This window comes from Micropterus salmoides, unplaced genomic scaffold, assembly GCF_014851395.1.
Source record: "Micropterus salmoides isolate LMB-PRFRI ecotype aquatic unplaced genomic scaffold, ASM1485139v1 Ms_hic_scaffold_10, whole genome shotgun sequence".
Taxonomy (NCBI): Eukaryota; Metazoa; Chordata; class Actinopteri; order Centrarchiformes; family Centrarchidae; genus Micropterus; species Micropterus salmoides.
Genome location: NW_024040041.1, coordinates 36,952,697 through 37,015,593, shown reverse-complemented (window position 1 = coordinate 37,015,593; position 62,897 = coordinate 36,952,697). Strand labels below are relative to the sequence as shown.

The 62,897-nt window shown below is 42.9% G+C and overlaps 2 protein-coding genes across 3 annotated transcripts; one reads left to right on the top strand and one right to left on the bottom strand.

Annotated features, from left to right (window-relative positions):
- Positions 1 to 2,161: 2,161 nt before the first annotated feature.
- Positions 2,162 to 7,916, top strand: LOC119896187 (mast cell tryptase-like). Its single transcript, XM_038709692.1, has 6 exons — positions 2,162 to 2,303; positions 2,385 to 2,637; positions 3,155 to 3,317; positions 4,796 to 5,070; positions 7,461 to 7,600; positions 7,682 to 7,916. Exons 1-6 carry the CDS (start codon positions 2,184 to 2,186, stop codon positions 7,775 to 7,777), a joined length of 1,047 nt encoding a protein of 348 aa, XP_038565620.1. The 5' UTR covers positions 2,162 to 2,183; the 3' UTR covers positions 7,778 to 7,916.
- Positions 7,917 to 14,686: 6,770 nt separating this feature from the next.
- On the bottom strand, positions 14,687 to 42,202 carry LOC119896197. Of its 2 annotated transcripts, none has more exons than XM_038709705.1 (6): positions 41,966 to 42,202; positions 41,685 to 41,858; positions 21,925 to 21,960; positions 21,328 to 21,351; positions 21,200 to 21,238; positions 14,687 to 15,315 (listed from the first exon to the last, which is right to left on the bottom strand). In XM_038709705.1, the coding sequence occupies exons 1-6, from the start codon at positions 42,168 to 42,170 to the stop codon at positions 15,098 to 15,100; spliced, it is 696 nt and encodes a 231-aa protein (XP_038565633.1). In that variant the 5' UTR covers positions 42,171 to 42,202; the 3' UTR covers positions 14,687 to 15,097. The 2 variants fall into 2 exon arrangements, with proteins under 2 accessions (XP_038565633.1, XP_038565640.1); XM_038709712.1 differs by lacking the exons at positions 14,687 to 15,315; positions 21,200 to 21,238; positions 21,328 to 21,351; positions 21,925 to 21,960 and adding exons at positions 38,319 to 39,705; positions 40,341 to 40,379; positions 41,131 to 41,154; positions 41,236 to 41,259.
- Between the last annotated feature and the right edge of the window lie 20,695 nt (positions 42,203 to 62,897).

The following is a 62,897-nucleotide window of genomic DNA, read 5'->3' as shown; positions in this document are numbered from 1 at the left end:
CCTCCAAAATGTAACTACACATCATGTTGACGAGGACCGTAAGCTCTGTGATTGGTTGGCTGGTAGCCTCGCAATGCCTCCGAGCCGGACGGAAGTACCCACGCTTTGAAGTAACATTTACTGCCGGCCAAAACGGCAGCTGTAACACAGTGAATCAATATATTTGACCGTCGCAATCCGAGCGAAATGACTCGTTTCGCTATCAGAATGTGATCCTTTCAGTCAGTAACATTTGAAAATGCTACCCGGCCATACGTATACAATTTTACCCCATTTACGTTAGCGGAGTGCTAAAATTAAGTTAACCTACTGGCCGGCAAGAGTCAAAGCAGTGGACGCTGTAGTGCTCCTGCTGACTAGCGTTTGGGGGCGGAATTGCAGAATGACGGACACACCTATGCACAAGTATAAATGCATGGCTACGTGCATAGCCTACGGCATAGGTACGCACATAGACCCTACGCAGGAGTATAAATGGGCCTTTAGTCATGGAGCTCCACAAGGATCTGTGCTTGGTCCAATCCTGTTCACTTTACATATGCTTCCTTTAGGCAATATTATCAGGAAACGTAAACTTTCACTTTTATGCAGATGATACTCAATTATATCTATTGATCAGGCCAGATGAAACCAATCAGTTTGCTAAACTTCAAGCACGCCCTAAGGATGTTAAAACCTGGATGACCTGTAATTTTCGATTGTTAAACTCAGATAAAACTGAAGTTATTTTCTGGGGCCCAAGTAAAGTTGTTGTTCTGGATGGCATCGCCCTGGCCTCCAGCACAACTCTGAGAAATCTTGGAGTTATCTTTGATCAGGACATGTCGTTTAACTCTCAAATTAAGCAAATTTCAAGGACCGCCTTTTTTCACCTACATAATATTGCAAAAATCAGGAACATCCTGTCTAAAAATGATGCAGAAAAAATAGTCCATGCATTTGTTACTTCTAGGCTGGATTGCTGCAATTCCCTATTATCAGGCTGCTTGAAAAAGTCCATTAATTTAAAATCCTTCCTCTTACCTACAGAGCCCCTAATTTTCAGGCACAATCATATCTTAAAGAGCTCATCGTACCTTACTACCCCACCAGAGCACTGCGCTCCCAGAATGCAGGGTTACTTGTGGTTCCTAGAGTCTCCAAAAGTCGACTAGGAGCCAGAGCGTTCAGCTATCAAGCTCCTCTCCTGTGGAACCAGGTTCCAGTTTGGGTTCAGGAGGCAGACACCATCTCCACATTTAAGAGTAGGCTTAAGACTTTCCTCTTTGATAAAGCTTATAGTTAGGGCTGGCTCAGGTGAGTCCTGAACCATCCCTTAGTTATGCTGCTATAGGCCTAGACTGCCGGGGGATTTCCCATGATGCACTGAGCTCCTCTCTCCTCTTCATCTCTTTCTTACATGTTTCTAACTCTACTACTTCCCTCTCCTGTAGTTTGCTGCTCTCTCGTCCCTCTCCTCTTTCCGTCTGTTGCTCTCTGCAGGTGTTTCTGGCTCTGGAGCTGTGGGGTCTAGATCTGTGGTTGCGAGCTTCCTGCTGCCGCCACTGCTACAATTATTATTAATCCTACTATTATTATTAATTTTACTAGAATTATCAATAACATTGTTTATTTTCTGTCTGCACCACAACCACTTTTACCTTTTATGCAGTTCTATGTGGATATTGTGTTGCATCACCCCCTCGTCCTCTTTCGCTATCCAACGCCGGCCACCAAACCTGAGTCACAGTTCCGGCCGAGGTCTTTCTACCTCCTAAATGGGAGTCTTTCCTTGCCTCTGTCACCAAGTGTTCATAATAATAGATGGTACAATCTAGACCTGCTATATATAAAAAGTGAATGAGGTAACTTTTGTAATGAATTGGCGCTATATAAATTTAATTTGAAGTACTGCAAGTGTTTTGAAGTTTGGTGGCGGACCTCCCCTTTGGTTTAACGCTACTCATTGTACCTTTAATGGGCTAAGACATAGAAAACAGCTGGCATGGTCCTTTGGGTTCAAGTAGGGACAATGTTTGCTTGATCCATAGAGGAACATCTGGCAATACTTGAGGTGTGCCACAGATCACTGATGTATTTATTGAACTCCCATTTTGTTTGAAACCATTTCAAAACATGTGAACACTTGTTTATTAAACTAAATTTGTGTCTCTTTAGTGTCCCTGCCTTTCCCACAAAACCTAATGGAGGTGCAGCTGCCGATTGTTGGGAACAGAGAGTGTACCTGTACCTACGGATTGAGTTTGATCACAAACAACAAGATGTGCGCCGAGTTAAATGTTGGAGGGAAGGGCATCTGTCAGGTGATCAGTTTTACTCCTGTGTTCGAGTCTGATTTTGCCTTCCGCAAAGATTCCTTCTCCTAAATGTTTCTTTCCGTAAAGGGGGATGGAGGAGGTCCGCTGGTGAGCAAGCAGGGCGGTCGCTGGATCCAGGGGGGAATCACGAGTTTCCTCAGTAATAAGGGCTGCGCAGTGCCTAATATCCCATCAGGCTACACCCGAGTGTCCCAGTATCAGTCCTGGATCAACAGCCAGATCACCATCAACCAGCCGGGCTTCATCACCTTCACCTCCACAGGGACCGACGGTGACCTCAGCGTCACCTGTCCTGCCCTGCCACCACCCATAGCCCAAGGTAAGTTTTGCCCCAGAAAGCTTATATTAGATACTTTTCTTCTTCTTCTAACAAACAGTTTCATGTTTCGTTTCAGAATCTGTTTGAATGTAGATGTGTTCATTTACTGTTTTGCCCAATGAAGTTCATTTAATGGTGATGCGTTCACAAATTGTTGTACAGAATGAAGTTCATGGCAACACCATGGTTGTTAAAATAATAATGTTATACCATTGAGATCACAGGAGTGAGTCTCGCTCACAACTAGATGCTGAGTCACAGTTTTACTGCTAACTTTTTAACTTGTTCTCCATCTACCATTTGGACGTTTCAAACATTTTGTTAGACATAAACTTTGTAAACCCTGAGCAAGACACTTAACCCCTCGTTGCTCCAGAGGCGTGCAACCTCAGACATATATAGCTTTTTAAGTCGCTTTGGATAAAAGCATCAGCTAAATGTAACATAATCATTATTGTTTGTATTTGCTGTCAACCCTGGATTGTTCATCCTGTGTCTTTATTGTCCCCCTCCTCAGTGTGCGGTCAGCCTACGCTCAACACTAAGATTGTTGGAGGACTGGTGGGCTCTGCAGGCAGCTGGCCCTGGCAGGCCAGTCTGCAAAGCTCTGGAACCCACTTCTGTGGAGGAACCCTCATTAACAATGACTGGGTGCTGACAGCTGCTAACTGCATCACAAGGTAACTAGTGAGGATAGGGTCGAGATAAAAACTACTTGCCACGCAGTCCTGTAAACAGCCTGCCTAAGGCAGTGTTTCCCAACCTTCCCCACCTAGACCTACTCGAATCTGAATGATTTTATCATTCATTACCATTCAAGGATAAAATCTGGATTGTTTCAAGCTGTGGTGATTGGAATCAAGCAGACAATGCCTCCTTTTTGAGGGGTCACCAGCCAACAAGGTTTGGAATAACTGCTCTAAGAGGCAGAGATGAAAATGAATAAGAGGCAACCTAAGCCTAAATCACACGACACGTTTTAAGCCCACTTTCCCAGTCGGTAAGCTTGGCAACCGTCAGGCTGTCATCAGGGGTAAATCAGCCACTCATTACGTGTGAACTACTCGAAGACCCATCTGAACAGCTCCTGACCCGATGTGTCAGCGATGCGTCACGGAAGCATCACTGACACATCGGTGGAGGAGTATCTGGAGGAGTTCAGCCGACATCCACATCCAGCCAATGAGAGCAGGCAGTTACTTTTTCATTTCAAAACACTTTCATCTCCATCTCTCGCTGTAGCTCAGACATCCCTACCTGTTTGTGCTAATCCATTCTTTCACCCAGATTCTTTGTCTTTGTAATTACCATCTTAATAATAACAGCTGTTTTGTCTGTAGGTTTGCGTCATTTCCCATTTCCCGTTTGTTTTCTTGACAAATCGTGGTTTGGAGACCAGCGTCGGGTGACACAGCCGCAGTCCACTCGTGTAATGTGTGACCCCCTCTCACCGATCAGTCACGTAGTGTGAACGTCACAACGACTTCAAGACTCCCATCACAAGACAGCCGACGCTGAAAGTCATGTAGTCTGCATGAGTTTAGTCTGCATTTTAGAGTTAATTTCTGCCCTATGCAGCTCTAGAGCTAACCAGAAGAGAGAATACCAATGTCCCCTAAACTTTTTGAAAGCATGTGTAAACAAGTGTTCTTTTTACGTGGCAAAAACCCCTTGGTGTCAGTTTGTAACGCACTGGGGGAAGCCCTGTAGCTTCATTTATGAAAGCTAAAAACAGGTGACTGGAGACTATTGAACATAAGTGAAGTCATGAAAGTAACGTCGTTATTTCAACCCAAGCAATGACGTTTTCCTAAACCTAACCAAATTGTGATCTTTAACAAACTGAAACACAAGTTCCATTTTGAACTTCATTTGATTTGTATACTTGGAGATTGCTTTGTTGTAAAAAAAAATTTGATAAGGCAGAATGAGGTAGAAATGAATCCTTAGTTTTCTGGAATTCTCGACTGCAACAAATGCAAAGAACATGGACTGTATGTGCAGACTGAATGGAAAATTATTAATTTTAGAAACAATTTCCATAATTAGGTCTTGAGGTCATGAAAAAGTTAATTGAGCACATGAATGACTAAGGATGATGGGAATGATATCTCCCTGTTGCCACATCTATCTTTTGTTTCTCTTCTCATAACCTCAGCACAGGCGTAGGCACGAGAACTCTGACTGTGGTTCTGGGTCTCCAGAGTCTACAGGGAACAAACCCCAATCAAGTGTCTCGGGCAGTATCACAGATCATCATTCATCCCAACTTTAACCCTGGAACTTTTGAAAACGACATCTGCCTCCTGAAGCTCTCCTCACCGGTGACATTCAACGCCTACGTCCAGCCCGTCTGTCTGGCAGCCACAGGCAGCACCTTCTACAAGGGCACTGTCTCCTGGGCCACCGGCTGGGGCAATGTTGGAACTGGAGGTGGGTCAGAAAACCTGGATTATATTTATTTTCAGAGATAGTGTAACTACAGTGGTGTCAACAACTGTGTTTTTCAGTGCAAAAATGCAGCTCCTCTTTTACCAGGGGAGAAACAAATCATTCCTGTTACTGTGTGCAGGGATCCTTATATCATGATTTGTCTTGACATTAACACATAGTTTTGTGAAGAAGTTTGAATATTTTCTAAGTGCGAAGTGGAGTAGGGCCAACATGGAGGACAGCTCTCTACGTGTCAACAGGCAGGGAGGAGGGAGTACAACCACATTAAGTGACAGCAATCACTCCGACTAAACACTCAGCACAGAGTGAAACATAGAGAAGTGGAAAAAAGGGGAAAACCAAGAATCACAATTGTAGACTTTGAGATTCCTCTGGTGGAGTGCGCTCTGATGCCCTCTGGAGCATCCATGAATCCCCTCGTCCCAGTCGTATTAATACTCACATTCCTCGAGGCACGGGCCGAGGAGGTGGAGTTGCAGCTAGCTTGAACTCAAGCCTACTAATCAGCTCTAAACCTAAACTAAATTATAGCTCATTTGAAAGCCTTGTTCTTGGTCTTTCATATCCAAGTTGTAAATCACTGCAACCAATTTTATTTGTTATAGTGTACCGAGCACCTGATCTGTACAGAATTATTTTCTCAAACGGAGTGTTTTGTCCAAATAGACGACAGACAAATGTGATAAACAAGTAAGGATTCAGACAAATCAAGTCACTACACTGCACTAAACAAAGGATGGAAAGGAAAAGAAAGCCTGCACAACCAACTACATTCAATGAAAGCAGCCGGTGTTCTGATGATGTCTGCTTCCTTGTCGAAAAATGCTACCGTAGCGCCAATCAATAGCAGATGCTTCTACTACAGAATCATTTTATATTGCACCACTACTCACTCCATGTGTAGACTACTGTAAGTATACGGGAGCATATTTTGATACTGTATTAAAACATATGATTATCCCAAAGACAGTAAATTGTGTTAATTCTATCAATTTAAACAGTTTGAATAAAGTAAGAAAGTAAATAAAAGAGGAACAGTTTAAGTTATTTGTGCTTTAAAGAGGTCATATTCTGCTCATTGTCAGGTTCAAAATCTTATTTAGGGCTTGTACCAGAACAGGTTTCCATGGTTTAATTTTCAAAAAACACCATTTTTTTTATCATACTGCGCATTGCTGCAGCTCTTCTTCTCACCCTGTGTTGAAGGCTTCGTTTTACTTATGGATTCAATTTACAGTATATAGCACCAAATCAAACAACAGTTACAGACAGACAACAGAGCGCTTTTCATAAAAGAGCAGGTCTAGACCGTACTCTATGATGATGTTTACAGAAGCCCCACAGTTCCCACCAAGAGCAGCACTAGGCGACAGAGGCAAGGAAAAACTTCCTTTAAGAGGCAGAAACCTCGAGCAGAACCATGGCTCAATATCAGCGGCCATCTGCCTCGACTGAGAGATGGACTGATACATCTCACAACCACAAGATGTTTGTTGGGAGTTGCACATGCACAGTTAACTTAAGGACTTATGGATTAATAGCCAATCAGAAGCAGAGTAGGGCGGGTCGTGAGAAGCCAGTAAACAGCTTTGGTTCAGCTGTACATGTTGCCGACCAGCTTAGCAACATGGACTGGAGCGAGAGTTCTCGAGTGGTGAGTTATTAATCTGTAACAAAAGAATCTTTCATCCATGAAGTTTTAACTGAGCTCTGTCTCTACATTACAGTAAACAAAACGAGCTGTTTTCAGGCAGTTTTCCGTGGGAGATGGGAACTCCCTTTGGGCTGGACTTTGGGCTTTTACACTTTGCAAACCTGTTACATGCACAAAAAACATATATAACTCAATAATGGGGGAGGGGAAAAGCCAAAAAGTAGAATATGACCTCTTTAATATTACATTGAATTAGTCTACACTAGTAAATTTAGCCTATTTGCTGTCTTGTTCTAACCACAACATCCAGTACAACGAGCTAGCTAATTTATGTTTGTTTAAAGATAACTCATGCTACTCGCTAGAACTGCTAAGTAGCGCATCGCAATAGGTAGCATAAATCAACAGAACACCAAGAGTGTTGAGGCCGTGCATAGCCGACATGACGCCGGATGCTTTCCGCTCTGAGCCGATTGTCCGATCTCACCCCAATTTATAGACAGGGTGAGACCATGGTGGCGGCCAATCACGCGGGTGGGTATGGGAAACTATTTTTCAGTACTGCGTGTGTGTGTGCGCGAGGGATAAACCCAGTAGCGATAGCCTTAGACGGCAAAGCCTGTACGATTATGTAGAACTGGCCGTTCTGGGTGAAACCATATGAAACCACATTTCACCACTTGTGCTGTTTACTAAACTGTATTTGTCTCTTTAGTGTCCCTTCCTTACCCACAAAAGCTAATGGAGGTGCAGCTGCCGATTGTGGGGAACAGACAGTGTAGCTGTACCTACGGATTGAGCCTGATCACAAACAACAAGATGTGTGCCGGTGCTGGAGGGAAGGACATCTGTCAGGTGATCAGTTTTACTCCTGTGTTCGAGTCTGATTTTGCCTTCTGCAAAGATTCTTTCTCTTAAATGTTTCTTTCCGTAAAGGGGGATGGAGGAGGTCCGCTGGTGAGCAAGCAGGGCGGTCGCTGGATCCAGGGGGAATCACGAGTTTCCTCAGTAATAGGGCTGCGCAGTGCCTAATATCCCATCAGGCTACACCCGAGTGTCCCAGTATCAGTCCTGGATCAACAGCCAGATCACCATCAACCAGCCGGGCTATTACACCTTCATGTCCGCTGGGACTGACGGTGACCTCAGCGTCACCTGTTCTCCACCAAGAACTGCCGCTAACGTAAGTGCCGGCCATGTCTAGAGTTTGATGTTAACCATTTGGAAACCCTTGGAAAGCTTTAAAATGATGTCATTTTTTTCTTGTTCAAAACACAGTTCGGGATCTGGATAGTAATGAAACACAGCATTAGTTCAGGCAGGCAACGAAGTTAAGCTCAGCTCACAGTACCAGCAGCTGATAGCAGCCATCTTAAGCCAGCCACATCAGCAGCTCAGCTGGTTAATCTCCTAGCATTCATTGGCAAATTCCATAGAAGGTGCCTTATTTAAGCTGCTGCAGCCTGCTTGCCTGCCCTCGCTGCTTTCTCTGCTACAGCTCATAACCCACCACCAACCAAGCTTTATTATGGATCCCATTGGGCATAGAATCAGAATCATTGCGGGAAATGGATTTTGGCAGAGAATTTAGCCGATAAGAATAAACAATGCTAGCAATTCAATTCAGTTATATTTAAATAGCCCCAAATCACAACACAGTTATCTCATAGCAGGTCTAGATGATACTCTGTGATATTATTATACCCCAAAATTCCCACACCGCTGCTGGTGTCACACTCTGGCGTCATATTGCTACTCATGGATAGAGCCAAACAGAAGCAGTGCAGGCAGCTAGACCCAAAGTTAGGATGTTTTTCACTGTTTCAGAAGTGGCATCAGACCTCCCTCCTGTCCTCCTTCCCTCTGTCTCTGCTGTGATCCCTGCACTGAGGCTACCTGGCAATCTAAGCTAAACAGTTAAACTACAGACTGCTTTCATTTAGCTAATTGCCAAGCTAGAGTTAGTGCGGTGTGCTTTTATAACAGAGGATGTGAGACGTAGACAGAGCAGAACAATAACACCTTCTACAAGTTGTGCTTGTTAAACAGATGTTTCTAGAAAGCATTGTCTTTTACCCGGGAGGTTCTGTTACGCGTACTACAGTAACGAGTAACAGTAACGGGTAACTGTCGCCAACTCGAGTAGTTCAGAGTTCAGAGTCTCCACCGCAGCCTCTCTCTGCGCTGGGTGGGGGTGCATGCCCACATGTGTGTTCATGTGCAGAGGCGACACAGGCCACAGCCTGATAATAAACGTACCGACTTCAGCCCATTTAACACAGTATTTCAGGACCACCTTCTACCTGATTATTACATAATTCAGCATATGCCTGCTCTGTTCTGTACAGGGCTTCTTTATTGCTGCTCTCAGCCTCAGGCTTTCCATGTATGCACATGATGGGCAGGGAGGTGTTCCCCACATAGGTAGATCCCAGAACAGAGCCATACCGCCAAACATAACTACAATGGAAATTTGGCACTTTGGTTGTTGATCACAGAAGTCTCTCCATTATCACCCTGAAATGTAGGTTGAGGTACAGAAGTTGGCACACTAACTCCCTAACTAGGTGAAAGTCCACCACACCGACTGAGAGCAGAGTGTTTCTTCTGTTTCTGTTGTTTCTCTTTTGTGTTTACGCACACATTTTTTTTAACACAATTTTGGAGCCCAAAGTTGTACGCAACATAAAGGTCTAAGACCTGCAGAAAAAGTTCTTCCACGGTTCTTTTACTGAGAGAAGGAACTCCTGGCGTTCATTAACAACTGTTGTTTGCTGTGTATAATATAATGAATTCTCATTAAATGATGAATTATTTTCGTAATATGACATGTCAGAGAACACATATGTGGAATAGGTTTTGAATGTGCAGAAAGTTTTGACAATAGCAGAAAACAGGAGCTATCAAAGTCCAGGGGTCTCATTTATTAAACTGTACATAGAAAAGACTCCAGGTTGCATACGTACAAAGCACAGGAAGTGCATAGACACAAAAATATTCTGATTTATAAAACAGTGCGCACATGTCCTACGCCGATTTCCCTTTATAAATCACAATCAACTTGTGGCGCATGTGAGCGAGATCCATGTTCGACCCTTTAAACGTCCACAGTTGCCTATAAATGGTCAGTGAGACGCCCCTCATTAATATTAATGTGTACTGACTGCAGGGAGAAAAGGAGGCAAAATCTGACAGTAAAGCTACAAAAAGAAATTTAACTTGTGTGACAATGACGTTCCTTTTGGTGAAGCTGAAGTTATTTGGTGGGTAATAAGCGCACTTTCATGAAACAATTGTGCACCGGAGGAAAACCCCTTCTATATATCTATAGTTCTCCTGAGTAGTGACGGAGGTGGAGGGGCACACACATGCAAGACGGGATGACCCAGGTAGATGATTTGGATTCCCACATTGAAAAGAACTGAAAGATTTACTTAATAAAGTAATTATTATTTTAGTTATTATAATAGTTATTATTATATTTTTCTAGATCATGTTTTTTGGCTCAAATAATAAAGCAACGAACACTGATAACAATATATGTAACTATGCAATCGTATTTGCTCGACTGAAACAACAAAACGGCATCAATTTAAATGCATTTTTCCTCCTTATGAGAAAAAATTGCACTGCATTATTTTGCATGATTTATCCTAAATCGTGTTTCTTTTTGTTTGAGCTGCAAATGATCTTAAATGTTTTTTTATTGCACATCTCAGGGAAAATCGATCAAATGGGAGTTTGTTTATTCAGAAAGGCTTTCATCTGTTTGGAAAATTCTTAATATTATTACATTATATTAAGATTTATAGGCCTATAATACTCAGAGGTAATATTTACATTTATTTTCGTATCCATTTAAAACTTTCATCCTTCTGCCATGTGAGTCACCGTTTCTTTTTCTGTTTTTTTTAAAGATGACAACCTTTGCTGGGAAGTGGCTTACACACTTTTCCAGCCCTCTTTTGTACATACACACCGTTTAAAATGAGACCCCAGGAGCAACTGCGGTCGCGAATGCAGAAAATTCAGCCGCCTTGCTCCGGGAGGTTTTAATGTCATGTGACATGGTGACGTTTTACAGCACCGGCAAAAGTCGGACACAATTTCTAACCAGCATGCTTTATGTTAAGTCCAGCCTGCATCACGATAAGTCAGCGCTGTGACTCGCCTCATGAAGTCAAACGCACCTATAGTCTCACTTTAAATGATTGAGACATGTGGCTTTCTGGAAATTTGCTCGTTCAGGAGAGATTGATCATAGCACATTTAGAAACTAAGAAATATTAGAATTATTTACAGTTGAGAAAAAATTGGACATGAACTTATTTTTCCTGTTTGTTTGTTCAGAGTGATCTGGTGGTGAGCAGGGCGGCTCTCGGTTCCAGGCGGCGGGGTTAATAGGTGGAAACAACGCCTCCATGACCACCACCTTCCTGGTTAATCTCCAGCCTCCATCAGCAACACCAGCACCAACAGCACCAGCACAGCTGCCGCCAATACACCGACTACCAGCGGAGGCGCTCCTGCTCACTCCCCCTTCTTCTTCATCCATCTCCTCATCTTCTCTGTGTGAGAGATTCTGGATGGAAACTGCTTTCTCTCTAAAATAAATCTTTCTGTCTGCTTCCTTTTGCTTTGAGCGTGTGTGCTACTGCTCTCAATCTGAAGTCTAATCCAAAAGTCCTGCAGTAAATCCTCCTTCACATGGTTTTAACCTGTTTGTGTTGAAAGTGTTTTAGAGATGTGTTGATTCAACTGTCATTTTGGAGACTGCTGTTGTGTGTTTGTAGCCACACGTGTATGAAAATAAATAAATGTTGCAAATAAAAAAAAATTCTGCTGCATTTGTTGAAGTGAATTTGGTGAAAAACACATTCACACACTTGCTATAAATATTAAAATGTATAATCATAGACACAATGTGCACATCTGCAAATCAGAATGTGAATTTATGCAATATGAGTTTTACACCATTAGAATATTTTTTATATTTTCTACAATGGAGCTGAGGGGTTTTACCAAATCTACCAAAAAGCAGGGCTTCTACAACAAACAGACAGGGACAAATGAAAGGAAGAAGCTGAATCAAAGAGAGGAGGAAGATCAGATTTTTTGATCATCATCAAAAAAAGAGATGAAGCTGCTGGCTAGCAGGCCGGAATGAAGGGTTTTCAGCAACAGCACAGCAGCCTACGTTATACAGGACAAACAACATTAGGTCATCAACACTCCCTGCCATGCAGCTCCAGAAACTAAGTCAGCCTGGCTTAGCAGGGGAACCTGGCACCAGGATGCATGTGCCTCCTGCTGCCACTTCTATCAACTTCGGCAGCTCACTCTAGCTGGGGCTCCTGGCAGCAGGATGTAAGCACGCCAAACTGTCTACTCCCATAGCAGCCGACTTTAATTTGGGATTCTGCCAGCAAAACTGCCAGTGACTCCTACTGCCCGCTTCCAATAACCACAGCTGCTGGCTCCAAAAGGTACTCCTACACTGGGATGTTTGCGCCCTCTGCTGCCACTTCCAGCAACGTCAGCAGCTCGCTCTAGCCAGGGCTTGTGGCCTCGGGATGACAGTGCACCCAGCCGAACACTTCCAGCAACTGCTAACCTGATTGTGTCAGATGGTTTGTTACACAGAAAATCATTGTTGAAACCATTTGAAAAGGTCAGGAGAATGAATTTTAACCTCTTTAGTATCATTGTTTTATCAGCAAACAGTCACTTCTCACACAAGTTGTCACACACCTAATGTTAGGGCACACAGTTAGCTCATGTCATAGCTGATAGTACTTCCCCTTAGGATGCCGTTTTCTGCAAATAAAATGTGGACTGTGACTGAAGAGCATAGCTTGGGGCCCATTGGCTGGAAATGGACAATTACATGGCCATTATTATAAATTTGGTTTAAAGTTTTAGAGGCAGTGGTTCTACCAAAATCACATCCAGTTGCCTCCGAAGTCAATTCTAGACATTCTCTTCTAGACATTCACTCCGAATCAAAAAAGTTGAACCGAAACACCTTCTGACCTACAAATCACACCACCTCAACATCACCCTATGAATTACTCCCAATGGGTGAGCTGTTATCTCTCACTTACTTATCTTTGGTTCGGCCTTCTTGCCAAACAGAACAAGATCAACTTCTGAATCAATGAATGAATGAATGTCTACTTTAGTGTCTTTAACCACAAAGCGATATTTATATCATTGTGAATCACTGTGACTGCTTTTAAAATAACTAAATCCTTTAAACTTACAGTATGTATAAATTGGCCTTTTAAGTGGTCTAATGTCATTTGTTAATCTATCATAAGGGTCTTGTTAATTGTTCTTTGTTGTTGTGCGTGTGCTCGTGTTCATATTTGTAACTGTGTCTTTGTCCATATGCTGCTTTTTTGGCCAGGTCTCTCTTGGAAAAGAGGTTTTAAATCTCAATGACATCGTCTGGTTAAATAAATAAAAAAATACAAGCTCTCATGAGTCCTAAAGAATATAATTATCCGATAGAGTATCAAAAAACAGAAGAGGGCTCACCCCACGTACTAGGCTTCTCCTCTGCTTCATGCTCCTGTCCCAACACCCCAAGGATGTACTGGGACTGAAATTCAGCCCGGGACTTTGAGACGGAGAGGTCTTTTATACGAACGCTGTGTGGGGCGCAGTTATTTCAATAAATAGTGGTTTACTTGCATACAGTCACTTTCATTATGATGACCTTCAAGAAACTTTTTATTACACCTGCCTCTTAAGTTTGAATAAGAAAGGCGCCACTGCACTGAACAAGACCAGGTTAGGCAAGCCTGAGTCAGTCAGAAGGCTAAAATAGTTAAATATGATCAGAAACTACAATGCAGTCTCATAAAATAGAATCAAATCCCTCAGCTTCAGCTCCCCTGTGCCGGACCCTGACTCTGCTTGTCCTGATTGTGCAGCTACATATGGATGTTAAGGAGATCAGTAATAAATATAACTAACAATAATCCATTTTCTTATTCTATCTATGGATGATTGCCCTGCACACATCCTGTACCTGCCACTGTTTCTGTTTCCATTGTCCTCCTTCTCCTGCTTCTGTTCCTCGTGTTTCTCCTACAGTCCTCCTGTTCCTTCTTTCTTCAACTGTTGTTTATAATATATAAATATATAATATAGCCTGTACGCCTACATGAATGCATATAAATTATCTGAGGTTATAATAAATGGATTACTTATCAGTACCTGTGCTGGTTCCTGCCTCATCCGCACTGCCACAGCAGCGTTCCACTAAGGAAGAGGTCGGGTAAGTTATGCTTTTAGTTGCCTCTTGTGCCAACATTTCTGTCTTTTATGTTCTTGTTTTTTCAGCACTACACATTTCCTTTTCCTCTTTCTTTCTTTTCAACAATGTACCTCCTCTGTTGTGCTTGTCACAAAACACTGGGCTGAGTTCAGCCCCAAGATCACATAAAGAGATTAAACTTGTCCTTGCTGGAAAGTAAACTCCTTTACATCGGCGCCATTGAGCCAATCACATTTCAGAAAATAAGAGGATCTGTCCGAGTCGGGAGGGGCCGCCTGTACCCCAGTATGAAGGTATAGGTTTGGCCCAGTCTAAAAGACACAGACCGTGTACACTGCAGCTGACCGGCCAACGCGGTCGCAAATCATTTTAAAGTTGAACATAAGAAACTGAAAAATAAAAACTCTTGAAAACCGCTGGTTCGGCCTAAAATAGATCAGCTGTTCAGGATTGTTCCCACAATTCCCAATAGCCAATCCGCCCCTGCTAACACCTGCGCTGCTACTCCCTCTCTGGAGGAACAAAGATTGGCAACATTTTAGAGAATTGTTAGAAATTAAGAAGCGTTACTGAAATGTTGTTTAGGAAAAGTTGGATCAGGGGATAAAAGGATCGGGGTCAGAGAATCATCGACCTTTCAATACATTAAAATGATCTACCTGGTTTTATTTAGCAAAGCTTAAAAACATACAAAGCCTACGTCCAGAAACACTTTGAGATAGAAGAGAAGAGAATAAAGAAACCAAACAGAATTTCTGGGTCTAAAAAGCCATGAAGCTGTTCAGAAGACACTTCCTGCTGCTTCCTCTCGTCATTTGTCACCATCTGTAGACGGTCAGAAACTAAGCAACACACTTATTCACTGGTTATACAGAGTCTGCTAATCTACGGAAGCTAGCACTTTATGTGTTTATTTATAACTCTACACTATATTTCTGACCACTGAAAATTTAAGAAAACACATGATGATGATTATCAGTATTTTCACATATTCAAACTGATCCAGGAGCTGACTTCAGATCCATCATGTTATTGTTAAAGACAGCTGCTGTCACTCTGTTCACAGCTCAGAAGGCGTGCTCAGTGGTGACATCAGCGGTGATGTCATCATAATCGCCATCCAATTCGTCACTTCCTCCAACCCGCTGGGTCATCTCCATGGAGACGGCTGGTTTGTTTCCTGTCTTCCTGCTGCAGCAGATGGACAGCATCAGACCAGTAGAGACGCAGTATGGACAGAAGACCACTAGATGGCAGCAGAGTCTGAGCACAGACAGAGAGGAGTCTGACGGAGGAGAACAAGAAGCACAGTCAGGTTTGTTGCCAAGTAGGTTTTTAAGCCCTAAGTGCCCATCAATTCAAATATTGTTTTTACTCTGTTTCCCTTTGATAACAGGATAATTATCGAGATCTTGAGATAAAAATTTTTGTTTTCCCGTGCACACAATCCTGTGCCAACTGAGCTCACCAATTTCACTGGAAACTTTTCTGAAATCATCCTAAAGAAACAAACCTACCGACCCCTGTATTCAGCTATGATTTGTTATCTCAAGATCACGAGGAAATTATCCTGTTTTCACATGAAAACGGAGTAAAATCTATGGCCGCTTAGGGCTTCCGTAGTTTTACAACACACAAGGAATTTGTCTTTTTGTGAGTAACAATAAAGAAAATAAAAAACAAGAACATTAAAAGTCAAGAATCATAAACGTAAAATAGAAAGTTGAAGAATTAAATAGTTGTGTTTACAATGATTCAATGGGAGGGACAACTTATAACAGGAAGGAGGGGTCTGGACAGTTTGGTGGAATCACCTCATCAACACTGATTTATACCTTCATTTTATGTTCATTTCACACAGAAGGATCAACAAACAAATGTAGAACCAAATGTCATTCATTGTGGTTTCATGTTCCTAATATTACTTTCAATAAAATATTCAGTGTGAGAATCTAAGCTTTAAGAACTTTTGACCTTTTGACTTTATTATTAGTTTGAGAGCTGCAAGTTCAGCTTTAAAATTTAATTACTTGGATTGCTGATAGCTGTAATGGTTGATTTTATGATTTTTATGAATTTTAAAATGAATCAGTTTCTATGGGATCACAGACTCAACAAGCTTATTGCTACAGCATATGTGCAGCGACAGACTCCATTCACGTTTTCAACTACTGAAAAAGTGTTGATTGTTCCAATTTGTACCTGGCATTTGCAAAAGATGTTTAGTTTTGGAAATATTTATTTTCAAAGCGAAGGGATTTACAGTTTTTGGAGATTTCATCAGTGTCACATGGAGCAGAGCTTTTGGCAGACAGATGTTTATCTAAACTGCTCCTGGTCACGCATATTCATCTCCATAAGCACATAGTAGGCATCAAAATGCAGCCATAAGCCTTTTCTTTGTCAAAATGCAACATCTTCCTTAATGGAGGTATAGTATTTTAGATTTACAACTTAATTAATAGATAACCCACAGTCAAGGTCTCATTCACTCTAATACAGCAAAAAATTAAACTACAGACTGACTTCTCCTCACCTTCCTAATTCTTAAACGTGCAAAATCTTCCTTCATGTTTAGAAACATGCCATATTAGCTCGTACTCAAAATACTAAAATACAAAAATCACAGCTGAAAAGCTTCATTTTTAAGGTAAATGCTCTATTTCATCAACAACAAGCGGTTATCAGACCTGGTCTGATCCGGAGAGACGGCATCCATCCCACTTGGGAAGGAGCAGCTCTCATTTCTAGAAATCTGGCCAAGTTTGAGACCAGGAGGCAGAGTCGCAGTCTAACACACTTCTCTGCTCCTCCATTTCAGGAGTTACTTAGTGAAAATCCTATAGTGACGGTGTCTGCCCCCCCACCATCGAAATTATTTAAATCAAAGGTAAACAGAAGAGGAGCTGTGCATAAAAACCTCATAAAAATTAAAACCACAAGAGCAATAGTGCAAACGAATAGGAGAGTTAAATGTGGACTCTTAAACATCAGATCTCTCTCTTCTAAAGGTGTACTAGTAAATGAACTAATATCAGATTATGATATTGATTTATTTGGTCTTACTGAAACCTGGCTGGGTGATGCCTAAATGAATCCACCCCTCCCAGTCATATTAATACTCACATTCCTCGAGGCACAGGCCGAGGAGGTGGAGTTGCAGCTATCTTCGACTCTAGCCTACTAATCAGCTCTAAACCAAAACTAAACTATAACTCATTTGAAAGCCTTGTTCTTAGTCTTTCGCACCCAAGTTGTAAATCACTGCAACCAATTCTCTTCGTTATAGTGTACCGAGCACCTGGCCCGTATTCTGAATTCTTATCTGAATTTGCAGAGTTTTTGTCAACTTTAGTCCTTAAAACGGACAAAGTTATTATTGTAGGAGATTTTAATATTCATGTGGACGTTGAGAATGACAGCTTTAGTACTGCTTTTATCTCTCTGTTAGATTCCATCGGCTTCTCTCAGAGTGTTCATGAACCGACTCACTGTTTTAACCACACCCTCGACCTTGTTTTGGTGTACGGTATTGAAATTGAACATTTAGTGGTGTTCCCACAGAATCCCTCTTTATCCGACCACTGTTTGATAACTTTTGAGTTTGTATTGCTGAACTACTCGCCATTGGGTAAAAATTTCTATACAAGATGTCTGTCTGATAGTGCTGTAGCTAAATTTAAGGATGCGATTCCATCAGCTCTAAATTCATTATCTAGTCACAAAGTAACGGAGGACTCCTATGCTAATTTTGGTTCCTCCCAAATCGATCATCTTGTTGATAGTGCTGCAGGCTCGCTGCGAATGACACTCGACTCTGTAGCCCCTCTAAAAAAGAAAATACTAAAACAAAGACGGTTAGCTCCATGGTATAATACTGAAACTCGCAAATTAAAGCAAATATCGCGGAAACTTGAGAGGAATTGGCGTTCCACCAAAGTGGAAAATTCTCGTTTAATTTGGCAAGATAGTCTTAAAACTTATAGGAAGGTCCTCCGTAATGCTAGAGCAGCGTACTACTCATCATTAATAGAGGAAAATAGGAACAACCCCAGGTTTCTTTTCAGCACTGTAGCCAGGCTGACAGAGAGTCACAGCTCTATTGAGCCAAGTATTCCCATAGCTCTCAGTAGTTACGACTTCATGAGCTTCTTTAATGATAAAATTCTAGCTATTAGAGACAAAATTCACCAAGACCTGCCCTCAACTGGCACCAACTTATCTCTTAACTCAGGAACCTTAGAAACAGCTGTAGAACCAGATATATGTTTAGACTGTTTTGCTTCCCTCAATCTTTACCAACTAACTTCAATAATTTCTTCATCTAAACCATCAACCTGCCTCTTAGACCCCATCCCGACTAGGCTGCTTAAAGATGTTTTACCCTTAGTCAGCACTTCTATACTAGATATGATCAATCTATCTTTATCAACAGGCTATGTACCACAGTACTTTAAAGTAGCTGTAATTAAACCTCTTCTGAAAAAGCCCAAACTTGATCCGGATGTTTTAGCCAACTATAGACCTATATCTAACCTTCCATTTCTCTCTAAGGTTCTGGAGAAAGCAGTTGCTAAACAGCTGTGTGACTTTCTACAGAGCAATAGTTTATTTGAGGATTTTCAGTCAGGATTTAGAGCTCATTATAGCACAGAGACAGCACTGGTGAAAATTACTAACAACCTCCTTATTGCATCAGACAACGGACTTGTCTCTGTACTGGTTTTATTAGATCTTAGTGCTGCATTTGATACCATTGACCATCAGATCCTATTGCAGAGACTGGAATATTTCATTGGCATTAAAGGAACCGCACTAAGCTGGTTTAAGTCCTATTTATCAGATCGATTTCAGTTTGTACATGTTAACGATGAGTCCTCCATGCATGCCAAAGTTAGTCATGGAGTTCCTCAAGGATCTGTCCTCGGACCAATCCTCTTCACTTTATATATGCTTCCTTTAGGCAATATTATCAGGAAATATTCCATAAGCTTTCATTGTTATGCAGATGATACTCAGCTATATCTATCGATCAAGCCAGATGAAACTCATCAGTTAGCTAAACTTCAAATGTGCCTTCAGGATGTTAAAACCTGGATGACCTGTAATTTTCTAATGTTAAACTCAGATAAAACTGAAGTTATTGCTCTGGGGCCTAAGCACCTCCGTGACGCATTATCTAAAGATATAGTTTCCCTGGATGGCATCGCCCTGGCCTCCAGCACCACTGTGAGGAATCTTGGAGTTATCTTTGATCAGGACATGTCGTTTAAGTCTCACATTAAGCAAATTTCAAGGACCGCCTGTGGAACCAGGTTCCAGTTTGGGTTCAGGAGGCAGACACCATCTCCACATTTAAGAGTAGGCTTAAGACTTTCCTCTTTGATAAAGCTTATAGTTAGGGCTGGCTCAGGTGAGTCCTGAACCATCCCTTAGTTATGCTGCTATAGGCCTAGACTGCCGGGGGGATTTCCCATGATGCACTGAGCTCCTCTCTCCTCTACTTTCTCTCCCTCTGTATGCAATCTCATCCCATTATTGCATGTTACTAACACAACTTCTCCCCTTTCTGGTAGTCTTGTGCTTTCTCGTGTCTCTCCTCTCTCCTCCTCTCATTTCCTGCAGGTGTTTCTGGCTCTGGAGCTGTGGAGTCTGGATCTGTGGTTGCGGGTCACCTGCTGCCCCCGTGTTCCTGCTCGACACCCTCTGCTGCAACGACTATTGTTGCTAGTCTTATTGTTATTATTGTTATTATAATCATTAGCATTACGATGGTTACCATTAACACTATTATAAATATCTGTACCATTTTTCATTTAGTCTATAGCAACATCACCTTTACTGTCTGTACCTCTGTGTGGATATTGTGTAGGCTGCCTCCCTCCTCTCTCTCTCTCTCTCTCTCTCTCCTTACATCCCTCTCTTTTTCTCTCTGTTCCTCTCCTGCTCTCTCTCGCTCTCTCCCTCTCTCTCCCTCTCTCTTTCCCTCTCTCTCTCTCTCTCTCCTTCACCCCAACCGGTGGAGGCAGATGGCCGCCCACCCTGAGCCATGGTTCTGCTCGATGGTTTCTGCCTCTTAAAAGGTCTAGACCTGCTCTTTTATGAAAAGCGCTGTGAGATAACTGTTGTTGTGATTTGGCGCTATATAAATAAAATTGAATTGAATTGAATTAGTTTGATCCCCAGCTTGGGCGAGAGTGTTAATTAGTCACAGCTTCAATCTTTCACAGTGGTGAGTGGTGTTTGACCATAATGACTACCAACACAATGTTCAGTTTGTTCAAGGGGGTAAGCCAGAGATCAAACAGTGAAGCCGACCAAAGACGGTTCCATGTAGGCCCAAAAATGGCGTCTAAACCCTGTGACATCCTGTCGCACATGAGATATGTAACCGTATTGCTTGGATTATAAACTCTGTGTGAATCTAGCCAGAAGACTTTTGAATTACGGTGTTTCTGCTTTTGCTCTACGTCATCAAACCACGGTTTTGCTGCGCGATCATGCGTAGTAGACACTGATGCCAAAAGGAAGTAGCCCTGTAGTAGTATTTTATTGGTCCAAAACTGGCTTCACTGCTTTCCATTCAAATCAGCGGGGTGGCTTCGTCCAGTAATATACTGTCTATGGCTTGTACTATGGAAGAGGATTAGGGCCACATGTGAAAAATGGGAATTCTAACATTAAACTCGGACGTCAAATAAATATTTAACATGTGGCCCTAATCATCTTCCTTATCCTACTAATTGTAGTGATTTGTGTTAAATTTGTATATTTACAAGCACAACACTGCTGTTGAAGCTGTTTGTGGTCATCGAGTGCATTCTATTGGTGCATTGGAGGCATTTCATCTCACTAACCCAAATCAGATTAAGCAAGTAAAAACCTTCTTCTAATGGTGTATCTTAATAGTCCAGTGGTTCAAATCCTACTCAGGGCATGTTAACCACATGCAGTAAACTGGAACTTTATTTGCTGACCAAGGCTGTGGATTTAGGTGTCACAGGATTGAACAGCACTAACGGCTACAAGCTCTCACATGCATTTTCTTTAGGAAATGTCCATTCTAGTTAATGTTTTGTCCCAGTTGATCTTATTCTGATATCATTATTAGGGTTAAACCTCTGTTGCTGTTCGACTCTTTCTGTATCTTTCACTTTTCACAACCTCACCTGCAGAAACAAGCAGTCCACTCAGCAACACAGCCGCACCTGCAACAGGTAGACAGAGGTCACTAAAGGTCAGAGGTCACTAAAGGTCAGAGGTCAACAGACAGACCGACAGACTTCCATCAGCTCACCTGCAGCAGTCAGCACAGCCAGACCTACAACAGGAGAACAAGGTTTACTAAAGGTCAGAGGTCAGCAGGTTAACTTTGTATTCAAATATATAAACAGTTAGTGGAAAATATCTAACTGAGCTTTCAGCAGCATCTCATGGTGTTCATCAGTAAATGGAGTTGGCTCAGGTGTCATCATGTGACCTACAGGTACATCACATCTCCCCCCATATACAAGCAGCTGTTACCATGGGACTGAGGGTCTGTACCTCACATGACCACACCTGAAGCATCTCCAGAACTACCAAGCAAACGCCATGAGCTGATGAAGACCATGAGATGTGGCTGAAAGCTCTGGAAAAGCTCTAAGTGGACACTGAGTTAAGGTTATATTGTCCGCCTCTAAATCAACAAACTCTCTGTAGAGAAAAGAAACTTGTGAGAGAATCAAAGTCAGGAAGGTTTAAAGTAAGGAGAACATTTCCATCCTGAAACTGAACACCAGTGGAAATTAAAAGTCCAGTTGATGAAGCAGAGTTTCAGTTCAGACATCAAGCAGCAGCTGCTTCACTCATGCTTCACCATCACTGCTCAGGTGTAGAACAGGTGTGTGTGTACCTGCAGTGTGTTTCCTTTGAGCAGATCTGACAGCATCTGGATCAGCAGGAAACAAACACAGATCAGTCAGGTTATTGGAAATGGAGATCAGAGAGCATTTCTCACGGAGCTGTGTGACAGACGGGTCCCAGGTGTCCTGAGGACGTCACTGATTGGACAGGAGTCCAACCAGTCCCAGGTTGTAGTTCAGTACAGACCTGCTGACTGGATCAGACACAGTCTGGTTCCAGTCTGTTCACATCAGGTGAGTCTGACAGCTTTCATACCTGTTTGATTCCTGCGGAGCAACAGAACTCCGACCAGGACCAGAACCAGAAGAACCAGAAGAACCAGAAGAACCAGAGAACCCACAGCTGCACCAAGTGGAGGAGAAAGAGGGGGGGAAGCTGGGGGAGGAGAAAGGAGAGGAGGAGGAGGAGGAGGAGGAGGAAGAAGAAGAAGAAGAAGAAGGAAAAGGAGGAGCGGATGTACAAGTAGAAGTTGAAGGGGCAGTAGGACCTGGAGGAGAAATCAATAGAACGTGTATCAATACTGTGATCATTTTTATTATCAGGTCAGCAGGTTAGGATGCTTCTCAATTATCTTAATTGCACCCAAGTGTCCTTCACTTGCGTCATTTCCTTGTGTTTCAGTCCCGCCCACAGGAACGAGAAATAAGACGTTCTTTCCTCCAAAGCGTCACGTGAAGCGACGTCTGTTTCTAAAGATGGCTGAGCAGCTTTAACAGCTGGAGAGACTTCTGATGGAGCTTGTGTCTGCACACGTATGCTGATAGCAATAAAGTCTCACAGTTATCGCTGTACGTAGTGATATTCTGATTGTGATTAATCATTGACTAATTATTGAAATTTGATCATGTTGTCCTTTGATTTATTAGGCAAAATGTTTCAGGGGAAATTGAAATGATGACGCTTTCATTCATACATTACATCAGCTGATTTTACTCACGGACCCGCTGGCTGCTTTCATCAGATGTTATCTGAGATCAGCTGCATGTGCAGGTTTCTTTTCCTTTTCTTACTTCTTCAGAGACTTTGGTGCAATTTAGTGACTTGTTTAGTACGACTAGTTTACTACGTTTTACTGTCGTCTATTTGGACTAAACAGTCAGGAATGATCAGCCTCATGTGACTGAATGGAAATAACGATAAATGATGGAAACAGTGTTTCTTGCTGACTGACAGACTCTCCAAATCTCTCTGACATTTTCTCTGACTGCACATGTCTCTATAATAAAGGTTAATGGGAGAAACAACAGAGTCATCTGTTTTACTAAATGCAGAAAGTTGTTTGTGCTCCTTTAGTTGTTCAGCCCTACATTGATCACAGATTTTAACTACACAGTGAATAAAATATAAAACTTTGATACACTTTTTATCTGTTATCTGTCTTCAATTGGTATGAAACTCATTTTATGTTGTATCAGATCAGTTTGTGCTGCTGCAGCGTCCAATCAGTAACAACTAATCCAATAAGGGGGCGTGTCGGTCAGTAAAAGACTTCTGCGAAGGATGCACTTGTGTATCCTGAATCCTCGTGCCCAAATAAGAGCTTTGGGATGGTCTGCAAGGAGCGAAACTCAGGTTCAAGCGAGGAATGAGGATTTGACAAATAAGGGAATTGAGAAGCACACTTAGTTCATATGTTTTATTATTAAGTGATGTCAGTGTCCTGACCTGTGACACTCAGCCATCTCCGAGGAGATTCTTCAGTCTGATCAAAATAACACCAGTAGAGACCTTCATCAGACTGACTGATGTTCCTGATGGTAAACTGTCCTTCAAGATCAGATCCAAGTTTAGAACCATCCCTGATGAAAAAGGCTTCGAGTGCGACCTGATCTTTGCTTCTACAGCGCAGAGTGACATCACTTCCTGTCATCACAGGAAGTGCAGGAATCTCCAGAATAACCTGAGAATCTGAAGAAGAAAACAGAGTTAGTCCATCAGACCAGAACCATATTCAAAGTTAGACCTGTCAGACCAGAGTTATTTACAGACAGTTACATCCTGACCTGTGACACTCAGCCATCTCCGAGGAGATTCTTCAGTCTGATCAAAATAACACCAGTAGAGACCTTCATCAGACTGACTGATGTTCCTGATGGTAAACTGTCCTTCAGGTCCAGATCCAAGTTTAGAACCATCCCTGATGAAAAAGGCTTCGAGTGCGACCTGATCTTTGGTTCTACAGCGCAGAGTGACATCATTTCCTGCCACCACAGGAAGTGCAGGAATCTCCAGAATAACCTGAGAATCTGAAGAAGAAAACAGAGTTAGTCCATCAGACCAGAACCATATTCAAAGTTAGACCTGTCAGACCAGAGTTATTTACAGACAGTTACATCCTGACCTCTGACACTCAGCCATCTCCGAGGAGATTCTTCAGTCTGATCAAAATAACACCAGTAGAGACCTTCATCAGACTGATTGATGTTCCTGATGGTAAACTGTCCTTCAGGTCCAGATCCAAGTTTAGAACCATTCCTGATGAAAAAGGCTTCAAGTGCGACCTGATCTTTGCTTCTACAGCGCAGAGTGACATCACTTCCTGCCACCACAGGAAGTGCATAAATCTCCAGAGTAACCTGAGAATCTGAAGAAGAAGAAAACAGAGTTAGTCCATCAGACCAGAACCATCTGTCCATCTTCAACAGAGAGAGAGTCAGTGATTGTTTTCTCCTCCATCAGCTCACCTGCAGAATCAGTCAGTCCAGACAGCAGCAGCACAGACACACCTGCAACAGGAAGACAGGGGTCACTGAAGGTCAGGGGTCACTGAAGGTCAGAGGTCACTTAAGGTCAGAGGTCATTATAGTGGCCAGTGAAATGAGGTATTAAAACTTTTAATTTATTCAATGAACGGTCTGAATTCAAGAATAAAATAACAAGTGAACGGTTGATCTTTTTCATTTTAATTATTTGACTAATTGTAAATTGTTGTTTCAGTCATAGCCTGTATAAAAGAAGTGGACGTAGCCACGGTGACATCACCCGTTGGTTTGTGGACTACCATTTTGAAGCCTTGAGTTTGGCATCTTGGGATGAGAGGGTGGAGCTAGCTAGCTTGGCTAGCAAGGTGCATCCCTAGTTAACGTTAACTGTCATATTAACTGTGATTCTAATTTTGGCTAGTGAAAAACAGGCTCTAAACTAAATTTACCTACAGGAAAATCTTTTAGTACAACTGAATGCTGAACAAGACGTTTTTAGGACTAAAATGTTGCAGTTAACTTTCATGAAGTGAAACAGCACCCAAAAAACAAGTTCACAAGGTAGCCCCGCCCTAAAGCCTCCCCTGCTTCCTGGTCTCTGTTCCTCTAAACGGGACCATAATTTACTAAATGAACATCATGCTATGTTGAAGAAGACTTGAAATTAGCGACTGAGACCAGAAACTCATCAGGAAAGTGTTTACTGAGGGAAAAAATCAGCTGACAAGTAGAAACATTTTCTCATAGACTTCTATACAATCACACTTCTTTCTGCAGCTGCTGGAGTCGCCCCCTGCTGGCTGCTGGAGAGAATGAAGCTTTTATGGCTCTTCAGCACTGGCTTCACTTTTCAGACCGAGTTTCTTTAAAGAGGTAGTATTATACTTTTTAGGCTTTTCTCTCTCCTTCATTTAGTTATATCTTATCTTTTTTGTGCATGGAATAGGTTTGCCAAGTGAAAAAGCCCAAAGGGAGTTCCAATCCAAGTCTATGTTGCCAAGCTGGTCGGCAACATGTACAGCTGAAACGAAGCGGTGTTTACAGGCTTCTCATTGGCCCACCCTTCTCTGCTTCTGATTGGCTAGTAGTTCTTAACTAGGAACTGAGCATGTGCAACTCCCAACAAAGATCATTTAGAGACAAGATGTATCACTCCATAGCTAAAACGAAGCCTTCAACACAGGCTGAAAAGAGGAGCTGCACCAATGTGCAGTATGACAAAAATATAACCATGTAAACCTGCTCTGGTACAACCTCTAAATAAGATTTTGAACCTGAAAATGAGCAGAATACCTCTTTAAAGATGCACTCAGTATCTGGTCGGCGTTGTGTCTCCTGCCCGTTGACCTGGAGTGAAACGTAAACACTAACCAGAATGACAGATGTAATCTCAGGGGACTGAAGTCTGATCAGAAATAATAAAGAGAGAAGTGTGAGGGAAACCTGACTGGAATTGGTGTCTCCAGTATTCAGTGTTTCAGGAATCAGCAGTTTGATTCTCTCAGTGATGTCAATGTTTTTCTGATTCTTCATCAGGTTTGGTGAAACTCAGTGTCCACATTAATAACCATGGAAATGTCACAGTTAGAGAGGAAGTGACACATGAAAGCAAGATAAGATCAGAATGTCTCAGCTGAGCTTTCCTGTGTGAAAAGAAGAACTTCAGTGGTGCTAAAAACACCTCTGATCACAGCTACAAGCTGTCTAAGGCAGCTGTCCTCGACCACCAGAGGGTGGTGAAAACTGCTCAGCACATCCATGAACGGGACCCGTTCTTCCATGAAGGACCTCTACACCCAGCAGTGCAGGAAGAAGGCCAACGAGGGGAAAGGGGACTAATTATGCATGGCCCTCATGTGAGGAGGGCCCATAGAGATACTATGAATAGCCGTTGATGCTGGGAAAGTCCCATACAGAATGCCTATGTAAAGGTCCAGAACTTTGTGCCCACTTGATGTAATACCTACAAAATTTTTACTGAAAGTAATAGATTCTGTTGGGCCCCATTTGATCTCTGTTTTCAACAGCTCCCTATCTACTGGTTGTGTCCCTGATTATTTTAAAACGGCTTGCGTGAACCCACTTTTAAAGAAACCTGGTTTAGATCCCTCCCTCCCACAAAATTTTAGACCAATTTCAAAACTGCCTTTTATTGCAAAGATTCTAGAAAGAATTGTGTCCAAACAGCTGCTCACTGTGCTGGAAAATAACAAAATATTTGAAAAGTTTCAGTCTGGTTTTAGGAAGTACCACAGCACTGAGACTGCCCTGCTTAAAGTCACCAATGACCTTTTAATGTCTGCTGATGAAGGCATGTGCTCAGTCCTGGTACTCCTGGACCTTAGCGCTGCTTTTGACACCATTGATCACAACATCATGTTAGACAGACTGAGGCACTGGGTGGGGATCTCTGGTACTGCTCTAGAATGGTTTTCATCCTACCTGTCAAATAGGAAGTTTTGCGTGTCTGTAAACAACTATGTCTCTTCATTCTGTCCAGTTAAATATGGTGTGCCTCAGGGGTCGGTCTTAGGACCCATTTTGTTTTCCTTGTATCTGCTTCCCCTTGGACATATTATCCATAAACATGGCATTTCTTTTCATATTTATGCTGATGACACACAAATATACTTGCCCGTCAGATCCACAGACCCTGGAATGCTGAGTTCACTTAACAACTGCCTTTGTGAAGTTAAAAAATGGATGTCAAATAATTTCCTCCAGCTGAACTCAGACAAAACAGAAATCCTGGTCATCGGGTCTCAGTAGATGGCAAATCAAATACTGCCATCTGCTGGTTCCCTAGTAAATCACATTAAGCCTGTGGCAAAGAACCTTGGTGTTTGGTTTGATAGTAACTTAAATTTCAAGCAGCACACCACAAAGCTTGTTCAATCATGTTTTTATCAACTTAGAAATATAGCTAAAATTAGATCAATGTTAACTTTTAAGGACACCGAGACCATTTTACACGCCTTCATCTCATCACGCCTGGATTATTGCAACAGCCTTTTCACCTGTTTAACCCAAAAATCTATTGATCGACTCCAGACTGTCCAGAACTCAGCTGCCAGGCTTTTAACCAGAACAAAGAAATATGACCACATTACTCCTATTTTAGCTTCATTACACTGGCTCCCAGTATGTTTTAGAATTTACTTTAAAATTCTATTGATCACTTTTAAAGCTCTTCATGGCCTCTCGCCTTGTTATATTTCTGACCTTTTAGTCCCATACGCACCAGCACGTACCTTGAGATCCTCGGGCAGAGGTCTGTTGTCTGTTCCAGAGTCTCGACTGAAAACTAAAGGGGACAGAGCGTTTGCTGTCAGGGCCCCGAGGCTCTGGAACAGCCTGCCCGAGGAAATCAGGTCGGCTGAGTCAGTGAACTCTTTTAAGTCCCTTCTTAAAACATACTTTTATAGGAGAGCTTTTCCCGATCTTATTTGACTTTATTTTATCCCTTTTATTTATTGTTTTTTACTAATTTTATATTAAATTTTCATGCTCTTATCTTTTTTTGTATTATTCTTTACACTTGTTAAAGCACTTTGTAACTTGTTTTTGAAAAGTGCTCTACAAATAAGGATTATTATTATATTATTACCTGCAGCAATAGAGTCAGGGACAGCTTCATCTCACAGACCATAAGACTGCTGGTTGAGCTCTCAACAGCGCTTTCTATCAGAACCAGTTTCAGCATTCAGCAGTTTGACCTACAGTAACTCGTCTGTTGAATCGGACCACATCGGCCAGCCTTCACTCCCCACAAACATCAATAAGCCTTGGCCACCCATTACCCTGTCGCCGGTTCACCACCTTACCTTCCTTAGACCACTTTTGATAGGTAATGACCACTGCAGACCATTTTGGAGACGTTCTGATCCAGTCGTCTAGCCATCACAGTTAGGCCCTTGTCAAAGTCACTCAAATCGCTACGCTTGACCATTTGGTTTGGTGCTATGATAACGAGATAATCAGTGTTACTCTCTTCACCTGTCAGTGGTCATAATGTTATGGTTGATCTTTGCATATTATATTTAATTTCTGAAAATATTCTATTCCTATATTTTAACTTCAGCACTATTTTATGTCTCAGATTCTTTCATTTTACTTGCACTTTTCCTTCTACACTTAGTGTGAGCATTGTTTGAGGAGCCTGAATTTCATTGCAGACGACTGCTTCACCGTAATTGTTGAGCATCTGACAATAAAGGAGGTGAAGTTGAACATTAAGGCCTGATGAGACGAGGCTGTACGTACTGAATATCCTTGATTCCACCTTAACCTCATTAATTATCTGTCTTCATCCTCGGCTTTTCCTTTCTTTGCATGTTGTTTTTATTTATTTAGTTTGGATTGTAGCTAACTAGCATGTGTTGGCACATAGCATTATTTATTGCTGCACAGTAACATCATGTGCATATTTATTATGTTGTATGAATTATGAAATATCTTTTTAACAGGGAGGACAGAAATTCAGTGAAAGTCATTGGAAGTTGTTATCAGCTGCTGATCAGTGAGCCTGTTCCCTGTCAAACAAACTGATCAAAACACAGAAAGCTTCTTGATGGTGGAAGAAATGAACCATGTGACTGCAGCGTTCAGCAAAAAGCTTTTTCTATCACTTCTATTAAAGAGGAATAGTTTCGTCTTCTTTTTCCTCAGTATGAGTGCAGACACTGAAGTATGTGTTGGAGCTGTGATGGATGGATGGATGGATGGATGGATGGATGGATGGATGGATGGATGTGTTGGACTCACCGAGCAGCAGAGACACAGATGAAGCCTTCATGTTGTCTGGATGTCGACTGTCAGTCAGTCTGAACAGCAGAGTGACGCCTTCAGCTTCACTTCCCTTTTAACACAGTCAGCGCTGCATGCCACCCTGCTGCTCATGATTGGTGCTCGAAAGCGAGGGCGGGGCTACCTGTTTTAATGGGATGCAGTGTCGTGTATGAAGCTAAAAATCCTCCTCAACAGGAACTGGAGGTTCAGTTTTAGCTGCTCTCCAATGAATCAGGTACAGGAGGTTTTGGACCCGGGCAGAGCAGGTTCAGTATACTTAATTATAGTGAAAAGCAAACCAAAGGGTACAAGCTTATGGTAACTGAGGTAGGTAAGGGTTAAGAAACCAGTTAAGCACTCCAGAACTGAGGCAAACAAATCCAGTAAGGCAAATAATCCAAGTCCAAAACTCAGAAAGGAAGTCTATGAAACCAGCCATAGGGGAAATAACTCAGAGAAACACTAAAGATATCACTGGAAGGCTAGACAGACAACAAAAGATGGAGATAATGAGATACAGGTGAAAACAATACCCATGAGGACCAATTTAACACAATAAAATAGGAATTTACAAAAATCTAAATCACAACCACATACCAACCAATACCCCCGCCGACGGAAGTCAGTAAAGTCACAGAAAGTCCATGAAAAATCAGGTCGGTGGAGTAAGTTCCAAAAAATGGATTCAAGGACAAGTGTGGAGTGAGCTGAAGAAATGAGCAGGTGCTCAAAGGTGGATGGCCAGTGACCTAGACAGGGAAGGAGCTCATAGAACTCAGGCGACAGCCTGGAGGCATTAATGAAGCTGAACTGGATGTCAGAAAGGCTGAGTGAAGTGGCAGGAGGTAGAGATGTGGACCCAAAATGCAGACACCAGAACAAAGGAGGTTCAGTTGATGATATTTTAATACAGTCCAACAGAAACTCACTGGCTTACACTTGGTGTAGCAGTCCAAAGTCCAAACTAAACAGCAAAATCCAAACAGGAAGCAGGTCTACACTAACATAGAGACATAGAACTAAGGACTAAGACACAGACACAAGGAGAGAACAGACAGGGCATAGTGATCACAGGGGGAGCAGACAGAAACTAACAACAACCAAACAGAGAAACACACAGGGACTAGGATGAAACAGAACACAACGTAGACAAGACCAAAATAATAAAACCCAGAAGTACACAGACCAGGAGTAACTCTAGAACATGAACTAAGGCACATGACTAAGAACTAAGACACAGGACTAAGAACTGAGGCAAATAGCTAAAATGCAAGACTAAGAACTGAGATAAGAGACAAGACTGATACTTACTAACTTAAACATGCAAATTAACAAAATACTAAACTACGCTAATAAACATAAACCCCTAAACAAGATCACAGAGGCAATGGGTAAAACAGAAAGGACAATAAACAAAATAACAGAAAAACACTACACTGACGTACATTTACATTTACATTTACATTACTGAAACCCAAGGTCGTGACACTGGAGACAAGGCAGGCAGCCTGGAGGCAGAACAGATGGGCAACCAGGAGGCAAGACTGAAGGGCAAATCAGGTCTGGAGGACGACCGAAAGGAGATAGGTGATGAAGGCGGAAACCCTCATCTGGCCAGCTGAGTCTCTGGGGAGCTGTACAACAAAGTCTTTGGAGCGTTGATCAGCTGAATCTCAGTGGAACTGGCTAACAACATCTATGGATCACTGATCAGCCGGGTCTCTGGGGAGCAAAACAGCTGAATCTCTGAGGAACTGGCAAGTGCTGGGCTGCTCAGTTTCTGGGGAGCCAGGCAGCAGGAATTCCACAGCTCTGGGCTGCAAAGTCACTGGGACGCTAGGCAGGAGGACCCCAACAGCATTGAGCTGTGGTGAGGACGAGGGCAGCGGAGAGTCAATGATGCTAGATTGCAGGGACTCAGGAAAGCCACTTGAACAGTTCATAGGCTCATAGACTTTTGGGGTTGGGGTTGCCAAATCAGGAACAGCCAGCAGGCTTACAATCCTAAAGCATGATCAACTGGAGTGCAGGCTGATTGCTAGCTGATGGGGTGAAGGCTGGGGGCAAGCCAACCAAGATGAAGGCTTCTGGCTAGCAGGCCGGGTTTAAAGGTTTTCAGCAACAGCACTATACATCATAGAGGACACACAACATAGGGTCATCAACACCCCTGCCATGCAGCTCCAGAAACTAAGGCCTTATCCACACTACTCCGTTTTAGTTTACAAACGGAGAATTAAAACGAATACGATCTCTGTCCACACCAGTGTTTCCGCTGCGTTTTGGAGTTGATCTTCGTCTACATTAAAACAACTGAAAACACACAGCTAGGATCCGTTCAGGTTCACTGGGTATGTCCCAACTATACTGTGTTATGTTCTGGTGCACAATCAACTAGACACTGGCACGTCTTATACTGAGGTGTAAAAAATCCTGTTTTAAGTCCAAAGAGAGCAAAATTATAAAAAGTCATCTATCTTCACATTAACGTGCCTTTCACAGTCAAGTTCAGCGAAGACTGATGAGAGACCGAAAATTATGCCAATGATGAGGGCATCTGCTAACAATCAGTAGAGGATGCAATAAAACAGTCTAATACAGTAATCCCAATACCAAGAAGAGTAAACTTGGAAACACATAACCCCAGTCGTCCATCAAGCAGCCAACACAGGGGTTTAAGGGCACTCCATCTCTCATCAGACTTACATGTCATCAATCCCTGTCATCAGGTTCCAGCAATCAGCCTGCCTTACCAGGGGAACTCCAGAGTCCACCTCGCCACCTCAACTTCCCACCTTCCCTCACTTGCTATCCATCATTGGCTCAGACAGCTTGCCAACTGGAACAGGATCAACTTCTGAATGAATGAATGCCTCCGGTAGTGTCTTTAACCACAAGGCAATATTTACATCACTGTGTGTTACAAGGTCTCACAAGTCCTAGATAATTATCGGATAGAGAATCACAAGACAGAAGAGGGCTTACCCCTCACACTAGGTTTCTCTTCTGCCTCATCCTCCTTCCCTTCACACCTGTGCTGCTACTCCCTCTCTTGAGGGACAAAGATTAGTTACTAAACTAAAAGGATCTGGGTCAGAGAATCATCAACCTTTCAATAGATCAAATGATCTACCAAGTTTTATTTAGCTTAAAGCTTAAAAAACAAAACATACAAAGGCTGTGTCCCGAAACTAACACTTTGAGATAGAAGAGAAAAGAGTGAAAGAAACAGATTTTCTGAGTCTAAAAAGATCTGAAGCTGTTCTGAAAGCTCGTGGTGGCCTGACTCCATACTGAGACAATAATGCTGCTTTCTCCTGTCATTATTACCGTTTGTACATCACAGTATAAATATACATATAAATATATTTATACCCCTGTTTACAAGCTTTTCAACTATTGGAGTGTATATGTTTATCAGTGCCCTGCATATTTAAAATCCTGTTCTATCCTGTCCATTGGCGATACATTAAAGTTTATTAATAATAATGAATTGAATTTGTATAGCGCTTTTCACGAACTTATTTTTAACTTACACGTACACATGCCTACCACAGTATTTTTTTTAAATATATTTTGTCACCAATAACAATAACTGGTCATAATGTAGGTCTGCCTTTTGCCGCCTCCACTGTGTATGCTCTGTGTGTTCTGACACCTTTCAATCAGAACCAGCATCAACTTTTTTCAGTATTTTGACCTTCAGTAGCTCGTCTGTTGGACCATACGGGACAGCCTTCACTCCACACGCACATCAGTGAGCTATGGCCATACATAATCCTTTGTCCAGTTCACCGCTTTACCTTACTTGGGCCGCTTATGATGGTATTGACCATTCTGAAAATGCTCTGACCCAGTTGTCTTAGCCATCACAGTTTGGCCCTTGTCAAAGTTGCTGAAATCATTACAGCTATCCATTTTTCCTGCTTCTAACACATCAACTGTGAGGACACAGTGTTTACCTGCTGTCTAATATATCCCAACCACTGACATGGTACCATGGTAGCCAGATAATCAGTGGTATTAACTTCACCTGGTCATAAGGTTATGGCTGATTGATGTATATAATGTATCATTTTGTACTATATTTATATTCCTATATTTTTACTTCTACACTATTTTGTGTCATATATCTGAGATCCTCTTGTTTTACCTATGATTTTCCTTTTATATTTATTTTTCACGGACATCTTTAACACCTCACTGGAGACACGCCATGTGCCAGTCTGCTTTAAAGCCTCCACCATCATCCCTGTCCACTAAAAACCAAGGACCACAGGACTAAATGACAACCGATACATCCAATGAAGTCTTATGAGAGCCTTGTGTTGTCCCACCTCAAGTCCACTACAGACCCACTCCTGGACCCCTTGCAGTTCACCAACAGAGCCTACAGATCTATAGACGCTGCAGTAAACATGGCCTTTCACTTCTTCCTCCAGCACTTGGACTCACTAGGAACCTACACCAGGATCCTGTTTTTGGATTTCAGCTCTGCCTTCAACACCATCATCCTAACTCTGCTGCAGGACAAGCTCTCTCATCTGAGCATGCCTTAATCCACTCGCAGGTGGATCACAGACTTTTTGTCGGACAGGAAGCAACATGTGAAGCTGGGAAAACATCTTTCAGCACTGGTGACATTTTTAATCTGTTTACTTTTTCGATATTTATATTTATTTATATATTATATTTATATTTATGTTCATGTGTACTGTTGAGCACCAATATATACCAAGGCAAATTCCTCATATGTGAAAATGTACGTGCTGGAGGTTTAAGCTGCTCTGCGCTTAATCAGGTAGCCCCGCTCTCATCGCCGCCAACCAATTACCACAGTAGAAAGGGTCACATGTTCGGTGACTGCTGACCACTTGAGTCAACTGTCTACATCAAAAAAGGGACAGTGTTCTGATTGGTTCATTTCAAAGGTCAAAGGTCAGAGAGAATGGTGAGACTCTAACTGTGTTTGATGTTGTTGGAATCAAACTGAATTTAAACATGATGTCAACACACCAGCAGCGCCCTGACATCCATCAACAGGCAGAAAATAACACTGGTTTATTATCTCGTTTCGCCTCTCAGTACTCTACCTGGACCCAGACTAGTTCTTTCTGCATGGTTGACATAAGGTCAAAGTTCAGACTGGTTCACCTGCAGCAGCAGGTTCGCGCTGCCACCATGTTCAAAATCTTCGCTCTCTGGAGAAAAGAAATGGATCACTTCAGCACAGTTCTGCCATAGACTGTGTGGACAAACTGCCTCCATCTGCTGCAGCTGTTTGATTAAAAACATGTAGGAATTCAGAATGAGTCAGAAACAAAGAGCAAAATGATGAAAAGCTCTGACTGAAAACCTTATACATAAAATCTTTACGGTTGGAAAATGATAAAAACAGGAACAGAGTGATCAGTGAGAGCAAAGACAACATGCTGTGATCTAACTGAGCTGATATCATTGATGCCAGCAGCTCTAATATTAGTTGTATATACATATATTGTATGTACTGCAGTTATTGATATTATGATCTGAATAGATATTAAAACCATGAGAACGTGTTTGAACAGCTGAACCACAGCATGAGTGTGAAAATTTTTCTCTGACTAACTTCTGCTTTTCATGTCTTCACTTCACTCCTTCATCTGGTTTTAACCACATTCGCACCCTCGACACAACATCCGGACTCTGAGCTAGTACGATAACACTGAGCTTAACGATGCAACACTACAACAGTACTGTTATTATGTGAGACCACACAACGCTGGCTGCATGTTTTCTATCTATTATAATGTTGCAGCTCTTTCTTACAACAGCTAAAATAAATGTGAAGCTGCTCACCTATTGTGTCAAGGATGGCTGAGTGCAGTGGCAGGAAACAGAGCTGTGGACCCAAAATGCAGAAACCGGCAACGAGGATGCAGTTCTACAGGATATTTAGTAGAATTAAAACTCAAACAGGCTTACTTGGAGCACAGCAGGCAACAGTCCAAAAAAAGGTAGATCCAAACAAAGGATAATCCAAAGGGTCAGCAGAGAATCCAAAAAACAAGAGATAAGGGCGCAGGCAGAATACTCAAGACAACACAACAAAGACCAAACAGTACTGAGGGTTTAAATACTGACAGAGCACAACACATGCCAGGCAGGCAGGGTAATTAGACACAACTGAGACACATGAGGGTAATCAAGGCAGAGACAGAAAAAAGCAAGTTCAGGGGACAGAGACAGAACCTAACTGGAAAAACGACTGACACAAAACATGGAACAAATGCAAAATAACCAAAAACGAGTTACAGAAACTACAGAACCCAAACCAGAAAACAAAGAATCCCATAATAATGGGCCAAAGGAAGACTAGAACTAAACTAGACAGAACACGGAGAAGGAAACAGGCAGACTGAACAATAATAAATACAGGAGTGAAACCCAAGACAGAAACAAACAGCAGACAAGGCAAAAAATTGACAATAGACTAGACAGGAATCAAACAGACTAGACAGAGTGCAAATATGATAGGGATCATGACAAATTGGACTTTCCCAGTCTTCACTATCATGGCAGAGACCAACTAAAAATACCCCTCTCTCCTAGATGCGTTTTACCATTGGCTCTCCGACTGTATCAAAGATCAGTTGATCTTCACTCCCTGGTAGCCTTTACCATGCGCATCAACAGGTGTCTCTGGGAATGGAGGAGAGAGAGATCCTGGTCTACCATCTCCATACTCTCCGTACCACCTCTGGCAATCCTTGCCTCCGCAGGCCAGTGTGCCTTTAGTGGTTCCCCATAGCCTCTGCAGCTGGGCCAGGCTTGGCTCTCCATGGAGGAAAGACTGCGCCAACTGCAGAGCAATCCAGTGCCTGTCCTGCGGCCAAGACTGCCATTTTGTCTCGGCTGGTCCACAAAATGACAGGGATCACTAGTCAACCAGAAGGGGCTGGTGAGCTGGAGATTCTTGCTCTTGGTGGAAGGCTCTGTACAGGATTACACAGTTAGCATCCTCTAAGACTTTAATCCACACCTTCTCAGTACCAGAAATCAGGGCCATGCAACAGGAGATCTACAAGGCGCTGGTGGAAGGGATCTTTTTCTTTGTGGAGAAAACAGATAAGTCCCTGTGACCATGCGTCAATTACGATAGCTGGAATGCTTTTCCACTTATCTCCTCTGCTTGTGAAGTTTTGCAAGAAGCCACCATCTTTTCTAAGCTCAATTTCAGAAACTCGTACCACCTTATACATGTGGTAGAACTTTTATGTTTCCGGTGAGGAATCAAACAAATAAGTAAGTTACAACAAACGGTTGTCTTTTGATATTTAATAAAGTAGAAATTAGAACAAAGAAGTACTTAAAATTATTCAACTGGGGCAGAGGACATACACAATGAAGGGTGATTTGAAGTATCTGGCACAGAGCAAAGAAACGCTTAAACATTTAACACAATGGAATATTTGTGTTGTCTACAAAGGAGCTTTTCTCAGCTGGGAAACTCAGATTCATATGAGTATGAGCAGAGACAAGGCAAAACAGTTCCACAGCTATTCTGTTCCTGGTTTGATGGCTCATCAACTACACCTCGGTGGCAGTGACCACACTCACCTTCCAAGGCATCCCTTCCAATGGTCTTGTCTTCCCAGACACCACCCGTAGTTTCATTGTGGAGGTGGATACCTCACAGGCGTACTCTTGCATTGATTGGCAGAGGACCAGAAGATCAATCCATGCACTTTCTTCTATCCCCGGAAATCAGGAGTTTCTGGCAGTGAAACTAGCTGTAGACGAGTGGAAACTGTTTTTAGTCTGGACTGATCACAAGAACTAGGAGTACATCCATTCAGCCAAGCAACTAAATTCCAGGCTGGCCAGGTTGGCTCTTTTTTTAACCACTTTGAATTTTCTCATTCATACTGCACAGGCTCAAACAAAGCTAAGCCTGGCTTGTCATCCTGAGGTCTGGGGGGAAGCCCTAGCCTGCTGCATCAGCATTTTTGGTGGCCTTTTATAAGGGAGGATACCAAGGAGTTCATCACTGCCTGTACAACCTGTTCACAGCACAAGGGCTGACATCAAGCCTGGCCAGGATTTATTCAGTCTCTGCCAGCCCCACGTTGATCTGGTCTCACATGGACTTCATTACTGGATTGCCTGCATCTCATGATCACAATGTCATCCTCACTGACCAATTTTCTTAGACTGTTCACCTCATTCCAGAGAAACAACAGACCAGGAGCCACAATTTACCTGTTGTGCAGTCTCCAAGGAACCAAGGTCAGTCTGTCATGGGGATTCCACCATTTAACCAATGGCCAAGCACAACACAAACAATTTTAAAAAATAAACCTTTTCCTGGATCAAGTATGCCCTCCATACCCTCTCTCCCTTCCAGTGCTCCCAGGGGTATAAACTGCCCCTTTATCCAAAACAGGAATGCACCGGTCTAAGCTCTCTACCAGCAGGCCACCACCCAACGCTGCTCCCCGGCACCCTGTTATACCACAGGACAACTTGTCTATTTATCCACACAAGACCTTCCTCTGCATGTGGAGTCCAGGAAGCTGACACCATGTTTTATGGGTCCAGTCCCTATCTCAAGGGTAATCAGTCCTGTGGCTATCAGCTTCCACTTGCCCCAGGGAGGAAAAGAAATGCCTACTCTCAGTATAGTTCAGTATAGAAGAAGGATTATCCCTCCTCTGCCGCAGGTTCCTGCCGAAACTCCTCTAAGGCTACTCCTCTCTTGAGAGCCAAAGATTAGCATTCCTGATACTTTAGAGAATTGTTAGAAAACAAAGGGCTTGACCAAAATGTTGTAAAGGACGCCGTGGATGAGGGGATGAAAGGATCAGGTCTAGAGAATCATCAATCTTTCGAAAGATCAAAATGATCTACCTGGTTTTATTTACCAAAGCTTAAAAACATACAAAGCCTACGTCCAATAATACTTTGACATAAAAGAGAGAAAATGAGTAAAATAAAACACACAGAATTCCTGACTCTAACAAGGCTGCAAAAATGCAAAAATCGACTTAAGGCTGAAGTTGATCTAGATGCTTGCGGTGGCCTGACTCCAGACTTGGACACTTCATGGTGTTTTCTCCTGTCATTTGTCTCCATCTGTAGCTGGTCAGAAACTAAGCAACACACTTATTCAATGGTTATACAAAGTACACATGGCTAAACGTAAGCTAATACCTAATGTGTTAATTTATACATTTTTACTATACATTATGTTTCTTACCACTGAAAAACTAAGAGAATGAAGAAAAAAAGATGAAGATAATGATCAGTGATTCAGACAGTTTTCTCTTGTTCAAATTGATCCAGAAGATGACTTTAGAACCTTCTTATTATTGATCCATGTTAAAGACAGCTGCTGTTACTGTTGAAGGTGACCAATCCATACTGGCTCCCTGATCCCTTATGCCCATGGGTAAAAGTGGTTCTCTCAGTCAAAGAAGGTCAACGCAAATGTGCCTATTCAAAGTGATCAAACTAAATCTTTCAAATCACTTGAGATGAAACTGTCCACTATGATGTAATAGGAATTTATTGAAGATAATGTAAAAGACGTTGACAGCTCCCCAAAGCCCCTTACCTTATCCCTATCCATCACAGGGGTGTGTGCCCAAACCTAAGTCATTTTTTTAATGCATGTTTACCGGCTAACCGTACAGGTGTTTCGGCCATCAGCTAGGGTTTTCTACCTTTGTGTTGCTACATTGTTAGATTGTTGTCAAATTAGAAATGTTCTGTTGAATAATGTTTTTCATGACACAGCCAGCTACTAGTGCTTCCAGCCTAGACAGAGCATCTCATACAGACGCACCCGGGTGCGTCTCATAAGGACACTGAGGGGTACTTCTTGCGTCAAATACACTTTGGCAGCCCTTCTGAAAGCATCAGTATCTGACAACCTGAGATGAGAACAGGCAACAACACACAAGTCATTATGAACAGGCACGTTTGTGGTAACTTTATTTGACTGACAGGACCACTTCTGTGCATGTGCAGAAGGGATCGGGCAGCCACTATGGATTGGGCACTGACAACTGTGTTCACAGCTCAGAAGGCGTGCTCAGTGGTGACATCAGCAGTGATGTCATTATACTCTCCATCCAATTTCTCACTTCCTCCAACGGCCTGGGTCATCTCCATGGAGACGGCTGGTTTGTTTCCTGTCTTCCTGCTGCAGCAGATGGACAGCATCAGACCAGTAGAGACGCAGTATGGACAGAAGACCACTAGATGGCAGCAGAGTCTGAGCACAGACAGAGAGGAGTCTGATGGAGGAGAACAAGAATCACAGTCAGGTTTGTTACCAAGAAGGTTTTCAACATACAAGGATGCATCTGTCATTTTGGTGAGTAACAATAAACATAGTGAGAGAAAATAAAAATAAAACTGTACACGTCAAGAATCTTAATTGCCAAATATCATAACATTTTGTGTTTCAATTTTGTATTTCCTGTTTTATGTTTATGGAGTCCTTCCTTGTGTGTTTTTGTTAACTTCACTTCCTGTCTTTGTGTGGTTTCCCAGCAGTGTGATTGTCGGCCCCGTCCTGATTAGCTTCACCTTTGTCTCGTTATCCTCCCCTCACTTGTGTATTTTGTCAGTGTGATCCCCTTGTCGGTTGCCTGTTTGTCTTTGTCAAAAGACTTTGCGTTCAAGGCTTTTCCCAATGTTCTCCCTGTGCTTTTGGATTTATACTTTGCTACCTTTGATTTTGGATTTTGCTCTTCACCCGCTCCCCATCTATGACCCTTGCAAACCTCACCTTACCGTAAGCCTGTATACTCAATCAAATCAAACCTACGGTGTTATTTAAAATTATATATCTCTATCTATAATGATAAATTGAGCAGAATAAATTCTTCTGTATATTTTTATAAATGATTAACTTCCACAAGCTCACCTGCAGAAACAAGCAGTCCACTCAGCAACACAGCCGCACCTGCAACAGGTGGACAGAAATCACTAAAGGTCAGAGGTCAACAGACAGATAGACAGACTTCGACTGCATTTGAAAAGTCTTGTTTGCTTAGGAAAGTTCTGACTGAGTGAAGTGAACCGGAAGTATTTCAGTGGCAGCCATGATAAGAGCTGTTCAAATTCTCTAAAAGCTGAGGAAAGGTGCCTCAATGCTTCCTTTCACATAGGGTACACTGGACCATCCTTTATGAAGGAAAGGAGAGAATGCCGTCCCACAATTCCTTGCGGCGCCAACATTTAAAGCGACACACGTTCTCAAACTCAAACGATAAAATCCATCAACCACATTTAGCAAGATCCTGCAATACAGACGCACATTATGATACTTTAATAAGACTCACAATTACCTTTCTGTTGGCTTTTTTGTAATCTAATACTGTTTCAACACCGTTTTATGTTTCGGGTTGTTGAAATAAGTGTTTTCTACAATAAAAAATAATAAATCATCAAACCATGACGGATAAAGGAGGTTGATCACCATGTAGTTACCATTGGCTATTAAGCCTTTTCTCTCTTTTGCCATAACTTTCTAATATGCATATATCTTAAACTGTCAACAATAACTGAGACCCATTTAAAATGGGTAAAATCATATTGATGACAGTCCTTACGGATTCTCCTTCACATCTTTCCTTGACCTCATGATGTTTTCCATCGAGGTCGAGGAAAGGAGATTTTTTTTACTTTTCGACTGCAGCCCTCCATCAGCTCACCTGCAGCAGTCAGCACAGCCAGACCTACAAAAGGAGAACAAGGTTTACTAAAGGTCAGAGGTCACTAAAGGTCAGAGGTCAACAGACAGACTTCCATCAGCTCACCTGCAGCGGTCAGCACAGCCAGACCTACAACAGGAGAACAAGGTTTACTAAAGGTCAGAGGTCAGCAGGTTAACTTTGTATTCAAATATATAAACAGTTAGTGGAAAATATCTAACTGAGCTTTCAGCAGCATCTCATGGTGTTCATCAGTAAATGGAGTTGGCTCAGGTGTCATCATGTGACCTACAGGTACATCACATCTCCCCCCATATACAAGCAGCTGTTACCATGGGACTGAGGGTCTGTACCTCACATGACCACACCTGAAGCATCTCCAGAACTACCAAGCAAACGCCATGAGCTGATGAAGACCATGAGATGTGGCTGAAAGCTCTGGGAGTCAGGAGTCCAACCAGTCCCAGTTGTAGTTCAGTACAGACCTGCTGACTGGATCAGACACAGTCTGGTTCCAGTCTGTTCACATCAGGTGAGTCTGACAGCTTTCATACCTGTTTGATTCCTGCGGAGCAACAGAACTCCGACCAGGACCAGAACCAGAAGAACCAGAAGAACCAGAGAACCCACAGGTAGTCCAACTGTTAGGAGGGGAGAGGAGAGAGGGGGGGAGGCTGAAGGAGGAGAAGGAGGAGGAGAAGTACTGGAAGGAGGAGGGGCAGCAGGACCTGGAAGGAAAATCAGTAGAACCTGGATCAATGCAGTGATCAGTTTATTATCAGGTCAGCAGGTTAGTTCATATCATATAAACAGGAAGTGATGTCAGTGTCCTGACCTCTGACCCTCAGCCGTCTCCAAGGAGATTCAACAGACTGATCAAAATAACACCAGAAGAGACCTTCATCAGACTGTTGGAAGTTCCTGATGGTAAACTGTCCTTCAGGTCCAGATCCAAGTTTAGAACCATCCCTGAAGAAAAAGGCTTCGAGTGCGACCTGATCTTTGTTTCTACAGCGCAGAGTGACATCACTTCCTGCCATCACAGGAAGTGCAGGAATCTCCAGAGTAACTAGATCATCTGAGGAAGAAAGAAAACAGAGTTAGTCCATCAGACCAGGACCTGGAAGGAAAATCAGTAGAACCTGGATCAATGCAGTGATCAGTTTATTATCAGGTCAGCAGGTTAGTTCATATCATATAAACAGGAAGTGATGTCAGTGTCCTGACCTCTGACGCTCAGCCGTCTCCGAGGAGATTCTTCAGTCTGATCAAAATAACACCAGTAGAGACCTTCATCAGACTGACTGATGTTCCTGATGGTAAACTGTCCTTCAGGTCCAGATCCAAGTTTAGAACCATCCCTGAAGAAAAAGGCTTCGAGTGCGACCTGATCTTTGGTTCTACAGCGCAGAGTGACATCACTTCCTGCCACCACAGGAAGAGCATAAATCTCCAGAGTAACCTGAGCATCATCACCTGAAGAAAGAAAACAGAGTTAGTCCATCAGACCAGAACCATATTCAGAGTTAGACCTGTCAGACCAGGGCCTCATTTCTAAACGTAGCGTGCAGATAAAAGACGGCGTTCTCCACTTTCTAAGCAAACTTTGGGATTTCTAAAAAACGTGCAGTAACTCTGAGCCATGTGTATGCACATTAACTGGAGAAATGAGAAACAGTGACTCAGATGGCAGAAGGATGAAACAGTTTGAACCTTAGATGAAACTTAACACTAGTTCATGCAAAAACAGATAAATTCTTAAACTAATAGAAAACATTTGAGTGACAGAGTCCAGCTTCTGTCACACAAGACAAACTTATTTCTTTAACTCCTCGGCAGCCTCGTTAATTCAGTCAATGAAGTCTCTTTGCGTTAATAGGACTGCATCTACACGGGCCCTTGAGGGTTGACAGCAAGAGGTGCAGGAGGTGACGCCGGGGCTGGGCGCACTCAGCTGCAGGTCCATCGACCCCGCTGAAACAGCAGAAAACGTCTTTTTATTTGTGTAAATAAATGTTTAAACAAAACCTGAATGCATTTGGTTTAACCTCTTTTCTAACAAGTGAATACAAAGTATGCACCTGGTTTACATATCTGTGTCCCCCTCCACCTCTGTTACCATTCTCCAAGTCACTCATCAAGGAGGTGGAGCTCCAGTAATAATAATATATATTAATCTTTCTTTGTAGAGCACTTTTCAAAACAATATTACAAAGTGCTTTTGTGACATTCCAGTGTCCCCCTTTCCTCCCGGAGCAAACACTCTAGCTGATTCTCAATCTGCGTTCTTGTCTGGACTTGTGTTCTTGTGAACTTGTGAAACGTCATCAGTCGCAGCCCAAGTTCCGATTCAAAAGCCCGCAACTAGCCAAGTACAGTCAAATACCCTGATGTGTTTTACTGATGACTTTTTAAGAGATGTGAGATCCCGCCCGCTAAAGGGACAGGTTGTCATCAAGTCCGCTGCTGTTCCAATTGCAGAATGAAGGACTGCGTGCTCCCGTTCCTGGGAGCTTGTACCTGCCAAGTCCGAGATTTAAAGTACAGAAGTCTGAACTTGGCAAACTCGGTATTAACAAACAGTCTCTGTGTGCGTCTTTTGTGTATCGTCTGTACGCAACCTTTTGACTTTAATCCTACAAACAGTTTAATAAATGAGGCCTAAGAGTCATATACAGACAGACACATCCTGACCTGTGACACTCAGCCATCTCCGAGGAGATTCTTCAGTCTGATCAAAATAACACCAGTAGAGACCTTCATAAGACTGTTGGAAGTTCCTGATGGTAAACTGTCCTTCAGGTCCAGATCCAAGTTTAGAACCATCCCTGATGAAAAAGGCTTCGAGTGCGACCTGATCTTTGGTTCTACAGCGCAGAGTGACATCACTTCCTGCTATGACAGGACGTGCAGGAATCTCCAGAATAACCTGAGAATCTGAAGAAGAAGAAAACAGAGTTAGTCCATCAGACCAGAACCATCTGTCCATCTTCAACAGAGAGAGAGTCAGTGATTGTTTTCTCTTCCATCAGCTCACCTGCAGAATCAGTCAGTCCAGACAGCAGCAGCACAGACACACCTGCAACAGGAAGACAGGGGTCACTGAAGGTCAGGGGTCACTGAAGGTCAGGGGTCACTGAAGGTCAGAGGTCACTGAAGGAATGAGCAATGAGTGGACAATCCCCTGCTTCCTGGTCTCTGTTCCTCTAAATGGGACCATAATTTACTAAATGAACATCATGCTGTGTTGAAGAAGACTTGAAACTAGTGACTGAGACCAGAAACTCATCAGGAAAGTGTTTACTGAGGGAATAAATCAGCTGAGAAGCAGAAACATTTTCTTCTGCAGCCGGAGGAGTCGCCCCCTGCTGGCTGCTAGAGAGGACGTAGGTTTAAGGCTCTTCAGCACTGGATTCAGTTTTCAGACCCGGAGGTTCTTTAAAGACACACTCAGTATCTGGTCTGCGCTGTGCCTCCTGCACATTGGCCTGCAGTGACATAAACATTAACCAGAATGAAAGATGTGATCTCAGGGGGGGGAGCAGAATGGTTTACAGCAACTGCTGCACCTGAAGCAAAAACACAAAAGATAAAGAAATGTCTGTTTTTCATTCAGTTCGTTGCACATTGAGTGCACTTTTCACTGCGTAGACAAATGTGAAAACACATGTGATTTGAATGTCCATTTATTCCACAGATAAGAAAAGTGGGATATAAATCTGCTGCAGCCGTCTCTGGGTAAAGAGCTCCGGGTTCCACAGCAAAACACTGCAGGCGTGCGGGAAGACATTTTCACTTAGGGGTGCTGCACAGCAGAAATGCACACATGACATGACTGTGTGTGGGCACACACTTACACACTTTCCTTCAACACAGAGTGGTTACAAGCAGGGTCGTATGAGGTCACCGAGCTCCGGACCTCCGTAATTAGGCATATGTAGGCTATGTAGGCCAATCTATAGGCCAAAGAAAAACCATTGATAACACAAATTAAATGAAGGCCATGCGGGCGCAGCTGATTACACCGTCGCTCCCCTCATTTCAATTTTGTGCGTGGTATGCGCTAACTGAGAGCGCCGCTGTTTTTGGACGATAGCCTACTCTTTTTTTTTTTTATTTCAGGCTGGATGGTGAAGCATCTCCCCATTAAGACCCCGATCAGACAGAAAGCGCCTTGCAGGTTTGAAAATGCGCTCTGAAATCTTTGGTTTGCTGCTAATTAATAACTGTCGTATTAGCAGAAACGTGATCACAACTCACAGGTCGGTGTCTTTAGTTGGTTTTTAAAAAAACCTGCTCTGGCACTGTTTGAGGGGCGAGAGGTGTACAAACATGCAGGAGACAGGGAAACGGAGAACCGTGTGGGTACATGAGACCCTCAGAAAGAGGAGACACCGCTGGTCCAATAGCTTCGTCTTAATGATGGTCGGTTTAAGGCTAAAAAGCTGTGCGCATTTACGCACGGGACACAGCAGCATAACTTCCTATTTAAATCTCCCGACACACAAACAGGATCAGACAGAATCTAAGGTTAATTAATGTTCTGTGTTCTTCTACACATCCAAAAGGTCTCACACAAAGTCCAGGTTCATACAGAGAAACTGTTTGGAGAAAGCAGCCGTCCTCCCGATCAGTCCTGAGCTCCATCAGTGCGTCTAAATTTTTTTAGAAGCTAAAAGTTGAATTCTGTTTCCTCTACAGGGTTTCCTCTGTCTGTCCTGTCAACTTTATAACTACAGTTTTTAGTTTTGCTGCTGTCCCACGGTATTTGCTATGAGATTACTGCGCCCATGGAAACATTTAAAAAGACAGACAGCAAAGACTCTAATCATGAAAGTACATCCTTGAAGAAAAATCAACATTATAAAGAAATCACCTGGAAAGTTAAAATGACCGGTAGAGGTGGGATAAATCTGAGAAAAGAATTAGACTAGTTGGGTTGAGGGCGGTTGGATGATTTAGGCTACACAATTGTTCAGACTCCTAACTAACTCTAATCATGACAAAACAGTGCAAACAGCTGCTGATGTCAAATTATTAGGCTGTAATATGAACCAGAGCATCCTCTAGTGCCCATTATGTAGTCTGCACATGTAATTTGCACACTGTGTTTCTCCCAGTCAATAGAGGGTCCAGCAACACCCCCCGCAGCCCCCTTGCCGTGCGCTTGAAACACTGCATATACAAACAAAACAATGTAACAACCATGGAAATGTCACAGTTAGAGAGGAAGTGACACATGAAACCCAGATAAGATCAGAATGTCTCAGCTGAGCTTTCCTGTGTGAAATGACAGTTCAGTTCAGTGGTGCTGAAACAGAGCTGGCCGAGCCACTAAGCAACCTTTGCGGTGGTATAGGGCCCCGTGGCTAACAGAGAGACCCCTAGAGTCACTGCTAGTGGTGGAAAAAAATCAGCTGAAAAAAGGAGCATCAAACAATTAAATTGAATTAAATACAGCTCTATATTACGCATCATTATCATCACAGTGGTGATTAATTTACATCACCAGGCCAGAGTTGCCATCCATGGAGGACCTCTACACCCAGCTGTGCAGGAAGAAGGCCAACAGGATCACCAGAGACCCCAATACTTCAGGGTGCAACACATTTTCACTCCTAACTCGTCACCCCCCTTGGTACCGATTTTTAACGCCCTAGCGTCGTTTTTGGAGTTTAGGGCTCCACAGTGAAATTACCAACATTCAGCAACAATAAATCTACAACATCCGGTCAACTTAGCAAAAATAAATATGCAGCGTCCGGTTAGACTTTAAAAATAAAACGTTAATGTTGGGAAACAGCATGTTGTTAAAGTTGTGAAGTGTTGGCTTCACAGGGGCGGCTGTGGCTCAGGAGGTAGAGCGGGTTGGCCGTTAATCGGAAGGTTGGCAGTTCAATCCCTCCCCCTGGTTGCATGTCGAAGTGTCCTTGGGCAAGATACTGAACCCCGAATTGCCCCTGGCGGCTGTTCCGCCAGTGTATGAGTGAGTGTGAATGTTAGTTTCCGTTTGAGCACTTAGGCTCAGTGTATGAATGTGTGTGACTGGTGAATGCAGATGTAGTGTAAAAGCGCTTTGAGTGGTCGAAAAGACTAGAAAGGCGCTATACAAGTACGGAGCATTTACATTTACATTTACATTGCAATTTGGTTAGGTTTAGGCACCAAACGTACTTGTTTAGGGTTAGGAAAAGATCATGGCTTGGGTTAAAATAACTAAGTAACATTACTTGCGTAACTTACGTAACCTACGCAACAAATATTTCATAAAGTCCCGTGTCTGGCCCTCCATCTACACCAACCACCTCCTTACTGAGTCTTTTCTGTATAACATCCTTCACCTACCTTTACTCTCCAAAGCTAATGCTACCGGGCTTACCCCAATGCACTGAACTATGATGCCATGGAGATATCCAGAGCATTACAAACTGACGCCGACGGGTCTTGACCATGCGTCCATATGTGAGTTGGGAGTGAGAACAGGTGGGCAAGTACTGCAGCATCTGGTCCTGCACCACCAGGCAGCTTCAGCCCACAGACCATAAGACTGCTGAACTGTTGAATTCTCGAGCTCATTACGGTCACTTTGCTCACATCTTATTGATATGGATGTCACTTTACCATTATGCCACTGTTACTACTGGTTACTACCTGTTACATTTATTTGAGTAACATTGTGTGCATATATCTTAAGTTGTATCTATGAAAGATGATATAATAATATCTTTTTAACAGGGAGGACAGAAATGCAGTGAAAGTCATTGGCAGTTGTTATCAGCTGCTGATCAGTGAGCCTGTTCCCTGTCAAACAAACTGATCAAAACACAGAAAGCTTCTTTATCACTTGAGATGTCCTCGTGGCTTCATGGTGGAAGAAATGAACCATGTGACTGCAGCGTTCAGCAAAAAGCTTTTTCTATCACTTCTATTAAAGAGGAAAATATTCCAAAAAGTTTCATCTTCTTTTTCCTCTGTATGAGTCCAGACACTGAAATGTGTTGGAGCTGTGATGGATGTACGAATGTAGAAGCTCTGTGTTGGACTCACCGAGCAGCAGAGACACAGATGAAGCCTTCATGTTGTCTGGATGTCGACTGTCAGTCAGTCTGAACAGCAGAGTGACGCCTTCAGCTTCACTTTCTTTTTAACACAGACAGCGCTGCATGTCACCCTGCTGCTCATGATTGGTCCTTGACAGTGAGGGCGGGGCTTCACCTGCTCTCCACTGAATCAGGAAGCCCCGCCCTCAACGTTACGAACCAATTACCACAGCAGAAATAGTCGAACGTCTGGTGAGTGTTTGACTTCACTCAAGTCAAATCTCTGCATCATAAAGGAACAGTCATCTGATCAGCTCATTTTAAATGCTAAAAGGTCAGATAGAATGGTGTGACTGTCTATCTGAATTTAAATGTGAAGTCAACACAGAAGTCCTGACGTGCATCATGGTAGGAAGTGACACTGGTTTACTTCCTAATGTCAACTCTCTGGCAAGCGCAAACTGCGGTGGCCCTGAGACCAAATACAACACAACTTTGTGGTATATGGGTATATGTTTACGGTATATGTTTACGGTAACTGAGGCAGGCAAGGTTTAAGAAACCAGCTAAGCAGTCCAGGATTGAGGCAAACAAATCCAGGTAAATAATCCAAAGACCAAAACTCAGAAAGGAAGTCTTTCAAACCAGCCCCCCGACCCCCATCCCGAAGGAATGGCTTCCAACTGTCCCACAAACCACAAACTTACAGTCTGTCAAAAATCCAGATGGGCAACCACAGGGCGGGACTGAAGGGGTGAGCAGATTGGAGGAAGAATGAAAGGAGACAGGTGATGAAGGCAGAAACCCTCACATGACTGGCGTGGAAGGTGAAACACCAGGAACAGGGGACTGGCTAGCCAACTCAGGACAGTCATTAGGCTCATAAGCCAAAAGCATAATCAACTGGAGCGAGCTGGTTGCTTGCAGGCTGAAGTAATGGCTGGTAGATAGCAGACCAGGATGAAGGCTGGGGGCTACCAGTCCAAGATGAAGCCTGCTGGCTAGCGAGCTGGGATGAAGGGTTTTCAACAACAGCACCAGCAGCCTACTTCATACAGGACAAACAGCATAGGGTCATCAACACCCCTGCAGCTCCAGAAACTAAAGGTGCATTCGAGATGACTGCAGCTGACTTTCACCAACTTCATAGTCTAACGTGAGCTGCAGGTGACTGCAGGGGCGGGGAATAAAAACGGCACCATCAGGTCAGACACAGTCTACCTGCGTGAGCTTACTGTGAGCTGAAATCAATGAGTGATCTCGCGGCAGTTTTCACAGACAAAAAGTGGTTCCAACTTTTATGCAGTCGGAGAAATCAACTGCGGCCGCCCTTGTCAGCGCCTGCAGCCGCCTGCAGCCGCCTGCCTCCCGCAAGGTTTAATGCCAGCATGCCTTATTTTAAGTCCAGCATACATCACGTTAAGTCAGCGCTGCATGAAGTCAAACGCACCTTAAGTCAGCCAGCCTTAGCAGGGGGAACCTGACACCAGGATACATGCGCCCCCTGATGCCACTTCTAACTATCGCAGCAGCTCACTCTAGTCAGGGCTTCTGGCACCAGGATATATGTTGTGTCCTGGTGCACAATCAGTAACTGGTGACTGGAACATCTTGTTGAACAGATCAGGTTTGTTCCTGTTTTTAGTCTAAAGAGAATAAAGCTCATACAAATCTATGTTCACAAAAACACGCCTCTCACAGTCAAGTTCAGCAAAGACTGATGACAGATCGGAAATAATGAGGACATCTGCTAGCAATCAGTAGAGGGTGCAATAAAACAGTTTAATACAATCCTCTCAATACCAGGAAGAGCAAACTTGGAAACAACACAACAATCCCAGCCGTCCATCAAGCAACCAACATGGGATTTCCAGGACAATTCATTTCCCATCAGGCGTACATGATCCAGGGCGAATGACACTGGGATGTCTGTGCCCCCTACTGCCACTTCCCGCAATGGCAGCAGCTCCCTCTAGTCGAGGCTCCTGGCACCGGGATGCCAATGCACATAGCCGTAGACTTCAAGCAACCACGGCATCTGGCTTCAGTAGGGGCATTGGGATGCAAGAGACCCCTCAGCCCACTTCCAGCAACTGTCGTATCTGGCACAGTTAGGTGTAGTATATGTAGTTATAGTGTGTGTTAAAAGGTCTCATGAGCCCTAGAGAATTTCATTATGATAGAGAACGGAAAGACAGAATAGGCAATAGGCTTACCCCTCGTACAAGACTTCTCCTCTGCCTCATCCTCCATCCTAACACCTGTGCTGCTACTCCCTGTCTTGATGAACAAAGATTGGCGACATTTTAGAGCTTTACTGAAATGCTGTGAAAGAAGCCTTGGATGAGAGGATGAAAAAATCAGGTCCAGAGAATCATCAACCTTTCAATAGATCAAATTGATCTACCTAGTTTTATTTAGCAAAGCTTAAAAACATACAAAGCCTATGTCCAGAAACACTTTGAGATTCACAAGTCTAAAAAGTCCTGAGGCTGTTCTGGAGACTAGTGGTGGCCTGACGCCACACTGAGACACTTCCTGCTGGTTCCTCCTGTCATTTGTCACCATCTGTAGATGGTCAGAAACTAAGCAACACACTTTTAATAATAAATTTTATTTATAATGCACTTTACATTTCAGGGAAATCTCAAAGTGCTACAACAACAAGGGGTTAAAAACAGTTCCAGAAAATAACAATCGCAATAAAACACCGTAACAGAAAATTTTAAACCATGACTGTTAAAAGGCCTTTTGAAATAAAAAAGTCTTTAGGCCCTTCTTAAAAACCTCCAGAGTTTGTGGGGCCCTTAGGGGCTCTGGGAGGGCATTCCAGAGCCGTGGGGCGACTGCCTGGAAGGCCCTGTCTCCCATGGTGGAGAGTTTAGTCCTTGGTTGGTGCAGGCAGTGGGTAGAGGTGGAGGAGCGGAGGTTTCTTAAGGTGGTGAGTGGGGTGAGGAGTTCACTGAGGTAGGCAGGGGCAGTTCCATGTATGCACTGGTGGGTAAGGAGACAGATTTTATATTGAATTCTGTATTGAATGGGCAGCCAGTGGAGGGATTTCAGGACTGGAGCGATATGGTCATATTTGCGCCTCCTCGTCAGGACCCGGGCAGCGCAGTTCTGAATATGCTGGAGCTTTTGCAATCTCCTGCCAGGGATCCCGACGAGGAGGGCATTACAGTAGTCCAACCTGGAGGAGATAAAGGCATGGATCAACTTCTCAGCATGTAGTTGTGAGAGGAAGGGGCGGAGTTTGGCGATGTTTTTGAGGTGGAGGAAGGAGACCTTACAGAGGTGACGGATGTGAGTGTCGAATGTGAGATTTGAGTCAAGTCTGACTCCAAGGTTTGTAACAGAGGTAGACAGGGGAATGTGATGACCAAAAATGGATATACTGCTGAGGGAGGAGGACTGGGTTTGATGTGGGGTACCAATCAGGATGGCTTCGGTTTTGCTGCTATTTAGTTGAAGAAAGTTGTCAGCCATCCATGCCCTTATCTCCTCCAGGCAAACCTGAAGTGCAGATGGCAGAGCTGAGGGTAGTGTGGAGAACATTTTTATGTATAATTGTGTATCATCTGCGTAACAATGGAATGAAACTTTGTGTTTATGGATGATGTGACCGAGGGGTAGTAAGTAGATGGTAAAAAGGGTTGGACCAAGGACGGACCCTTGTGGCACTCCACAGCTGACTGTGTTGGGTGATGATTGGGACTGTCCTAAAAGCCACATACTCCGTCCTGGCTGTGAGATAAGACTGGAACCAGCCTAGTGTAGTCCCAGAAAGTCCTACCATAAACTGGAGACGGTGAAGCAGGATGTTGTGATCCACAGTGTCAAAGGCAGCCGACAGGTCCAGTAGGAGGAGGAGAGATGGTAAGCCCTGGTCTGCAGTCATAAGTAGGTCATTTGTGACGCGGACCAGGGCTGTCTCCGTGCTGTGTGCTGCTCGAAAACCGGACTGAAATTTTTCATATATGTTATGGATGTGAAGGTGATTGTGGAGTTGGGCTGCAACAACTTTTTCCAGGACTTTGGACAAAGACGGCAGGTTTGAAATGGGTCTGTAATGAGCCAGGATGTCGGGGTCAAGTGACGGCTTTTTCAGATGGGGGCGGATAACTGCAGTTTTGAGAGCTGGAGGAACCTGACCGGATTTGAGTGACTGGTTGAGGATTGCTGTGATCAATGGACTGATGGCTGTAATATTGGATTTTAATAATGATGTGGGGAGAGGGTATTCAATGGTTATACAGAGTACACACGGCTAATCAATGTAAGCTAGCACTTTATGTGTTTATTTGTAAATGTTTACTTTACATTATGTTTCTGACCACTGAAAATTTAAGATGATGCGTATTTCTGACAGTTTTCACACGTTCAAACTGATCCAGGAGCTGACTTCAGATCTATCATGTTTTTGACCAGTCCAATGCTAACGACAGCTGCTGTCACCGGGCCTTTCCAAAATCGCTTGCTGCTCCCTCTCCCTATCTACTTCCACTCCGTTTGTGCGTTCATGTGGAGGGTCCGCCACAATGAGTGCCATCTGAAACCAATGCGTGAGCACCGTTTCTGGCTGCACGATAGGGGACCTTTCTTTCAAATGTGAGTTCTGGATGACTTCGCCGGTTAACATGTAGGATTTTTAATTCCGAAACTACACTAACATTTCATCACCATTCACAGGTTAACAACGTTGTGTTCAATAAAAAATGCTCTTGTCTGATATACTATACAACTATTATTTATTTGATATATTATAGCAGTTAGTGCAGCGGTAAAGTCAGATCCTATTTATGCTGGGGGGAGAGGGTAGTTCGTCCGAAAGTTAGCCGCTGCATTTAAACCCTACACGGTATAGGGAGCTCGATTTGGCTGTGAGGGTGACTCCGACCAGAGTTCACTTCATGACGGAGTGGAAGTGGCGAGGGTCTAGTTTCAGAAAGGCCCACTGTGTTCACAACTCAGAAGTTGTGCTCAGTGGTGACATCAGCAGTGAAGTCATCATAATCTTCATCCAATTCGTCACTTCCTCCACCCGCTGGGTCATCTCCATGGAGACGGCTGGTTTGTTTCCTGTCTTCCTGCTGCAGCAGATGGACAGCATCAGACCAGTAGAGACGCAGTATGGACAGAAGACCACTAGATGGCAGCAGACTCTGAGCACAGACAGAGAGGAGTCTGACGGAGGAGAACAAGAATCACAATGAGGTGCGAGTTCAATTGAATTGAACACGTTTCCTTGAAACGTTATCCAACGTTCCCCAACGGGCTTCGAGGTATGTTTTCTTCCATTTGGTCATTTTATGTTCATTTCACACAGAAATATCAACAAAATATTTACAACCAAATGTCATTCATTAGTTGGTATCATGTTCCAAATATGACTTTCAATAAGATATTTAGTGTGAGAGCTGTAAGCACTTTTGTTCTCTTCGCTCTTTATTATTAATAGCTGTAAGCTCAACTTCAGAATGTGCATCTTCTTCATGAGATATATAACAATTACTTGTGTTGCTGATAACTGTACTGGTTGATTTTATATTAATATTTTTATGCATTTTAATTCTATGGGAACACGGACTCAGCTCTCTTCCAACCTATTCAACTTTAAAAGTTTACCGCGACTTCATTCGAGCTTTGAACTACTCAAAATGTTGAGCTTTCCGAGTAGTAATTGGTATTTGATAAAAATGTTCCAAAGTGAGGGGGTTTACAGCTTTTTGGAGATTTAATCAGTGTGATCAGTCATGAGTCACATGACCAGCAGCCAGCTACAAGCTCTAACTAAAACTACCAAATATTCGGCGGAAAGCTTCATTCTTAAGGTAAATGCACTTTTTCATCAACAACAAGTGGTTGTTAGTTCGATACCCAGTTTGGGCGAGTGTTAATTACACAGTCTTAAACTTTCACACACCTGTATGGTGTTTGAACATAATGACTTCCAACACAATGGTCAGTTCCTACTAGGGAAGAGGATTAGGGCCACAGGTGAAAAACGAGAAATCTGAGATTAAAGTTGGAATTCTAACATTAAACTCAGAACTCAAATAAATGTTTCACCTGTTGACGCCTCTTGTGTATCCTACTAACTGTATAGTAATTAGTGTTAAATTTGTATATTGTCTGCCTTCCTAAATGTAATCATAGTTTCCATGGACATCAGTGTTTCTTAGTTAGTAGTAGAGTAGTTGTTTGCTGTGGACTAAACAGTGGACTAAACAACCATAACTGTGTTGTGCCAGCTATTTGTGCTCATCAAGTGCCCTCTATTGGTGCCCTGGTGGCATTTCATGTCACTACACCTGATCTGATTAAGCAAGCAATTAAAAACCATCTAAAAGTGTATCTGAATAGTCCAGTGGTTCAAATCCTACTCAGGGATTTTTTTACGCTCGCTTCAGGTGGCTTTTGCTTTTGTTGAAAAAGAGTTAATGCTCTAAATGGGAGACGGAAACAATTTTGCAGAATAAGTTCTGACGCAGTGAACATGTAACTCACGACTGATCAGCTGTTTCCATAGTCGGCTTCTTACCGGTTATTCTCCTAACGTGCGGAGACATGGCTGGTAGCAACTTGCCCGCTTGGAACACATTCCTGAGGACCTCTCTCCATTTTTATCAGATCAATGAGTCCTCACATCCTTGAGATTTGGTTTTGTTTCAGGTTTACAATCCATACTTCTTGTTTATATATACAGCCATTTATAACGTCAACTACTGATCTTATTCGCTCAAAACAAGCTGATGGAAACGCACATATATGGCATTTTCTATTATATTTCTTTTTTGTGACATTTCAAAAGTCCGCTTAAAATTCACTTGACAATTACATGGATAAACAGGGCTCTGCAGTGCGACCATTTTGCTCACATAAGCCCCTAAAATTGATAAATGCGAACCGGAAAAATTATTTACGAGCACAATATGCGAGTAACTACCGTAACTACAACCTACCATAACCCTCCCCCTCACCCCGCCGTGCCGCGCTGCTAATCGTTCAAAACACCCCGCCCTGAGTAGCGGGCAGGACGCAAAGCAAAGCTGGTCTCAGTCAAATGAGAGGAAAAAGCCAGCTAGCCACCGGAGCACCATATTTTTTTTCATTTAGGAGCACAAGTGCTCCTTGGTAAAAAGGTTAGCGTAGAGCCCTTGACCATGGCTGCAGACATTTGTCTTTAGGAAATGTCAATTCTAGATAATGTTTATTGTTTTGTCTCAGTTCATCTTATTTTTATATCATTATGAGTGTTAGGGTTAACCCTCTGCTGCTGCTCATCTTTTTCTGTATCTTTTTTTATAAATCATTACCTTCCATCAGCTCACCTGCAGAAACAAGCAGTCCACACAGCAACACAGCCACACCTGCAACAGTCAGCACAGACAGTCCTACAAAAGGAGAACAAGGTTTACTAAAGGTCAGAGGTCACTAAAGGTCAGAGGTCAACAGACAGACAGACAGACAGACAGACAGACTTCCATCAGCTCACCTGCAGCGGTCAGCACAGCCAGACCTACAACAGGAGAACAAGGTTTACTAAAGGTCAGAGGATAGCAGGTTAACTTTGTATTCAAATATATAAACAGTTAGTGGAAAATATCTAACTGAGCTTTCAGCAGCATCTCATGGTGTTCATCAGTAAATGGAGTTGGCTCAGGTGTCATCATGTGACCTACAGGTACATCACATCTCCCCCCATATACAAGCAGCTGTTACCATGGGACTGAGGGTCTGTACCTCACATGACCACACCTGAAGCATCTCCAGAACTACCAAGCAAACGCCATGAGCTGATGAAGACCATGAAATGTGGCTGAAAGCTCTGGGAGTCAGGAGTCCAACCAGTCCCAGTTGTAGTTCAGTACAGACCTGCTGACTGGATCAGACACAGTCTGGTTCCAGTCTGTTCAGATCAGGTGAGTCTGACAGCTTTCATACCTGTTTGATTCCTGCGGAGCAACAGAACTCCGACCAGGACTAGAACTAGAACCAGAAGAACCAGAGAACCCACAGCTGCTCCAACTGTTAGAAGAGGGGGGGCAGGGGCAGTAGGACCTGGAAGGAAAATCAGTAGAACCTGGATCAATGCAGTGATCAGTTTATTATCAGGTCAGCAGGTTAGTTCATGTCATATAAACAGGAAGTGATGTCAGTGTCCTGACCTCTGACACTCAGCCGTCTCCGAGGACATTCATCAGTCTGATCGTCACTTGTTGACGTTACTGATAGTAAACTGTCCTTGAAGTCAAGATGCAATGGTGACATTGTGTCTGATGAAAAAGGCTTCAACTAAGACCTGATCTTTGCTTCTACAGCGCAGAGTGACATCACTTCCTTCCATCACAGGAAGTGCAGGAATCTCCAGAATAACCCGATCTGAAGAACGTTTTGCAACAATTCGAATTGAACACCAGTTTTCTCCCGTTTGGTGGGCGTGTCTCATGTGTTACCCAATCATTTGCAACAAGTTTGTAAACACAACGGCGTTAAAAAGCTAGAAAAATGCAGTGCGCTTGCGTCCACAACAGGGTGTTCAGGGGACCACCGTTTCCGTTGAAAAAAAACGTTTTGCTACGTTTTGTCTGCGCTGAACTCGGCCGTGATCTTTGCATCTACAGCACAGAGTGACATCACTTCCTGCCATCACAGGAAGTGCAGGAATCTTGGAGAAGAAGAAAAAAATCAAACACACAGTTATTCTGCATTCACATGCTCCTCGCTTGTTCCCATTTCCCAAATTTGGAACGTGTTCTTCCGACTTCGGTTGTTCATGATCTTGTAATGTGGAAACAACATGGAGGTTATAGCATCTGGGTGATGGGTTGGGTTGAGATTTTGTCCCATATTTGTTGCTACACCATTACTTCCACAAAACCGCTAAAATATTGCTTTACCTGATTTTTACCTTTACCGACTTTACGAATTGTTGTTCTGACTTGAGACGTCATTTGTGAATTTTTCTAGTCGGGAACTAATTTCCACGATTATTCAAACACTACATGAATGCACAGTTAGTCATCAGACCAGAGTCAGACACAGACACAGTTAGTCCGTCAGACCTACGCAGTTAGAGTTAGAATGCACCATCAGAAGGAATCGAAAAGGAGGACAAGCTTATTGTTCGTATACAGAGACCGAATGTTTCTGGGACCTCCACAACAGGCACAAAGCAGCCGTCATGGTGATATTGGCCATGGTTGATGACGGCAAGAGAAGCCGACATTATTTATGTAGAAGCAACTCCTCCTGTCCTGTTCTACAGAAGAGAAGGGGGAATATTTACTGGTTCACATAATTGCGTTATCGCATTACTGCCGTCTGTCCATCTTCAAAACAACTGAGAGAGACAACTCCCTTTGTCGGGTCGGTAATAAGCACCGGCCTGGCCAGTGGAAGACCTGGTCCCTACCCTAACCAACGTATTAAACTCAATAAAATTACCCTATTAGCATTCTTCTTTAGTCAAAAACTGCATAGTCAAAGACTTCACTGGAGACGGTCAAGAGTCGGTGCAAAAGAGTTTATTCCAATAAAGGACAAGTAAACCCGAGTAACATCCCTGCAGGTCTCAGGATGGAACTGAGCTTAATTTGACACCATTAAAACTTAAATGCTTGCAATTGTATTTTTTAAAAGAATTAATAAGGAATAACATACTTGATAAATGCATAACATGATTCAATAAGGAATAACATGATTCAACAATGCCAACCATGAGTGTGCCATGTCTCATACAAAGTTTAGTTTCTGCAGTACAAAGCCTAGCTTCTAGCCGTACCTTGCAGTACCAGGCGCCATTAATCACAATGTTTCATGATCTCATTCTTGGCCACAGTTTGCCATGATCTCATTCGTGGCGTACGGGACTCGCAGCAGGTGCCTTACTACCATTGTGTATGTTACGGTTGGCTAGGTTTTGCCTGCGCTGCCTGAACTGCTGCTCTGCTCATGTAGACACATTGAAAAGGCACAGGTTCATGAATAACACACACAATGTAATCCTTCTTAAGTCTTAAGAATAAAATACTAGTAAACAGTAGTCAAACCTTACATTGAAAGAATAACAGCAGTGGTCAACACCTTTACCCAGCGAGACCACAGTCATTCTCCCAATGGCTACACTACAAACACTTCTGAGTAATACTTCTGAGTAATACTTCTGAGTAATACTTCTGAGTAATACTTCTGAGTAATACTTCTGAGTAATACAACACTAGTACAGCATGGTGAGTTTTTAGATAAACTACAGCAAACCAAGATGTCTATGAAGATTCTCAGTCATCCAGGTCATAGTTATCCAACGAAGGTTAAAATGAAGGGCAACTGGACTTGGTTGAAGATACAGGGGAGGGGGTCTACGCCACCACTTATCCTCCACTTACAATGCTGTCCTTTCATCACTTCCCAGGAAACTCAACAAACGTAACCTATTGGCCTCAGGTGAAGATACCAACGATGGTCGTTCAGTCTTGGCCACCGGTAGTCTTAACGACTGTAACGACTGTCGTCACAGCAACAAGGAACACTAACGAACCAGCGGTATCGATGACCCGAGATAACGACCCCACTGAGGTTAATAGCTGAGTTTCCCTGCCAGTCAGTCAGAACTGAAGAAGTCCTTTGGATAAGGGACGAAACGTCTTCCAGTAGCTTCAACCAAGTCCAGTTGCCCTTCATTTTAACCTTCGTTGGATGTCAATTTATGTCAACTTAAGAAACAACAAGGAATTATTCAATACCGTATTAAAAAAACTATGGATTGTTTGGACTGACATCCAGAGAGACTGGAGGACAGAGAGAGACACACACGGACAGACAGATGAAATATCTTTTACTTCCATCAGCTCACCTGCAGAATCAGTCAATCCAGACAGCAGCAGCACAGACACACCTGCAACAGGAAGACAGGGGTCACTGAAGGTCATAGGTCACTGAAGTAGCCAATGACAACTCAAAGTTTTTATTAATTCCATCAACTGTCTGGAAATGACTCTTTAAAGATGCACTCAGTATCCAATCTGTGCTGTGTCTCCTGAATGTTGGCCTGCGGTGGAATGAGACGAGGAAAGAGTAAAGAAAAGTGGAAAACACATTTGCTGCAGTTGTTCCCCTGATGTGTCATGAGCTCCTCTCTGGGTTAAGAGCCCTGGGTTCCACAGCAAAAACAATGCACCAACACACCGAGACAGCCATCCTCTGATATTAGGACGCCAACTTCGGGCAAAAAAGGGCCGAGGTATGTTGCAGTTTCAAGCTTTCAGTTTGACCTTAAAACCATCCGCAGCAGCTGGTAGATTTTATTTCAGATGGAGAACCCAAAAACAAAGGTGGAGCAGCAGAGTGCGTAGAGACCTGATCAGGATTGATGGAGGTTAGAACATGTTTTCAGCCTCCACAGTTCTGTGAGTGGACTGCAGATCACAAACTGTAATGTAACTAAAATGTGGGGTTTTATTGTTTCACGGTTTGGTTTAAAGTCCCATCTGAGTCTAAAGCTGAAGTCTGATCAGAAATAATAAAGAGAGAAGTGTGAGGGAAACCTGACTGGAACTGGTGTCTCCAGTATTCAGTGTTTCAGGAATCAGCAGTTTGATTGTTTTTCTGATTCTTCATCAGGTTTGGTGAAACTCAGTGTCCACATTAATAACCATGGAAATGTCACAGTTAGAGAGGAAGTGACACATGAAACACAAGAAAGATCACACTGTGGTGTTTCAGATGAGCTTTCCTGTGTGAAAAGTTAGGGTCGTGGTATTGACACACCATCAGAGCGTCCATCTCTAACTTCAAGAAGCTCTTCAAGAATCTTTACACCCCTAACTCTAACATGCACTTCATGTGCTCTTCTTATTCTCTTACAATTCTCTTGTATTGATTGCACTATTTGTAAACTCTTACTTCTTTCCCTAGGTATTTATTGACGATGTACATGCTCTTAGAATCCGAATCAGCTTTATTGCCAAGTAGTGTTTTACAGATACATGGAATTTGCTTTGGCGATAAGGTGCTACACGTAGACAAACATACAGTTGACATAAATAAATTAGAAATTAGTGCTGGGGAACGATTAAAATTTCTAATAACAATACGATTAATCGCATTGCCAGGGCATTACCTTTTATCTAGCTTGTTAAAACAAGTTACCATCAGAGTCCAGTTTTCTTGGGATTTTTTCTGAGCAGACATCAGCAGAAACATTTTTCTTTTATCAGGGAGGAATTGTCTTGAACTTTTTGTACGCGACAGGCAGCACAAATCATTGGCAGAGAGACTGGTCCTCACTGTTTGTGAGTTTCCAGAATCTAAATAGTTATCAGGACATCAACAGGAGGGAATTCACATGGCAGAGCATCCCCGCAAAACTGAATGCAGGCCTATCAAGTAAAGTTAGCCTGTGTATAATTTTAATTTAAGTTAAAAGGGCTACGGTTGTGTAGCGCACAGAAGCCGTTGCCATGGATACTATACATAGAGCGCCTGCCGTTCACTCACAGAGCGGAACGGTGTTAAAAAGGTCTGTTAACACCGGAGACAGCTGATCAGCACAATGCTTCAAGGTGGATGGGGAGACAGAGTCGGGCCCAGCTGCTTTGCAGGGATTCTTTTCACTCTGCAGAGAAGATGATTGGCTCCCCTCTGGCAGGAGGCTGCGGTCCATCAGGACCAAAACCTCTCGCCACAAAAAACAGCTTCTTCCCATCTTCAGCTAGCCTCATCAAAAAGGCCCGGATCCCCCACTGACACTCTCCACTTTCAAATACTGTAAATGTCTTTGCACATTTTGCTTTTCATTTCACAAACCTGACTTATTGCACATATTGTTGTTAATTGTTAATCGTTATTCTTCTATATTTTTATAGCTAGTCAATTTATATATTTATATAAATACAATATCCTGTCCCACTACAACACTTAAACATCTGCCACGTTGTCTTTCTCTACACATAGTTGTATTTGTTGCATTATTCTCTATTCTTCTTTTATAACTTTATTCCATTTTTATATATTTCTACATTCATTTATTTCAACAGTATGTTTGTCTACGCTTAGCACCATATCTCCAAAGCAAATTTCTTGTACATGTAAAAAACAACTTGGCAATAAAGCTCATTCTGATTCTGATAAAAACACAGAAAGCTTCTTTATCACTTGAGATGTCCTCGTGGCTTCATGGTGGAAGAAATGAACCATGTGACTGCAACGTTCAGCAAAAAGCTTTTTCTATCACTTCTATTAAAGAGGAAAACACTCCAATAGTTTCATCTTGAATCATTTTGTAGTTCAGAAGTTTCCTCTGTATGATTGCAGACACTGAAGTGTGTTGGAGCTGTGATGGATGGATGGATGGATGGATGGATGGATGGACGAATGAAGAAGCTCTGTGTTGGACTCACCGAGCAGCAGAGACACAGATGAAGCCTTCATGTTGTCTGGATGTCGACTGTCAGTCAGTCTGAACAGCAGAGTGACGCCTTCAGCTTCACTTCCTCTTTCACACAGTGTGCATGTCATTGGTTCTTGTTACCACCTTGTCTGCTGTAACGTGCTGGAGATTCTGTTTTAGCTGCTCTCCACTGAATCAGGAAGCCTCACCCTAACCACCAAAAAATCACCACAGCAGAAATGGCCACCTGGCAGATGATTGTTTCCCTCCACTCAACTGTCTATATCACAAAGGCAGAGTGTTCTGATGGGCTCTTTTGAAAGGTCAAAGGTCAGAGAGAATGATGTGACTATCTAACTATGGTCATGAGTCCTGCAGCAGCAAACAGGCGGACAAGATAGTATCTGATATTGTTGGAATAAAATAAACTAAATTTAACACTACCACCAACAGGTCAAATTTACCTGCGGCTGTTTCTCGATTGTATGTAACTTTGTTTCAATATAATATTCAAGTCCCCCAGTCTTTGACTTTACCGTGAAAAGACCACCTACTTCCAGTACAACGGAGGATTCTACAGAGAGAAGCATGGCTGTGCAAAGGGTTCACCGGTATCCCCGAATGTGGCGAACATCTACATGGAAGAAGTGGAGAATAAAGCTCTCAACCCCTTCAGAGGAACAGCACCGAACTACTGGTACAGGTATGTGGACGACACCTGGGTCAAAATTAAAAACCAGGAAGTACAAGCCTTCACAGAATGGCGTCAAACTTCTATGGAATCTAAATGAACCGAGTGGAATGGAAGATGCAGCAGCGTGAAAATGACGGCTGTAGAATGGAGTTTAATTTAATAGAGCAATGCTCAAGTGGAATGGATTTGATTGACGATGCTCTGAAAAGTGAAAACAGAACAGACAGTAAAAGTGAGTGGGTTCAATAACATTGGTCTTAAAAAGCGAGTGGGTCTTGTCCCAGCCACATACAATGGTTACCACACCCATGTAATGTTAGCTTTTAGACACATCGACGCTGCATGGGGGGGAATTCACTTAGGCCAGACTGAGTTCTTCTGCAGGCTGTGACTTAAATGCTATCCAGTGTGTGTGTGTGTGTGTGTGTGTGTGTGTGTGTGTGTGTGTGTGTGTGTGTGTGTGTGTGTGTGTGTGTGTGTGTGTGTGTCCCTGTGTGTAGGAACGTTGCTCTGCAGATCGGCAGAGCAATGAAGCACAACCTCCCTCAGGGTCCTAGTGCCTGACCACAGCAAGGATTTTAATTATGAAGCAGAGGAAACAACCAGAAGGATTATTTTCAGCCAATGAATACAAATTATATAT

Excerpts from the sequence above, each read along its gene's own strand:
- LOC119896187 (XM_038709692.1), top strand. The coding sequence starts at position 2,184 with ATGGAGGTGCAGCTGCCGATTGTTGGGAACAGAGAGTGTACCTGTACC. Across the intron at positions 2,304-2,384 it reads GAGGGAAGGGCATCTGTCAG|GGGGATGGAGGAGGTCCGCT; the intron begins GTGATCAGTTTT and ends CTTTCCGTAAAG. Across the intron at positions 3,318-4,795 it reads GCTGCTAACTGCATCACAAG|CACAGGCGTAGGCACGAGAA; the intron begins GTAACTAGTGAG and ends TCATAACCTCAG.
- LOC119896197 (XM_038709705.1), bottom strand. The coding sequence starts at position 42,170 with ATGGCAGGAAGTGATGTCACTCTGCGCTGTAGAAACAAAGATCAGGTC. Across the intron at positions 21,352-21,924 it reads TCAAAGGAAACACACTGCAG|GTCTGGCTGTGCTGACTGCT; the intron begins GTACACACACAC and ends CTCCTGTTGTAG. Across the intron at positions 21,239-21,327 it reads GGCTGTGCTGACTGCTGCAG|GTGCGGCTGTGTTGCTGAGT; the intron begins GTGAGCTGATGG and ends TACCTGTTGCAG.